This window comes from Maylandia zebra, linkage group LG23 (assembly GCF_041146795.1).
Source record: "Maylandia zebra isolate NMK-2024a linkage group LG23, Mzebra_GT3a, whole genome shotgun sequence".
NCBI classification, from domain to species: domain Eukaryota; kingdom Metazoa; phylum Chordata; class Actinopteri; order Cichliformes; family Cichlidae; genus Maylandia; species Maylandia zebra.
The window spans coordinates 38,233,952-38,306,040 of record NC_135188.1 but is presented as its reverse complement, the minus strand read 5'-3'; the positions used below and the strand labels follow the sequence as shown (position 1 = coordinate 38,306,040).

Genomic DNA, 72,089 nt, shown 5'->3' with positions numbered 1-72,089 from the left:
TATGAGAAAGTAACAGTAATCTAATTACTTTTTGCAACAGTAATTCCTTAATTTACACGTTACTTGAAAAATGTAATTGGATTACAGTAACGTAACTGGTTACTGCCCATTTGAAGTGTCGGAATGTGGAAATTTCAACATCGCTTGAAAAAACTGCCTGCTAGCAACATCTCTCTCAGCGGTAGGCTAAGTAATTTTTAGCCAATTACAAGTTCAATCTGGTAGTTGGGGTTGTTAGCTTTTAGATACCATCATTAAGAAGCGACACAACTGATGTGTCTATGCGAGCTAATTTGCGATGTGCACCGGTGGCCCGGCCATTGATTTTTAATGCACCTTCTCAGATTAACTCACCGTGTGTCGTGCCATCAGTTAACCCTTCGCGTGCCAGCTGTGGCACAAGGGCCCAGGGTTGCCGACCACTGTAATATATCATTAAATGAAAAACCTTTCACATCATAGAATTTCTCATTCAACTTCATAAAGTTCATCTTGGCTACAGTATTTACCATTAAATCTTTACCATTTACTTTTCAGTTGATCACAAGTCCACTACAGAAGTATATTTGTGCATATGTAAAACTCTAAGAAACTGTTTTCACTATCGCCACGAAGGCTACACTACATATATGGAAGACACAATTAAATACACACACCACACTACACATATATCAGCCTTAAAGAGACATAAGTGATGAGTATTACTGGAAAAGATTTTCGGTCAGGTTCAAACATGAACACATTTTCTTTCTAAGCGGTCCACTTGTCCACAGGTCCAGAATAGAAAAGCAATCCCCAAAGCAGCTCAACAGATTACTCAGCTCCATTCTACAGGTTGTTTTCTTTGTTGTTCTAGATGACGGACAATGGTTTTGCAAAGGAAGGCAGGTCTCATAGGACAAAGAAGGTTAGCTTGACAAAAGATAAAAAAATAGCTGCACTCTTGATGGCCTGACCAACCCTAACACATACAACAATCTATCAAACCCTGTATCAGGGAAAGCTGCTATTCCTGCAAGAGTAGGCCTCTAGTGTAAAGTAGAGTAAATAAACCTGCAGCATGAAAATCCTACCCATTACATTGTACACCATATTGATGTTGTAATGAGATTATCAAGCATAACTGTAGCAACGAGAGTGCGCATTTGTTTGTTAATTAGATATTAATATTTATTACTTTAACTAAATAATTATTCTTTCTGTAATCATTTAAGTCCTTACATCTACTGTGTGATGAATAGCAATTTGCAAACAGAGGATAAACATGTGGATAACACTGTAAAGCTTGGGGATATATCTACTTAATCTGCCATTGCAAATCATTGAGAACATTAATAATTACATTGTGTTGTCAACCATACTTACTCTGTCCCGTTTAATGTGATGGGTGAAGCATTACACCGCATTGGCAGAATGAATAATTCATGTTTTATCAGCACACATCCCCCTAAATGCTTATTACCATTACTTGACACTAATAAATGTACATTAGGATTGGGGATGATGGCTTGAATCACAAAATGAAGGTAGATGCTGGGAAAAATTTTGACACGTAAGTGATGGTGTGGCTGCAAAGTGCTAGAATAAATTTATGTACAAGAAAACAGTGAAATTGGTAATGTTTCAAAAACACTGTCTGATTAGGCCAAATACCAAATGTTTTGGCAGGAGTTCAGATTAAAGGAATTTCTTTACATTATTTCTCGTTATGTCACCTTTAATTCTATTTATTTATTTTTTATGTTGATAACATGGCACAATACAATGAAACGCTGAACCAGATGCTGCTGATTGACTCACTCATTGGGAGAAAAGGCTTCTAGTGATTCCTTTTGCGCAAGTGGCAAACTAATGTATTCCATCTTTTGAGAGGGAGGTGAGTTGCATTATTGAGCCCTGGGATTATCATTGTTTATGGCGCTGCTACTCTTAATCTCCCTTTATCCAGAATCCCCACCCTGAGTATGACAAATTTATTTCTAATTTGGTTAATTTGTGTTAAGACGTGTATGTACAAAGCTTCTCGATTTGCTCCGACGCCCTTTACTTTCTTCTCAGCAGTGAAAACAACTAGGAACACTCTTCACTCATCTGCGGTTTTCCCATGCATACCAATAGGGCTGAATCGATGGCATCTTTTAATTGAAAATAGATGGAGCCGTTTATATGCAGCCTGATCTGCTGAACCTTTAGCCCTGTTCCTCTTGTGCGCCGTGATTGCAGATAGATGCTCTGCTTAAAATGTTTGTGCGTGTTGGTTTGAGGTATAAATCTGCCCGGCACATTTCTGAGAGTAAGGAGTGTTAATGCTACGAGAAGCGCAGGCCTTAATGTCATTAGTCAAAGATGGAATGTTTAATCATCCCTCTGCTCGTTTATCGATTTATCATTAGTCCACAAGAGTTTAAAGAAAACCTTGAATAGAATCCAGAGCGCCAGCCGACGGCATCTCTTAATCACCGATGAACGACCTTGGACTTGTTTAGTTGTATCACAGTACCACATCGCATATTACAGATAGCTCCCCTCTGCACTTCCCTAGGACCATGCATCATTGGGAACTGCCCAGAAGACTCTGTTCATTGTGCTCCTGAAAGCACACAAGGGATTCACGAGGGCACATAAAAATTGTTTGGTTTTTTTTTTGTTTGTTTTTTTTTTTGTTTGTTTTTTAAAAAGGTGAGAAAATTATGAGCTCCCAATGCTGTGTGACAACCTTTGTTTTTTCTATCATGCGACGTAAACCTCAGTGGCTCTGTAAACACAGAGCTGGGAAATCAACATTGTCAGTTTAAGAACTCATACCACAAAGAAACTGTTGGTGATTTGTTTTAATAATCTTATTGTAACATATGAAATCTTTGTCTTCCTGACAGTGCGCAAACATCTCTTATGCAGTCCAGTGTTAAGCAAACAAATTTGGCACAGAGGTACATTTTAGGCCTGATTTAGACCTTTTGTGAAGCCTATGATGTAACCTAACATATATGTCCTTATTCCACTTATTAACCATACCCTGACATCCATTCCTGTAGATTCAGCAATCTCCTTCCAGGAATTTGCTGACATTTATGAATTATTATATTGGTTATATTTTTTATATTGAGGCAATGGCCGTGATTCTCTCAATGCTAAAATCAAAAACTGTGGCCAAAAAAGGAGCTGGAGATGGACAGGCTGAATCGACGGTACTGAAAAGGCCAATCAAAATAGCTGTAGGCTTGGTCGATCCGAGGACGTGCACATCACGTTACATGTAGGGTTTCAGAGGGTTTTGCAGTTACAACTTAGCTACAGCATATATTTTCCATTGAAGTGCAAGTTTCCTGTTAGACCCCTGAAAGTTCTTAATATTAGATATTATTATGTCATTATCATTATAATGTGCTTGCTACTCTAGCATGCTACTCTATTGTTTGCAAGCAATGTGATGATGTCATGATTATAGTGGGTATTATTTCAGTTTTGTTCATAGAATTTCGATAATAACTTCTTGAAATGTAAAAACATAAAATGTAAAATATGTTCATGGTGTTAAGGTACGTAAATGCTAGAAATGGATCATTTTAGCCTGTTGGTAGGTTGTTGCTAGGCAACATAATGATATCTTAATTTCTGATGTAGATAAGAATATTCAGGGCCCCCACTATATTAACATTAAAAGCAATTTGTAATGTGTTCCGATTCTGGCCTAGGGGCCTTGTGTTTGATAGTGTTGCATTAGGAGGTGTTAAAGCCCTAGCAGAGCCTCCTGTGAATTTGACCTTGTGTGGGTGTGTCCTGCCATCTCTCCTGCCTTAGGTGCCCCCCCTTCTGTTGTTTTCTCTTTTTACAGCTGATTCTAATCAGCAAATTAGAGTACTTACAGCCAGAGAAAGAGGTGTGCTCGACAGTCAGTCTTGTTGGTTTTGCAGCTACTGAGCTTTGTGTGTCTGTGTTGGCTGTTCACTTCTGCTCTGTGGAGAGGAGTGTGTTTAGGTGACCTGTCCTCTTTTGACTTACTTTTCAGTTTAGTCACCAATTTGTGGGTTTTGCCGTTTCCTTTCTTTAAAAACAGCTTGTCTGTCTCTTTAAATTAGTAATACAAATTTCACAATTTTCCTTTTGTGCCTCTTTTTTCCAACCTGGACACATTTTGTTGCTTTTTTTCTTTTTCTTTTTTTTAATCTCTTTTTTTTCCTTTCATAAGAATGTTTGGAGGAAAGAAAGGAAAACTTGGTGAATGTGGTAAGGAAAGTAGTAACAAATATATAGCAGAGGACAAAGGCAAAGGCTGAAAAGAGAAGTAATAATGGTTGGCTGGTTAGGTTGGGTGGTTTCTAGTACCCCCTCTCTCTCTTGCTTTTGGAGATAGTGGACGTGTGTGTACCCAAAAAATGGTAAATGGCCTGTATTTATATAGCGCTTTACTAGTCCCTAAGGACCCCAAAGCGCTTTACATATCCAGTCATCCACCCTTTCACGCACACATTCACACACAAAACATAAAGGCTGGTTTCTTTTTTTGTTTTCATTTAATGCAGGAAAGTACATTCACTTTTTTTGAATAAAAAAAAATTTTTAGACATGCAAATTCCAGCATTTTTATCTAACAGCCTTGAGCTTCAGTCGTTGACTAAAAAATAAAAGCCTGACTGAGTGATTCATACAAACTTCTGTTTAGTTTTCATCAAATAAGTGATTGAAACTGAGGTTTGAAAAAACTTTTATCTCTATGAAATCATTATAGTTATTATATCCATCAGCCTTTGTAACTTTTCAGTCAAGACAGATATTGTAAAATTGCTTTTGCCGTGGCTGTAGTCGAGTAATTAAGCGCAATTGTAATCTGAATCACAGGGTAACATAAGACCACTTTTGTTGTTTAGGTATGAGGACTCCTAATGGTATTAGTGGCAGGTGTCAGTGCGGGCGTATATGCAGGTCTATCCTCCCATTCCACAACATCCTAAAGGCAATCTATTGGCTTTAAATCTGGAGACTGTGGGTACAATGAACTCACTGTTATTTTCAAGCAACCAGTAGATTATTTGAAATTTCTTGCTGGAAGCAGTCATCAGAAGTTGGCTACACTTCAAATTGGAGCCTCAGTTTTCTGTTCTTAGCCGACAGGAGTGGCAGTCGATGTGGTCTTCTGCTGCTGTAGCTCATAAATGTGCAACATTTTGTGCATTTTAGTTGTAACAAGTGGTTATTTTAGTTACTGGCTCAAAGCACTCTAACCAGTCTGCTCTTACTAGTATCAGTAATCCCTTTTGACCCAGAGAATTGCCATTAACTGGAAATATTTTTCTTTTTCAGACCATTCTCTGTAAATCCTACAGAGAGCCCTGCAGATCAGCAGTTTTTCAAGAGTAGCCTGCCTGGTACCAACCAAAATGAGAACTTCAAAATAACTTCACCTTTACACATCACCTTTATTCCCCACAATGATGCTTACTTTGAACTTTAGCAGGTCATTTTAACAATGTCTTCATGACTAAATGCGCTGAGTTATACATGTGACTGGCTAATTAGATTTTTGTATTAAGAAGCAGTTGAACAGATTTACCTGCTAGATGGAGTGTGTGTTTTTAATGTGAGCATCTAGTTGGACAAGTCATAATTCCCAATTCTTTTTATTCACTATGTCTTTTTAAGACTGAATTCCCCACACAGTTTAGACCTAATCTTAATTTTTTATTTTTTTTTTGCCTGTCCCGTTTGGCTCTTTTGCCATCAGAATTGTTGTCTTAAGGCAAAGAAAGATGCCCAACGGATTTACTTTACCAAATTGACCATCCCAGCCTTGCCGTAATGGTCCATTTGATTCACCTTTTGTTGTTTATTTTATTTTTACTTACTGAATACGGGACAGACTTGACTGGGGGAAAGAAGGGGAGAAAGAAAGAGGGAAAGAGAAACAGCTGAGAAGAGGGACGGGGGAGAAGGGCAAAAGACAAAAACCAACAGAACGGGCAGAAAAAAAAAATGCATATATCAATCACCTGGATCACCTGCTGAGAAAGAAAAAAGAAAACAAGCAGAAGAGAACAAGAGTAACAGAATAAACAACATCACAATGATATATGGGAATATGACAGTAAATACTAAATATTAAACATTATTGTGCAGCACATAAGATCAACAGAACACAGTGTGCTTTGAGGTAGGAGCCAAAAAGAGTGTAGTTTGTGGGTGTGATCACCCGTGTGTACACCTGTGAGCATGGACGCGCTTGTTTGGTTTTTTTTTTTTTTTTTTTTTTTTTTAAAAAGGTTCCTTCATGTAATGATCTGCTAGAGGGTGTGGGGGGGCCACAGCCCCGTCCTCCAGGGCATGAAGCAGGTATGGAGGAGATCAAAACTCCAGACATCCAGAGGCCCCCAGAATGACATTTGACATTTTGTTACTTTTACCATATTTCCTGGACATTTAGGGGAAAGTAACAGAATCAGAATCAGAATCAGAATACTTTATTGATCCCTGGGGGAAATTATTTTTTGTTTCAGTGCTCCATTTTAAACCAACATTAAGACAAGACAGACAATACGCTAACTAAGAATAGTACAATATATACATACATACATACATACACACATAAGTCACTTATAAATAAATATTTGGAAAAGAAACATGTGTAGTTGTAGCAGCAAACAGTGTGTTAAGTTAAGAGGGTTATCTAGGAAACCGGAGCCTGGAAGGTCTTCAAGAAACCAGCTGGCAGCTTCAAAGCGGTATGTGATGAGCGAATCACTTCCAGCGTGTACACGACTCAAGATGTGCTATATAATTTTGCTTCCTCAGCTCTTGATTGTGTAGCTGGAGTTCATAGGCGAACAAAGCTTTAATGTGTTATATAGTAGGAGTTATGCACCATTAACACAAGCATGTGTCATCTTCATTTCATGACAATAACAGCTCATTTAAATGAAGAAAACTTAGAATATCATGATTATTTTATATAACATGTTGTCATCACATTGCCTGGCAACCACCTAACTTCAGGTTAAAATGAAGAAACAATACTACAGCATGATGAACATGTATTAGTCTTGTAAAGTGAGACACTAGTCTGAGATTTAGAATATCTTGTAAATTGAATAAACAGAGAAAAGTAATGCATCTATTAACAAAAAAAAAAAAGGAAAAAATAGAGGATATATAAACTCCACACAGATGGCTCCCAGTCGCTTCATGCTGAGTTCAAGTGCAGGACCTGTACTTAGAGGCCATGATGGCATCCTGTTTGACATACGGCTCAGTGAAAGACCAAAAGCTGCCTATTTGTCCTACAGCCATCTGTTCTCATAATCACTCCCAAATATCTAGGTATAACATAATGCATTTTCATAGAAATCCGAGTCAAAAATAAAAAAATACTTCAATAAATGCACTCATTAATTTGTCATTGATTACATAAACATGCTGGCTTCAGATTTCCTTAGAAAAGATCTGCTAGAAAATGTTTTCCCCTTATTAACATTCTGAACTGTTTGAGCTTTAATCAAAACTAGGCCTGCAGCTAATAATTATTTAAGGTTATTAATTTAGCTGCTCATTATTTTGATATTTCATACGATATTTTGTGCAACACATGCTTCTGAACCCTACCTACATAGCAATAAATGATTGACCCAAATTTTCAATTTCCTTTGGGCCTTGACTAATGACGGTAGCTCAGGGTGAGTGTTGCTACTTCAACTCTGCCACAAGTCCGCCTTATAACCGATATGTCAGGTGTGATGTAGCATTTGGGCCACATTTTGTGCACACATCATTTCCCACTGTTGTAACTGAGCCAAAAGTAGCACAGATTAGGCCTGAATATGTTTGGCAAAGACATTAGGCATACAGCAAAACGAAGCGTAGGAAAAAGGAAATGATCACTAAATAACCAAAGAATAATGTCTCCTCTTCTTCTCTAGCTACAGATTTAGAAGATTCGGGCTAATTGGTCAACACAAAAAGTAAAACAGTCTCGGACACCGCCATCATTGATGATAAACTAAATGAGAATGATCACCTTTTCAGCTTTTTCACCTAAAATATAGAAGAGGAGTTGTTTCTGAGGTCCTTATTGCACTCTGGCAATGGCGGTAACGCTTTTTTGCAAATATTACACCTACCCTGTACACACAAAAATCATACAATATAAAGGTCTCCTATATGAGATGCCAGGATGACTGCATGTCAGCATCAATTCTAACAGACCTCTCCCCAGATGAGTACATTTTCTTTAATTTGTGCTAACAGTGTGAATTCTGTCATGACACGTTGGATAGGATGTTTCTGTCCCTGCATTAAAGCCATATGATTGGTTCCTACTGATGTGACCAACTGTTTTGAGGGAACGCTAATAAGTTTGTTGCTTAGAAACGGTTTGGTGGCCACCATATTGGCTACACAGTTATAAGAGGAATGGACCGAAGGCCTAGGTGTAGCCAGAGAAACTGAACTCGGCTTTCCAAATATGTGATACAACACAGTTAATTTATGTTACAAGATTTAGGGGCAAATACTTTTTCACACAGGGCCATGTAGGTTTGGACTTTTGCTTCCCCTTAGTAATAAACACCTTTATTTAGAAATGTGTGTTATCTTCGTCTAAGATTTAAATTTGTTTGATGATCTGAAACATGTAAGTGTGACAAACATACAAAAAAATAGAAAATTACTGAATACTTTAGGAGTAGTCAGAGTCTTGAAAATGTTCACCAGAAACAGTCATGATCACCACTGTTAAGGTAGCCTCTTTTTTTTTTTTTTTTTTTTTTTTTTATGAACAACATGCTCAATTTAAAACACTACCCTCTTGACAATCATACACAGAATGTTATTTAGTGAAAAAAACTATATATTGTTCACAAGGCTTACTATTAAAGTATTCAAGTCAAGTATTTATTTTTATTGTCATTGTCAAAGAACAATGAAATTGCGTTTGGGGCTTCCGTACAACCCGTACAAAAAAAAAACAAATACCCCTTAAAACCCAAGTGTAAATATTTAACCCAGTGTGACTTCAGTGCAATGAGACAATCCTTAGCAACAACATGAGAACAAGACAGGTAATGTTCATAGGACATTCAGACAAAGACCTGAGAAACATGACAAAATGCAACAATGCAACCCGTTCAATATTATTGTACTGTGAGATATGATGGTTGTCTATTTAAGAAAGAGGGGGGGAAGAGAATAAAGATAATAAATCTAATAATAAAGATGGGTAAATGAAGGGTGCAGGAACAACAAAGGAGAAAAATACAATTTGGAATGCTCCATCTAAAGTAAAATAGTCCCTGATTAACCACAAAAGAGGAGGAAAATATGACTGTCAGTAGATGAAATAAAGACACAGAGAGGTAGCACTCCTACAAAGTGGAAATAGGAGGCCAAAGGACATAACAATGTATGTTTTTCTTAACATGAAAAAAGCCTTACAAATTTTCTCTTTATCCACATATAGTATGATAGTACACTAAAAGCTCAGACACATTAAATTCATAAAGTGAGAACTGCAACAATAAGCCCTTGCAGGTTTCAGAGTCAGCTGTCTAAGATACTGCAACACAGCATGTATCCCTGTCACTGCAGTGCAGAGCAGTAATTACTGTGTTTGACATTTTGTATTTCGCTGTGACTTCTGAAAGTTCCATTAATGTTTAATGGAAAATTTAGCACAGAGTTAAACAGCATCACATCACAGTCTGTTTGAGTTTCACTGTTTTTGTAACTGATGCATCTTTAGTTAAACTCAAAACTCCAGCAAAAAATGTACAATACAGAACATATTTATTGTTAGACCAATACATTTCGGTTTGTGGCCTATATTAATCATAAAATTTATTACAAACACAATCAACTGTTAGTGGTATTGTAAAAAGTGGGTGCAATTGGGAATGACAGCAACTCATGAAGTCATGTGGTAGGTCACATAAAATACAGAGCGGGGTCAGTGGATGCTAAAGCCGCATAGTTTGCGCAGGTTAGCAGCTTTCTGTAGAGTCACTCGCTACAGACCTCCAAGCTTCATGTGGCCTTCAGGTTAGTTCAAAAACAGTCCATAGAGAGCTTCATGGAATGAATGGGATTCTATGGCTGAGCATCCGAGCCTTGCATCACCAAACATGGATGCAAAGCATGGATGCAGTGGTGTAAAGCATGCCCCCACTAGACGGGAGCAGTGGAGATGTGGTCTCTGAAGTGATGAATCCCGTTTCTCCATCTGGAAATCTGAGTGTCTGAGTTGGCGTTTACCAGATCGGTGCTTGTCTGAATGCATTGTGCCAAATGAAAAGCTTGGTGGAAGGGAGATTATAGTGTTGGGTAGTTTTGCAAAAGTTGTTCAAGGGTCCTTAGTTCCAGTAAAAGGAAGACATTTTGAAGCATTCCATCCTCCCAACCTAGTGGGAAAAACTTGGGGATGGCCCTTTCCTATTTCAACATGACTGCACACCAGTGCTCAAAGCAAGGTACATAAGAGCTATTGGTTATGGATAATTGAGTTTGTGCTGGCAATTCAAGTTCTTCTAGATCAGGTATCAAATTCCAGGCCTCTAGGGCCGGTGTCCTGCAGATTTTAGATATGTCCTTGATCCAACACTGCTGATTTAAATAACTAAATGACCTCCTCAACATGTCTTGAAGTTCTCCAGAGGCCTGGTAATGAACTAATCATTTGATTCAGGTGTGTTCACCCGGGGTCTTATCTAAAACCTGCAGGACACCGGCCCTAGAGGCCTGGAGTTCGACACCCCTGTTCTAGATCCAAGTCCTGACCTTTAACCCTCTGGGGTCCAGGGTATAATTGACCGTTTTTGACTACTTTTGATTTTACGTCTATATTTCACTTTTAAAATATGTTTTTCTTGCCTTGTTTGGTATCATCATTTTCAGCACAACCTCAAATATCTGAAATTTGAGTTATTTTTTTCATTTTGGTATGCTATATTAGCACAGTTGATCTAAATTCAGACAAAAAAAGTTAAAATCCGAGTAGAAAAGTTTTATTTTTTACTGTAAAACCCACAAACATGTTTAACGAATCATTTTCATAACTTTAAATGCAAATAGAAATTGTACATTTCTATAAATTATGCACAAGTTTTGCAAACAACAAAGTTATATGGTACTATTTACCTAAAAATGCAGCCAAGGCCTCAGGCGTTTTTTATATAACCATTTAAATCTATTTACAGAACAATCAGGTGTGCTGCACCAAATAAGAAGGCACACAAATTATTTGTGCCAGTCCAAAAAATGTAGTTTGTGTTCAGTATAAGACAGAGGAGAACACCAAAGGCCTAAACCCTGTAGGTCTGACAACAGGAGGTGCATCAGTCCAGTTTTCTGTGTGGGAACAGAGTTTACACTGGAATCTGCCTTTGACGGCTTTTTTAGAGCAAATGTGAAATTCAGCAGTATAACTAACACACAATACAAAACAATAACTACACAACAAACTAACTATAGCCTCCAAACACACTAAACATCACTAATGTCTCACATATGAAAACTCGCTCTCTCTCTCTTTCGCTCGCCCGCTTTCCGTTGCGGGTGTCACTCCTAAAAACTTCCCCTTCTCCCTAAACAACCAAATGTCACATGTTGCCTTATCATTTTTTTTGATTGGCTGACATGGTAAACTAACACCAATAGGGAAGGGGTGTTTTTTCTTTTTCTTTTTTCACTCGCAAGCGGAGAGTGTTTGCTAGCGATGTCTGTAGAAAACGCCATTTTTACCGTTCTTCCCGCTGTAAACACCACAGTTTTGTTCAGAAAAAAACATTGCGTGTATTTTTTTTATCATAACTCTGGTTTGACGTGGCCCATCGACACAATTCAAAAACTGGTATATAGTTTGAAGTCTGCACTTTCGACCCAAGTTGAAATGGAGACTCTGACATGCTGCATCTTGTAGCTGTGTCGTCTTAAATTGGTCATGTGATTTTGACGCGCCGGCGCGTCCATCGACCCCAGAGGGTTAAGCACCTTTGAGATGAATTAGAGTGGAGACTGTGAGTTGGGCCTTCTCATCAAACATCAATATCTGGCCTTATAAATCAAACCTTATGGAATAATGAGGTGATGTCACTCGAGTTCATATGCATGTGAAGGCAAATGAGCAAATGATTTTGGCAATATAGTGTATCTGACAGTAGAATGTAATTTGACCATAGCACGTACCTGGCATTTTAACCCTTCAGAGTTCTTTACCCCTTCATGGACTTGTAAGTAAGTCAGTTGACATTATTAAGTCAGATTCAACATGAAAGGAGAAGGTGGGTTGCAAAATGTTTTGCAGATGCACACAAAATATGGAAAAGCTAAAGTACCTTAAATAACAATTGGCTGTATAGATGGGAATTAGCTGAGACATCAGCCAATATGGGCTGGCACTGAGATCGACTAATCTTGACTTCATTCAACTTGTGATTGTGAATCCTGATTGTGTGGGTTTTTTTTTTTGTTTGTTTTTTTTTTTTAAGATGGTGCCATCTGTCAACTATTAGCAACACACTAACTACCATTCAGCATAGTTATAATGTGATGCCTTTAAAGTGCGAGCCATATAGTGTGCGTACCATGACTGTGTTTTCAGGTTTTAATTAAAAGGTGATTTTAAAAAAGTAGTAACCTAAGCAGCTTTATTACTTACATACAAATTTCCATGCATTGAATATAATGACATGTAGTAATAATAATATTATCAACTACAACATCTAACCAGTAATTTCTTTCAGGCTGCCTGCCTTATACAGAAGATGCTGTTTATTGCCTTCACTGAAAAAAATACAAGTACCTACCTATATTATTCCTCTTGCATAAAAATACCACATAGAGTACTTTGAAATGGCATATCAGTTGTCTGGTTATGCCTTTGTTTGCATTTGCTTCCTAAAACATGTTTTCTAATAAATGTGCTTTGATCAACTATACCAGCTGCAGCTTGGAAAGCCCAGCTGAGGCAGCTGGGGAAAGCAAAATAGTGGATTTGCCATCCCCGTCTCAATCCACGCCTCCTCACTCTCCTTTAGTCTCTCTAGTGGAAATAAACTGTTCTTTTTATATCAGGAAACAGCCACACAGCTGGTCTGCTGTCACACATTGACTGATTTTCCTAAGCCATAGAACTCATAATCATTGTGATCAATTATCACCTTGTTCCCAGATGACCACCTTTATTTGGTATGGCCTACCCCTTGTGTATTTTCAAGCAGTGATGGAAGGCCACAGTCATTTCAGAATGTTAGGAATGTGACAGTTCTTCATTTTTTTTTTCTATTTTCCCTCTCTTGTTCAGCATTTTTATTGGAGATAATTTAGTTTTTCTTATATAACTACATATATAACTTACATTTAGTAGTGCATTTGCACTATTTACATTAAACGTTATGTGGCTTTTCATGTGTTTATATATCAGACTAATAGGTGGTTTAACAAGCTTCCAAGGTGTCCGAGCAGCTAAAATTACTGCTACTGTTGACAAGGCAATGACAAATTATTTTCATGGGGAAAAGAAATAATGTGCAGGTAGAGAGATTGATCTGCCATATAGATACAGAAACATCAATAATTAATTCCCAGAAATCTGGACAGCGCTTCAAGGCTGTTTCCATGTTACATTGGATAAAACGGCTTCTATTTAAATCTTCAGTTGCCTCATTTCGGTAAAGTCAGACCTTATTTTATTTAAGGAAAAAAAAATGATGTCAGTTCAAGATTAAAATTAACGGTTTCTAGGTGGAATAGACTTCTGTTCTTTATCCTTAAAGTGATTCATCTGCCCCACCACCACCCTGACCTCCTCCCTGTGACTTCTGATCTTTCATATTTGGAGGATGAATAAATACAAAATTAAATGGACCAAAGAGCTCTTGTTTTCTGTTAGTGATCCAGCTGTCATATTCTCTACTGTTTTGAGTCTGGAAAGGGCTTGTTTGGGTCAAAAAACAATTCACACTTTGACACCCTACAAGTGTGTGAAAACAATTACCATTCTTGCCTGGGAAAACAGACAAATCTGAGACAAATCATATTCCATTTGCTCTGACAGAATGCATCCAGTCCTCTAGCATTCAAGCAGATTTCCAGATTTCTAGTGCAAGGGAAGTAACTCCATATTTCTTTCACTCAGTCAGTCCTAAGTCAGATGTGCAGAAGCAGAGACATATTTAGTTTTTGCCTTTTACCACTGTCCAGTGGAAATAAAAATGAATCTAATAATTCTACACTGTTGTCCTAGTTTCTATGACCTATAGCTTCCTACATTGACACAAACCTCTGCCTGCACCACAATGGATGAACATTTTTGATTGCCACCTCCAAGATTTTAAACTGATCTTAGAAGGTAGAAAAAATATTTAAAAAATGTATTTCAGACCTATGTGGTGAGACATAAGGAGTCACATCACATTGTTTTGCAGATTACTATTACCATGAAACTGCAACGTTAGTCAGGGAAATAATTATTTGGCCCGTGAGGAATTTGTAAGCTTGCTCACTTACAAAGAAATAAACAATCTCTGATTTTTCTAGCTGTTTCATTTTAATGGAGAGAGAAAAACTAACAAATAAAACGGAAAAAAACACACATGAAAGTTCACATAAAAGAAAATTATGCAAGTTAGAAATGTCACTAAGTTAAATAAGTATTTGATCCCCAAGCAAGATTTCTCTTGCTCTTCTCTTGGAGGCACGAGGAGAGACCCGAAGCAGCCGCCGGTCTGAGTATCAGGTGAACTGAACTTCAGGTAAGAAGTTATGACCTGCAGTGTATCTGAGTCACATATAAATCAAGTTTAGGTGGAGTTTATTTTCGTTATGCTGACTTTTTCGTACTGCGTGCTAGCTAGCATGACGGAGTTTCTATACAGCTGGGTGAGTGCTATGTTACTGATGTTGAACTTTAATAATTAACCGTATGAACAAAATAGAGTTGCCAACCGCCCCGTAAAAAACAGAATTGTCTCGTATTCAGAGAAAATATTACGGGTTTCGTATTGAGGTGAAAAGGAACATTTTGTCCCGGACTTCAGCTACAATGAAAAAGACACAAAGCTGGAGTTATTCTGTGTTTATGCCGCACAGCTGCCTCTTCTCTCATTCTCTCTCCTGTTTCTACTTCAATCATGAAACTGATCAATGATCAGCTGATTGGCTTTTCTCTCTTGTTTATTTATCGCCCACTTTGCGCCAGAAAGAGGAAACCAGCGGATGTTGCGCTTAACAACAGCAGCGCGTTTAAGCTTGATCAGCTGTTGTTAGAATTTATTTAATATTAATTTCTACTATCAGCTGATGTTTGCTGGAGCCACAGCTGTAAAGCTGCTGGTCAGGATGTCGGTTTGGATATGTGGTGAGAGGGAAACATGAAGATGAAACCAGGAGATGTCCTTACTGAATCATCAGAGCAGAACAGGTGATGGAGAAACAGGTTTACCTTTTAGGTGACATTAATGAGTTGAATGGAAGTTATGAACTGTTTCTGAGAGACAAATAACACCAGGATCCTTTTTTTTTACTTAGCTGACAGCTGATAACTGTGCAGAGGCGGGTCTAGCAAAGTGTTGCCAGGGGGCAGGCAGGGCATTAACAGGGAGAGGGGGGCACAAGGAAATACTTCTCTTTCTTATTCTCATTTAAAATGTCTCGCGTTTTTTTTTTTTTTTTTTTTAAATTATCTGAGTCTTACAACAAACGATTGATAGATTAATGTATATATACCATCAGAACAGTGTACATCACTGTCACAACAGCGTTTGTTTTCATGCAAAGGCTTTATGATTTTTCCTATAATGGCGGGCCGGTCTCTAGTCAAATTCCCCGGGACGATTTTTTTTTTTTTTTTTGTCCCAGTCCAGCCCTGTAAGCAGCTCATCTGCAGTCGTCTGTTGCCTACATCTTCCTATTCAGAAGGCGGAATTTCCGAGTTCTGAGTACAATCGAAAGCACCACGACTGCAGTTTTTGTGTTGGATGTAAAAAGCAGGCTAGAATCATGCGGCGGTCAACGACGGTCCAGGCGGGGGATTTTTGTGGGAATGTGCACATTATTTTTTTTCCTTTCTATTGGTAGGTGGCACAGTGCACTTGTGGCAAGTAAGCAAGCTAGAAGACTGGCAGTCTGGCTGGGTATCCAGTTACGGAAGCAACACATTAACAAGAGAATTCTGAGTAAAACCAAAGTTACTTTCCCTAGTAACTAGTTACTCTGAAAGTAACGAGTAACTTGAAGTAACTGACTTACTTTTGATAGAAGTAACTAAGTTACTAATTTAAAGTAACTTACCCAACACTGGACATGGCACATGGAAATATTCAATTTTCTGCTTTCACATACATCTAAACGTGAGTGACATCCCATTTTTAATCCATAGGGTTTAATATGATGTTAGCTCAACCGACACAACTACAACTTCAACTCTTCTGGGAAGTCTTTCTGCGAGGTTTAGGGGTGTTTATGAGAATTTTTTTTTACTGTTCTTCCAGAAGGGCATTTGTGAGGTCAGATGTTGGATGAGAAGGCTTGGCTTACAGTCTCCACTCTAATTCATCCCAAAGGTAATCTATTGGGTTGAGGTCAGGACTTTGTGTTGGCCAGTCAAGTTCTTCCAGATCAAACTCACTCACCCATAACCAATAGTCTTTATGGAGCCTGCTTTGAGCACTGGTGCACAGTCATGTTGGAATAACAAAGGCCCATCCCCAAACTTTTCCTAAAAGGTAGGGAGCATGAAATGGTCCTAAATGTCTTGGTATGCTGAAGAGTTCCTTTTACTGGAATTAAGGGGTCTAGCACAACTTTTGCAAAACTACCCAACACCATAAGCTCGCTTCCACCAAACTTCTCATTTGGCACAATTGCAAGTACTGTTCTGGCAACTGCTAAACCCAGACTCATTCATCAGATTTCCAGAAATAGAAGTGTGATTTGTCACTCCAGAGAACACGTGTCCATGGTTCTAGAGTCCAATGGCATGTGTTTTACAACACCATGTCCAACATTTTGCATTGTGCTTGGCAATGAACACATTATTTCACAAATATTTGTAGAAACAGTCCGCATGCCTTGATTTTATACACTCGTGTTCATAGAAGTAATCTGAACATCTAAATTTAATGACTTGGATAGTTGAATGAATACTTTTGGCAATACAATGTATATACCATAATATCTAAAATGAGCTGATCTTGTTTATTTAAAGTTTTCATTTAGTCCTGTGCTGCTAATCAAATGTGCATCATTAACTGATCATCAGCAGGTGGAACCATCTCTGCAAAAAATAAATAAATAAGTTTAGGCAGTTTGGAGCATTCACTTGTGTGCTAGCACAATGCCACAATCTGCTTGAAAGTTGACATCCCACAAATTCATTGCAAGTTCAGAGTATGCAGTGCACAGAGAATCTGCAAACAAAAACCTAAAAGCTACATCTTTGACTTTACAGGTCTCAGTTAGCATGTTAAATTTGTAACTTCATTACAGGGCTGAATTACTTAATGACTTAATTACATTACTGAATATGCATGGTTTAATTGTAAAAACAAAGAAATCTCTTATCTCTTTAAAGCAAATATGCATCTGAATAAACTACATTTGTTGAGAAACCAAACAGCATATCAGCACAAACATCCCAACAACTGTCACGCAGGATGGTTGAAGGATGTTGATTTAGGCTTGTTGTGCAGCCACAGCATCTGGGCACCTTACAATCACTGAGTCAACCATGAGCTCCTTTGTATGCCAGAGTATTGTGAAGTCAAATTTCAGACCTTCTGTGCAGTAACTAAAGCTTGGCTTAAACTTTGCCAAGTAAAAATGACGAATTCTAAGCAGTGGCACAAATATACAGCAGAATGGGTGGGAAAAAAAAAAAAGACAATCAAGGAGGCTCGGCCCAGTCAAAGTTCCAATCTCACAAAAATTGAAATGCAGACAGGAACTTAAGAGAGCTGTGAATAAAAAAATGCCTACAAAGAAGAATGAACCAACCCTCCATTGGTGTTAGAGACTGATAAAGTCACATAGAAAACAAGGGCTTCAGGTTATTGCTGTTAAAAGTGGCTCTAGAAGCTGCTGAATGATAGGGTGTGCTTTTAAAGGACTGCATAAAGTCCTTTGATAGCTTTCTTTTTCACAGGACTGTATGTTGGCTCTACTAACAGCCAAGGATTGTAATTGAAATTGCTTAGAAGACTGGACATTTTCCCTTTGCAGGGAAGCTGTCAATGAGCAGTCTGAGGGTGTTCTTGCTCACATGCAATGATTGACGTCAGGGGCGGAGCGTGGGGGTGGCTTACTGGGCTTAAGCCCGGGTTGTTTTGTCAGAAGCCCGGGGTCTTTTGGAGTGTAATTTTTTCATAGTTAGATGCCTGGCTGACAACTGTATAAAACAAAAAGTACACACAATATTCGAAGCACATAGTGCACACTGTGGGAATTTACGACTGTGCGTGAATCCCCCCTGATATTGGTATGATCCGAGCTCAGGCACTAAGCGACTGAGCGAGGGGGCGGGGCAGCTGCTGCCTGTGTGCACTGTTGGAGAGACGGAGCCAGCCATACTAAGGAGAGCTTAATTTTGACCAGGCACCAAAGCAAATCATTTGTACCGTACAAATAATGTAAATATGACGGTGCATCACGAAAGATTGATATCAAACTGATCACTTGACCAATATTACGTTACTTGCTCTTCAAGTGAATCAACAAATGGCGAAATGAAAAGCCGAACAAATGCTATATTTTTTAGAGAGTCTTAGCTTACGTGTGTTTATTTCATATTTTCAGTTCTTACCCTCCCCGACTAAATCGGTTTCAGTTATGTACTGAAATATAAGAATGGACATTCGAGGGTTCTTTCAAAGAAAAAACTCAGGTAGATGTTATTTTATATATTATGCTTTGTATGTTGTTCAGTATATTTCTATGCAAAACAAGAGGGATTTCAGTACACAGCAGGATATTCACATTTGTAACCAGATATTTACATACACTTTAGGGAGAAAACATAAAACATTTTTACTGTACAACATCAATTTAGAGTAAACTTTTGTTTTAGATAAATATTGAAATATATTTTGAATTAGTTAAATGTCAGAATAAAGAGAGACAGCTGTCTATTTTTTATCACTTTCATCAAATTTAGGAGTACATATACACTAAGTTTATTGTTAATTAATAAGAAACTCCAGACGATTCCATTCTGAGCTGAAGAAGCTTCTGATTGGTTAGTAGAGTCCATGTGAGTAAATTGGTGGCACAGCTATGGATGCATATAAGGCAAAACACAGAGCCTGTTTCTGTGACATGGGAACATCAAGAGATGTCAACCAAAACACCAGGAACAGAACTGTGGAGCTCCATAAGTGTGGCTCAGTTTTGAATACAATTTGGTGCCATTTGCAATTACGAAATACAGACAATTTCTCTCTTTACCCTTAAAGTTAACAACTATGTTTTTTATATTTATCAATAAAAAAAAATAAACATTTAGTCTGATTTGATGTTACAATTAAAAAAGTGTTTGTGTTTTGATCTGAAGAGTACATAAATATCTGGTTTCAACTGTATATTTGATGATTGTCAGCACAAAGAGGGAGAGAGAGGAACAGAGAGGGAGAGAGAGGGACAGAGAGGGAGAGAGAGGAGCAGAGAGGGAGAGAGAGGAGCAGAGAGGGAGATGGAGAATGAGGACAGAACAGAGATGGAACAAGAGCAGGCGAGACACATGTTAGTCAAATGGTTGTTTACCAAAAGTATCACCGTATCATAGGTCCTCATGTATCTTGTACCTAGTGTTTCTTTTTAGGTTTGTTATTTTTCAAATTATAATAATTATATTAACTTTTCTCAATCTAAATAATGGACTTTGGTAGAATTAAAAAAACAAGTGTAGTGCAGGTCTATGATGATTTTTTTAGTGCTACTATCATCTAGTTCTGATTCTGGTTCTGTCTTGGTTAAGTCCTCAGTAGTCCTGATTTTGAACTGTTGTTGTCCTGTTTTAATTCCGGATCAGTTCTGGGTCTGGTTGAATTGGGGTTCAGTCCCTGTGTCTTGATACAGCCCTGACTTTGTTCTGCCTTGCTGCTTAATAAAAAAACTAGTTTAAGGTGTCCTGCACATGTGATATATATTTTTCCCTATATGAAGTCATTCTTTTTTGAACAAAACTCAAAACAGACCCAATTAATCTTTCAGTCATTTCTAACCCCCCCCCCCAAAAAAAAAAAAAAAAAATCCCACATGCATACTACCCTTTAGGGCTAAGCCCTGGGTGTTTCAAACATCTGGCTCCACCTCTGATTGACGTCAGTGGAGATGCTAATGCTGCAGGAGATGAGATCATTTTCTGCCTCACTGTGGGTGCATGTGTGAAAGCGCTAGAAAAGGTCCAGAGAGCGAGTGTGTGTGTGTGTGTGTGCCCCTGTGTCTGTTCAGAATAATTCTAATGTGTGCAACTAGCCCTGCAAGAAGAAAGTCCCCTGCCATAGAGTCATTCGGGGTGAGACTCCTCATACAGAAATGTCAACATCACTGCAAATGAAGTTGAGGTAAGAGTGTTAATGGACTCGTTTGGGAACTGCCACTGTGTCAGAAGCAACTTGTTAGAATGAGTTTAAGAGAGAAAGGGCTGATTAATTATTTGCATATATTAGATTGGCATAGCTGCTAAGGCAAGAGCAGTGTCTCTTGACATCAAGTTAGCCCTGAGAGGTTCAGCCAGTCTCCACACTCGTACTATAAAGGATCATCACCCGTCACCGATGTCCTGTTCTTATCTCTTTAAGTGTCTTGGAAAGAGCAGCAAAATCAGTAATTATTCTCTGCAGATTAATCTATTATGAGGGAATTTCTGACACATTTTGGGTCACCTCGGACTCAGGCCTCGAGGTTAGGACCCTGTGGTAATCTTACATTCTGTACAGAAACTTTCAACAGTTTCTTTGCTCCAATCACTCTTCAAGGATTTTTTTTTTAGTGATGCTCATACATCCAGGCTGGCAAGGGAATGTGATTTTTTTTCCCCCTCCTTTATTGTAATGTAATGTCCCTTGAAAACAATGTTGTTTGTCCTATTTGAAAAAAGGTGAGACAGAGTATCATTTTTTTTTCTTCTTTAACAGGCGGGCGATACAAGCAACAAAGTAACAAAACGGGTTTTCCAGCTGTACAGCATGACTCGAGACATGTTTCCTAATGTGAACCTCAGCAAGGGGTCTTTTTTATTCCTTATGTTTATTTATTTTGATTTCAAAAGTATGGATGTGAAAATAATTCAACTGAAGCTTCTGGGACTGTAATTAAATTTAATACCGCATAGGAGGAATATTTTAATTTAGCTAAAGGGGTTTTCTTTTAAAACAACACTCCTCCTAAACCCCCTGGAGTGATTTCTTTTCCATCCTGCTGCAGTGATGACCAGCATATGCATGCTTTTTCATTTTGTAACCCCACAGAAATGAATACACAGTTAGACTTTGATGTAATTTATTCCAATTCGCTGTGGATGTGATACACACTTAAAACTGGATGTCTGCATTTATGTATTTTTTTTTGCTATGCTCTTCTCTCGAGGGAGCCGTTTTACTTTCAGCCAGAGGACGCACTGTGATGACATTAATGTGAACTCGAGCCGTGAGGCCGAGACAGCCAATGATAGTTCGGTTATAAGTGCTATGCTAGCTGTCATGTACATCACGCAATTACAATGTGGCCACAGCAAAGAAACTGGTATTCTTGTCAGTACAGTCATACTGAAAAATTTCTGTCTGCTTAATTCAGTTCACGACCTTTTTAAAGTAACTGCAAATACTAGCGTACAACTTTTGACCTAAGACTGCCCTTACAGTGCCAGTGCAGAATATTCCTTTGGGTAATTGATATCCATGTCTCTGACAGGACATTAAATTCTTAAACATCTACAGTGGAAGGCAGTGTAACAATGACATAAGTAGCCCAAAGTGCCTTTTTATATTTTAGTGCCCTTGAGTATAAATTGAATTATCCATGAACATCGCATTGTCTCCAGAGAGAAGCAGCTGCCGACCAACTAAGGAAATGTGGATCTTAGATGAAGTGAATGGGTTTTCTTTTTTTTACCTCATGTAAGGTTATGCCTAAATGTCCTTTGATTTAGGCATGAAGTACCAGAAAAGTACATTTCCGAAATCTACTGTGGCCCTGAATTGGAAAACACAACAACAAGTACATATAATTATCATTTTTATTGAAAGGAACGCAACGACCTGGGGTCAAGTTGATGTAATTTCCTAAATATGTACAGCTCTCAGCATTTTCCATGCATGAATTTTAATTGGAGTTTGAAAGGCTACAAGAGGAAATTACAAGTATAGGAGAATATTTTAATAAATAACATGTAAATAAAATGTTTCTTTATTAAACATCAAAAATGTCCCTACCGAAAATGAACTGAGAAGACAGAAGCTGTGTGTTATGCTCTTAATGCCCACCTCTTGACAGGATGCCTCATACTGTAGATAGTGAGGGAAATATTTCAAGGTAATGCAAGGTTTAGAGTATAAACCAGTGGTCGCAAACTCATGGCCTGGGGGCTACTTGCGGCCCAGCAATGTAATTCAGCAAGTAATATAGTATAAACTATTTTTTTGTTTCAAATTCTACTTTAAGGCTGTGGACAGCTACAGGTACCTTGGTGTTCATCTGAACAATAGACTGGACTGGACTCATAACTCAGACGCCCTCTACAGGAAAGGGCAGAGCAGGCTGTACCTGCTGCGGAGACTCAGGTCGTTTGGAGTGGAGGGCCCACTCCTGAAGACCTTCTATGACTCTGTTGTGGCTTCTGCTATCTTTTATGGCGTGGTCTGCTGGGGCGGCAGCATCTCTGCTGGGGACAGGAAGAGACTGAACAGGGTGATCCGAAGGGCCAGCTCTGTTCTAGGATGCCCTCTGGACCCAGTGGAGGTGGTGAGTGACAGGAGAACGGCGGCTAAGCTGTCATCCCTGATGGACAACATCTCTTATCTAAATAGATTATCATGTTAAATATTACATATGCCGTATGGTACATATGCTAACCTCATTATTTGAAGCTTTGGTAAGTAATCAATGAGCAATGAGCTAAATGCTCAAGTTTCAGACTGCTCTACGTCTTTAGTTCAGACCATTTTTTTCTCTATTCTGATCTTTTCATATGGATTATGGTGGTCAGAGTGGGCATCCCTAATATAATCAACTCACACACATTCTGAGCAAAGAAGTCCCACCCACCTGCTGAGTAGCTAATAGGAAGAAAGTTAGCTTAAAAGGAGAGCGCATTAAAGCAAGAGGAGCTAAAATGGCTTTTTCCAGACAACTGGCGTCCTCTGTGGTTGGATATTGAAGCCAACTGGGAAGTGCCAAAAGCAGTGCAGCTTCTCTACCAGCCATTCGAATGTTCAGAAAGTGAGTCAGTCCCCATGTCCCCATGTTAAAATGCCCTCAACATGTTTACATGTTTACACCCTGGTAGGAACAGTGGATTTGATACTTCATCACAAAACAAAAGTCGGCTTTTTGAGTACAGGTATAGCCTGTGTCAGAAGTTCGTGTTTCACTTTTAGTGAACAGAACTGTAGAATTTGTCTTTTACTTTGCACAGACTGGCAGATTGCATATAGATAATAGTTCATGGATTATCCACTAAGCTTGGGAGCATCGTCCAGCAGATTAGGATTTTATTCTCTTTTCCTAATATGGTCATCTCTTGATCCAAAAAAAACACAACATGGCTATTGTCTGTGAAGGTTCTCAGTCATCCAGGCCAAAGTAGTCTAAGTAGCTCGAAAAGAAAAGCCTCTGGACTTCTTTAAGTTGCCTGAACACATTTCACCTCTCATCCAAGAACCTTCTTCAGTTCAAGGTCAAATGGTGGAGAGTCCCAGATTTTACTTTAGAACTGAAGAAGCTTCTCAGATGAGAGGTCAAAATTCTTCAAACAACTTAAAGATGTCCAGACACTTTTTTTTTCCAAGCTACTTAGCCAACATGGTAATTGTGTTGCCTCAAAATGTAACATCTAGATTACAGTGGGTGATGTCATGCTCAAGATGGCAAATTGACTGATTCTTATATAGCGCTTTTCTACTCTCCCGGAGTACTCAAAAATTCTCACAAGCACTTTCTCCATACTGTCTAACGATATACACACATATTCATACATCCGATGGATGCATCGGAGAGCAACTTGGAGTTAGTATCTTGCCTAAGGATACTTGACATGCAGACTGGAGGAGCCAGGGATCGAACCACCAACCTTCTGATCAATAGGTGACCTGTGACCTATGTTTTTAGGCAATGGATAAACTAAGTGGCTTCATTAAGGTCTAGTATACAATAAATAAGGATTATCATGCGCAGCAACTGTACTGAAAATGAAAAAAGACAAACAAACCTCCAGGTTCATTATGACATCTAAGAGAAACTTCACAATTATAATTTACAACTGAGGAGTGCAAGGAGGTCCTACTTCTCTGACATCATCACCCAAAACAGTCATAATGCTCGGGTCTTATTTGCTACAGTTGACAGGCTAGCAAACCCTCCTGTGTCAGTGGCAGCTGAACTTCATTCGACTATGGCCTACAATGACTTTGCCAAATTCTTCACAGACAAAATCCAAAAGACTAGACAAGCAATTTGTAAATCAACAGCAGATTCAGGAAATGTACTATGTCCACCAAAAAACAGTTTAAACGCCATGAAACTGTTTCACCCTGTTAACAGCAAAGACCTGGAGGACATCTTAGGTCAACTGAACTCCTCCTCTTGCTGTTTAGATGTCCTGCCAACAAGGTTTTTCAAAAAGGTCTCAAAGACTTTCGAGTCAGACCTGTTACAGATCGTCAACTTTTCTTTAATGTCAGGTGTGTTTCCAGAACCACTAAAAACTGCTGTAATTAAACCTATACTGAGAAAGGATAATCTTGACAAGACACAAATTAAAACTAAAGGCCGACCTTAAATCTCCCATTTTTAAGTAAGATAATTGAAAAAGCAGTTTCTCAACAGCTCAATTACTTCTTAAAACAGAATAACTGCTATGATGCCTTCCAGTCAGGTTTTAGGCAGAACGACAGCACTGAAACCGCTCTGACCAAAATGTTTAATGACATATGGTAAAATATGTCTGAATACAGACAGTGGAAAAATGTCAGTCTTAGTTTTACTGGATCTCAGTGCAGCATTTGATACAGTTGCCCACAACATATTACTCAAACAATTGGAGAACTGGGCAGGTCCTTCAGGAACTGTACTAAACTGGTTCAAAACATACTTAGAAAACAGGAAATACTTTGTATCAATAGGTAACTTCACATCTGAGCAGACAAGTATCACATGTGGAGTTCCCCAAGGTTCCATCTTGGGACCCTTTTTGTTTAACATTTACATGCTCCCACTGGCACAGATTATAAAGAACAACAAAATAAACTATCATAGCTATGCAGATGACACACACACATACATATCACAATGTCACCAGGAGACTGAGGCCCTGTACAGGCTCATGGTAAATGCATTGAAGAAATTAATGACTGGTTGTGCAAAACCTTTCTCTAGCTAAACAAAAACAAAACTGAGGTAATAGTCTTTGGTGCCAAAGAAAATGATTACAGGTCACCAGAGAACTTCAATCTATACACCTAAAACTCAAAAAATGATCTTTATTTCATATTTCCGGAAATGTAGAACTGTAGAGACGAGCACGCATCCACAGCTCTGGAAAAAATTGTCACACCTTAAGTTTTGATCAAAACAACTCCTTATATGTTACTAGATCGTCTTTTGTCTGTCTGGTTTCCTGTATTTATTTATATCCTTGTACAGCTCTAAACTAACTTCCCGTTTTTCAGTCTGGCTGAGCACTTAGTTTGTGAGTCAAAAGTGGCCTTGTTTTACAAGCCTTTATTACTAAAATACATAAAACAATATAATCAGAAAATAAGCACTGAGAATATATGTTTATTCCTTAACAGTTTCCCCCTTTTTAACTAATTTTATTAGTTAACCTATTTAACTGACTCCCTCAATAACTACTGTGAACTAAAACAGATATAATTAGCTTTTTCTAGTAAAAGGTCCGACATTACTTTTGTCACTCTTTGGAAACAGCCTCTATAGAGTTAACCCGTTTCCTCTTTCAAAAATTTACTCCTGGTTTTTCACTCCCTTTAACGGGTAGCACATATCCAGCCTTAACACTGTTTTTGGGCAATTTACATAACATAAAAATCCTACCAACTATTACTAAAGTCCCTCTCATTACTCTTCATTAATTTATGCTCACATTATAAAAAATCAGTCAGACAACTACAGCTCATTCAGAACTCTGCTGCTCGAGTCCTCACTAAGACCAAAAAAGTGGACCACATCAGTCCAGCTCTGAGGTCTTTAAACTGGCTGCCTGTCCGTCAGAGGATAGACTTTAAAGTTCTGATGCTGGTCTATAAAGCTCTGAATGGTTTAGGACCAAATTACATCAGTGACCTGCTGACCCACTATGAACCTTCCAGATCCCTCAGGTCATCTGGATCCTGTTTTTTTATCAATTCCCAGAGTCAGAACCAGACATGGAGAAGCTGCATTCAGCTTTTATGCTCCATATATCTGGAACAAACTCCCAGAAAGCCTCAGATCAACTGAAACACTCAGTTTATTTAAATTCAGGTTGAAGACTCACCTGTTCTCAGTTGCATTGGAATAAAGCACCAAATTCGCACTGTTTTACCTTTAAGCTTAAATTTCAAAACTTACATTTTAACTACTGATTTTATCTACTGTTCCTTTTTTCTCCATTTTAAATCATGCTTTTTATTTGTTTTTGTTTTTAATGTCTCTTTAAAGCACTTTGAATCACCTTGCTGTTGAATTGTGCTATATAAATAACTTGCCTTGCCTTGCCTAGTAAATTAGATACGCATTTGCAACATTAACTATCCTGTCTTCAATTCCTCCACCTGAAACACAACTTCACACAGTACCATTGCAGACAGGCAGGTATCCAGGCCTTCCTCAAGAGCAGCTGAAGTTCATCTTTACAACACCATAGAAGGAATTTCGAGAAGTCAACAACACTAAAGAATTAAACAATAATATTTTTTTGTTATTATATATAATATATTTCTTTTATTATTTTGTATTAACCCTTTTGTGCATGAATTATGACAACCTCAATCACGATTTCTTTTCTTTTATCGTTAGGCATGAAAAAAAGATTTTTGAACTTCATTTTTTTAAACATGTACTTTTCAAAGAGTTCTTTACATGTCCACTTAGGTTGACAACATACCTTTTGATTTATGAATTTGAAAAACAAATAAATAATATACACTGTATGTTGTGTTTATGTGCAAGTATACCATCAACACTGACACAAATCCAAGAATCAAATCCAAGACACAAATCCAAGCCTTTGAATAGCTGTTCACTGCGTGAAACTGTTAAACATTTATTGTATTGCCTGGCAAGCACACACATTAATGATAGTAACATAACTATAAGCCATCTTTAAGGTAGTGACCCGTGGCCATGGCTAATAATAAAATGATAATGTTAACGTTTGAGCTAGGCAGAAAATGTTATCAAATGTGACATTAATAGACACTTGTTTTATCCTGTTAAATTCACATTATCTGTGTGTAAAATGTGTGCTCCCAGACGGAAGCTGAGAAAGGTCTACAGCAACGAACATATGGTGTCACAGCAGTACCTGTGGCAATCTAAAGATATTTCCATTTAGCTACCTATGAGAGGAATATATCACTTATATAACTGTATCCTATACAACTAAACATTAATGTTAGTATATTTTTTTTAACTGAATCAGCCATCTTAAAAATAGTGCTGTCACCAATGTTTGCATTGTTTGAATCTTTATTTAAAGTAGTCTCTTAATGCCCTTTTTGGCCCTGTGGTATTGAAGATATCATTGGATATATAGTGTTTTCTGAGATATATGTATTACATTTAATAATTTTGATACATTAGAAACTACAATAGGGTACAAGAATAATAAAACTAACTATGGAGCTGGAGAAGAACATAATAAATTCACTTTAAGTAAAAGATTAAAGTCAATTGTTCTAAATTTTAGTTTCCACTGATTGCCTCTCTGAAATGAGCTCTGAGTGTTGTGAATAAAACATAAAGTGAGATAAGCATTTTCACAAATGTGCATTACTGTAGAGACCATTGGCACTGCCAAGTTTCTTAAATGCAAGACTCTTGCATTTGGTAAATAGGCAAACTACACTTTACATTGAATCCCGGAAACTCCTAATAAAAGCAATATTTCAAAAAATGTTTGAGAAAGGATTTTTTTTCACTCATCACAAGGGTACACTGCATAATAATGGGGGGGGGCATCTAGCAGAAATGCAGGACCATTGTGAGAAAGTCGAACCCTTCTCAACAGGATGTACAGCTGTTTGATTTCCACCACTGTGCTGAAATTGGGAAATAAATATTGTAGCCTTGTAAACATTATAAATTAATGTTTTGCAAACTTCTCAGGAGGAGGTTTAAATTAATTCAACATATTGTGGTCTTTGCAGGCACACAACAACAACTTCTATGAGCAAAATTATGGATGCAAACAAATCAATGCTGTTTCTGATTAAACACGGCCATGTTTTTCATGTAAACACTTGCAGCCAATCCTTCAGAAACTGATGGCAGCCTTTATTTCTGTGTTTTATATGTATAAAACTAGGAAACAAATACTGTATCCACTTGAGCCTGGGTCTAGGGGAAGGAAGGATCCTGGCAGCATTTGTTATGATTTGCATATCCCATGGTCTGTTGTGACAAACTAAAATGAATGGTTTGAAAAAAATTGTTGGATCTCTCCACAGGATACCAATTTTCATAATCAGACATCAAGAGCCAAATGCATTAGGAAAGGAAATGTCATTAAACATGCTGGTCAATTCATGTCTGTCTCTAAAGAAGAGCCTCACCTAGAATCCTTGGAGGTGGTAAATGAACAGAAACAGCTCCGACGATGACGTCAACGTGTTTACGGAAGCGGTTGTGGGATTCATCGGGAAACTAGCGGATGATACCGTGGAGACAAAGACTATCACAACGTTTCCCAACCAGAAGCCGTGGGTGGATAAAACCATCCGCGACGCTCTGAGATCCCGCACCGCTGCCTACAACACGGGACTCATGACGGGGGACATGGACCCGTACAAAGCCGCGTCATATAACGTGCGGAGGGCGGTGAAAGAGGCGAAGCAGCGCTACGGGAGGAAACTAGAGTCACAACTCCAACAGAGTGACTCTAGGAGCCTGTGGCGGGGACTAAGGACAATAACGGACTATAAAACACCAACAACCGGTATGACGAACGCGGCCGTGACTCTGGCAGACGAGCTGAACACTTTCTATGCTCGCTTCGAGGCTGCAGCTAAGGTCTCCAACAATGCTAGTGTTAGCGGCGCTAACGGCTGCAGACAGGAAGATACTGCCAGCACCGGAAACGTGCTCGTCATCTCCGAGCATGAAGTAAGGAGAGCCTTCAAGAGAGTAAACACCAGGAAAGCAGCAGGACCAGACGGCATCCCAGGTCGTATCCTAAGAGACTGCGCATACCAGCTAGCTCCTGTGTTCACTGAGATATTCAACATCTCTCTATCTCAGTCGGTGATCCCCACATGCTTCAAAGAGTCCATCATTGTTCCTGTCCCGAAGAAACCCCACCCTGCTTCTCTCAATGACTATCGCCCTGTAGCCCTCACCTCAGTAGTGATGAAGTGCTTTGAACGCCTGGTCAGAGACTTCATCATTTCTTCACTACCAGACACACTGGACCCACTACAGTTCGCTTACCGTCCAAATCGTTCCACAGACGATGCCATCTCTCATCTCCTCCACACATCACTCACTCACTTGGACACTAGAAGGGGGAATTATGTTAAAATGCTCTTCATAGACTACAGCTCTGCATTTAATACCATAATTCCCTCCACACTCACCACCAAGCTGGAGCATCTGGGACTCAGCTCATCTATGTGTCAGTGGATCTCCAACTTCCTAACTGGCAGACCACAGGCAGTAAGGATGGGCGGACATGTCTCAGCCTCCACCACTCTCAGCACTGGAGCCCCCCAGGGGTGTGTTCTGAGCCCCCTGCTGTACTCTTTGTACACATATGACTGTGTGGCCACTACCAGCTCCACCACCATCATCAAGTTTGCTGACGACACCGTCGTGGTGGGCCTGATCTCTGATAACAACGAGACGGCCTACGTGAAGGAGATTAGGAATCTGGAGAACTGGTGCCAGAGGAACAACCTCCTTCTAAACGTCAGTAAGACAAAGGAGCTGATAGTGGACTTCAGCACTAAGCAGGAGAGGAACTACCAGACCCCCGTCATCAACGAGTGCCCAGTGGAGAGAGTGGACAGCTTCAAATACCTCGGAGTTCACATCACGCAGGACCTGTCATGGTCCTGTCACATCAACACCGTGGTGAAAAAGGCCCGACAGCGTCTCTACCACCTCAGACGCTTGAGAGACTTCCAACTGCCCTCCAAGGTGCTCAGGAACTTTTACTCGTGCACCATAGAGAGCATCCTGGCGGGAAACATCTTAACCTGGTTCGGGAACAGCACCATGCAGGACAGACGAGCTCTACAGAGGGTTGTGCGGTCAGCTGAGCGCACCATCCGCTCCGAGCTCCCTGACCTGCACTCAATCTACAGCAGGCGGTGCTGGACCAAGGCCAGGAAGATCGTGAAGGACCTCAGCCATCCCAACAACAGACTGTTCTCTCTGTTGAGGTCAGGAAAGCGATTCCGCTCCCTGAAGACCAACACAGAGAGACTGAGGAGGAGCTTCTTCCCGCAGGCGATACGGTCTCTCAATCACACCACCACACAGTACTGACCCACACATATGGTTCTTACACACACACTGGACTTTCTGGACATTGTTTTTGCACAACACTGGTCACTATATTCTTCATTTCCAGTTAATACTTGTACAGCTGCTGTTATTGTGTATATATTTATTTATATTTATATTTAGATTTCTTCATACATTCTTATATAGTTCTATATTGTGTATTGTGTATTTTGTTGTACAGTTATTTTATTTTCAACTTTAATTTATATATTTTATCTTATTCTTTCCAGTTAAATTTACCCTTCATTCTAATTTGTGTTGTACAGTTATTTCATTTTTAACCTTAATTTATATTTTATTCCTTCCTAGTTAAATTTACCCTTTTTAATTTTTCATATTTATTTCCTATCTTATTCATAGCCTTTCCTTTTTTGTTTTCTTTAGGTCACGAGCAGTTGTCCAAGCATTTCACTACATATCGTACTGTGTATGACTGTGTACGTGACAAATAAAATTTGAATTTGATTTGGTAAATGGCCTGTATTTATATAGCGCTTTACTAGTCCCTAAGGACCCCAAAGCGCTTTACATATCCAGTCATCCACCCATTCACACACACATTCGCACACTGGTGATGGCAAGCTACATTGTAACCACAGCCACCCTGGGGCGCACTGACAGAGGCGAGGCTGCCGGACACTGGCGCCACCGGGCCCTCTGACCACCACCAGTAGGCAACAGGTGAAGTGTCTTGCCCAAGGACACAACGACCAAGACTGTCCGAGCCGGGGCTCGAACCGGCAACCTTCCGATTACAAGGCGAACTCCTAACTCTTGAGCCACGATCGCCCCGTGGTACAGTACTTTTGCATACAATTATACCTCAGTACTGTGCAAAAGGCTTGAGCAACCCTTTATTTCTTTATATTTTGCTAAAACAATGGGAAACAGGTATAGCGATTTATTGAAACATACAGATTTGGATGGAAATATAAAGCAAAAACAGAGTCAATACAATTCTAACGAGCTTCAAAGTAAATAGTTATTATGACCAACATTGTTCTTCAACATAGCAGAAAATTTGTTCTCCAGGCTCTTTGAATACATTCCAAAGCTCTTTTTTGGATTTTGGCTGCATTTTTAACTGTTCTCTGTCAATGGGGAGACCAATCCATGACTATTAATGTTACTGTGAGTTTTTCTATCCAGGTATGCTTTTACTATATTAACATCTTTTTAATGCTGAAAAAGTAGGCTGTTGCCAATCAGAAGCTTCCCAGATGGAATAGCATTGTGGAATAAAATCTGATTGTACTTTTCTATATTCATAATTTAATTGATTTTTAACAAAATCTCCAAACAGCACTGGGTGAAATTCAGCACCAAATCATGACAAAGCCTGCTCTGTTTTCTTCTTGGCAGCTACCCTTCCATTGAGACCATTTCTAATGAAGCTTTAGGCAACAGTAGATCAATCATGTGAAATGGAATATAAATATAAATCTTTCAGGTCCTGTGTCACATCTTTGCCTCCCCCTCCCCTATTTCTTTATGACTTTTAGATGCTGTTCATCTGCTATAGATAGAAAGTGTCAGGCCTAAAAACTTTGTCCTCCACTTATTCAGTGAAAGTTTTGGCTAGTAGCTCTTTGGGTATTCACTTTATTGGTACAGCACCATTTTATGTCAGTCAAACTGTTTTATCATTTGCATGTTTTGTTGATTCAACTAAATAAATGGGAAAAAAGTTATATGTTTTTGTGGCTACTAGTGGCAAAGTGCTAAAAGATATAATTTAAAATTTATTCTTTTCTAAGTTGCCTCTTATAGGTAGATTCAACACTGGTCCAGCCATTGAGTTACATGCCTTTTTAATGCTTGAATACCAGGACCAGACAGAAAATAAATGAAAGAGTAGCAAAGGTCCAAGGAAACTCTTGAGCAATACATTGGAAAACTATTGCTCAAGACCACTTTAAAAAGGGGATTTGATAACCCAGATGTCAACGAGTGAGCATGGAAAAAGATGCCACAGCCACAGCTAGTGATGTTCGATTCGTGAACGAATCGTTCAATACTCGAGAATCACTTTACTGACTCGTGAATCATGATTCACAAGCCCAACTGACTCACTGACTCATCCCTGTTGCTGTTAGCAAACTAATTCCATTAGTAGAAATATATCTGGCTTATAATTAAAATTGTGGGGGGAAAAACAACAGCCAGTTTCGTAGCAAAAGCATTTCTGCTCTGAACTGGAAGAAAAAACCCTGAGTAGAAGCTCACATCAAGAAAATAGCTCCTCGGTTCAGAGTAGCATAACGCTGCTAACATGCTAACAACACATTTGAGCTACTCACCCCCTCCCTTCCTGTGCTGAATCGTAAGCATAAGTGAATCACTCAGGACTCGCTCACCCTCTCCCTCCTGTGCTGAATCATAGAGCGAACGAATCACTCACTCACTCACTCACTCACTCACTAACCCCCTCCCTCCTGTGCTGAATCAAAGAGCAAACGAACGAATCACTCACTCACCCCCTCCCTCCTGGCTCACAGCTTCTTCTTCTTCTTGGTTGGCAACCAATGTTAAGGCGCATTACCGCCCCTGGCTCACAGCGCAGTGGACATTTAGATGAGAAAATATATATTTGACACACTTAAGGAAAATACTAATAAAATACAAATTTAAAAAAATAAATTTTTATTAAGCAATTTTGATAGGAAATTGCTTAATTTTAGAAATGTTTTTGCTCTTTTTTTTCTCTATAAAATAGTTTTGGGGTTTTTTGGGGGGTTTTTTTTGCCTGTCCCATTTGACTCTTTTGCCATCAGAATTGTTGTCTAAAGGCAAAGAAAGATGCCCAACGGATTTACTTTACCAAATTGACCATCCCAGCCTTGCCGTAATGGTCCATTTGATTCACCTTTTATTGTTTATTTTATTTTCACTTACTGAATACGGGACAGACTTGACTGGGGGAAAGAGAAACAGCTGAGAAGAGGGACGGGGGAGAAGGGCAAAAGATAAAAACCAACAGAACGTTCAGAAAAAAAAATGCATATATCAATCACCTGGATCACCTGCTGAGAAAGAAAAAAGAAAACAAGCAGAAGAGAACAAGAGTAATAGAATAAACAACATCACAATGATATATGGGAATATGACAGTAAATACTAAATATTAAACATTATTGTGCAGCACATAAGATCAACAGAACACAGTGCGCTTTGAGGTAGGAGCCAAAAAGGGTGTAGTTTGTGGGTGTGATCACCCGTGTGTACACCTGTGAGCATGGACGCGCTTGTTTTTTTTAAAAGGTTCCTTCATGTAATGATCTGCTAGAGGGTGTGGGGGGGCCACAGCCCCGTCCTCCAGGGCATGAAGCAGGTATGGAGGAGATCAAAACTCCAGACATCCAGAGGTCCCCAGAACACAAGAGACCAAGGAAGACCAACAGAGGGGCAGCCGCGCCACTGTCCCAGAAAGAGCTGAGGAGAGTCCCAGATGAGGGCTCACTCAGCAGCCGCGGAGCAGAAGCCAGGGGGAGTTGCAGTGACGCGCCCGTGAGCTCCGCCGGCAGCCAGCTGTGCCTGAGTGACCGAGCCCCAGGCCGAGAGGCCGAGGGCACCCCACCTCCAAAGTGGCCCGAGCGAGCCCCAGGCTCCAGGCCCCGATAAGCGGCCGCCAAGGAGTGAGCCGGTGTGTACCTGGACGCCCATCCCCGGACACAAAGAGCCACCGACGCACCGATGTCTGAGGGAGTCCGCCACTGGCAGGGGAAGTGGTGGTGGGTGGAGATAGGCCTCCAAACCTTGGAGGGCCTGAGATGTCCCCAGAGAGGTGTCGTCTGACACCCAACCTGACATATAGACACAGACATACAGGAGCACACATATACAAACATCCATTCCCACCCTCATGCTCTCATATGCACTTACTCCACACTCAACCAACGTGGAGACAGACATAAAGAGACGCTGTACACACGATCACACTCCCCAAGCATACTCTACAAACCGGGTCTAGGTACCCTTGCCCCTGGAGGGGGGAACTGCACCCAGAACCAGGTGGTGTTACCCTTTTTCCCTGCGGTGGGGGGAGGCAGACCGCCCCGACTCCGCAGCAGCAGGGAGGCCCCACACTCCAGACCACAGTTGGACGGCCAACTCCTCCTCCTATTCCCCCCGCTCCAGCAGGCCGCAGAGAATGGGGGTGAGAGAAGACTTTTTTTTTTTTTTGAATCATTCATCTTAGCAGTGGGATTTACATGAAAAGGGAAACAGATTAAGTTTGAGTGAAAATGTAAAATTTTTGCACTCTCTGGTCAACTGACTCAGTGAATCAAATGACTCAAAACACCCGATTTACTTTGGTGAGTGACTTATTGATAGGTTTGTAGCATAAACCTATTCGCTGGAACGTTAAGACAATATAATTACACTGCAAGCAAGACACAAGTAGGCAAACTTCTTCATGGTACTCGTGCACGGGAGAGAACCGGACAGGCACCGTTCCTTCGCTTGACCCCAGTAGCTCTCGTCCGTTCTCCCATACACTGTCCTTTTATTGAGGTTACATGAATATGCATAGGTTCATTAACATACGACGTCTACATACAAACAAAGAGTACCTTGCCTGTGTGTGTGTGTGTGTGTGTGTGTGTGTGTGTGTGTGTGTGTGTGTGTGTGTGTGTGTGTGGGGACTGCTGATCAAAGGGTCAAACATCCTTGGTCAGGAAGAGGGTAGCCTCCCCCTCACCCTAGATGGTTCATCCTAGATAACACGGTGAGGAAGTCCTGCAGTTCATCTAAACAAAGAGCACTTAGACTAGAACAGACGCAACTACGTTAATCCTACCATAAAACAATAAGACACGGTATGACCTCTCATGCTCCCAAAGTGCTGTCTAATACACACAAAGTTTGCAGACTATCAAGGATCAAAACCTCTACCAATCTACAACTAATTACAAAACTCTAAGCATATATAAGTAAATATTTCTAAGCATAAATGACAATCAACAATACAAATCTAACATTTCCCCCCTTTTTGACCTTTATGCCTGAAAAGTTCCCAGGTATGAATACCTCATGTCTGACAGTTTCAATGCAAACCTTTTTATACTCAGCATATGTCAAATCACCCTAAATTACTGAAAGGTACACAGTTTAATAAATGTATTAGCAGTTACCCCATTCATTGAGCTCATCTCATGGCAAACTGCATCTTACGAGCAAACAAAGAAATTGTTAATTTAATAGTGAAACTAAAAAAGTAACATTTTCAAAAACATCTCAACTTGGTGGTGCTTCCTCCGGGTGTGCACATCACATGTCTCTCTGCAGAGTGGTTTAAGCTCTGCAGGGCGTCATGAATGTCTCTTCCAGTTGTTTCCATCACTGTCCATAGGACCAGAGTCCAAATGTATGTAGAATAGACATTCAAACATACTAGTTGGTTTTGTGGTTCGTCAACATGGGTCTCAGCTATTTCCAAGCTGCAGACCTCTCAGCACTCTAGTTTTATGGCCTCTTACCAGCCCCCATCACCTGACTTCAGACCTTCGTCTTGTGAGGGGGATATTTATGACTCCTTAATTGTCCACGCTCTGCAGAAAAAGCTCTCTGTGGAAAGGGTGCTGGGTTCCGTCATCTTACTGCTGTTATGATCCCAGCAGCCTTCAGAGTGTCATCGTATGCACAGTACAGTGGCACAGCATTAGGTGATGTTCATAGGAAACTGCTGTTATCACCACCATAGCTTCTGGTTCCTGTGCTTTCACAGAATCATGATGTCATCCTCGAACTCCTTCTGCGCTGTCGATGGAGCTTGGCACGCTCCCCTCATCCCACGAGTTTTCATGTTCCAACGCTGCTGAAGGTTTAAGGCAGAGCACGTCGTACACCTTAGTTGTCTTCCTCAGCGTCAATATTGAATCTTTCATTTTATTTAAAATCTTGCTGTGGGAAGTCTCCTCTTGATTTCCTGGAAGCTTAGTAGCACAGCTCTCTGTGTGATGTCTGCTGTGCTGAAGATGATCTCTGATCCTCCTGAAGCCTCTCTCCCATCTTGTGGACGATCCTCTCCTCTATTTTGCAGGCAGTTTCATGGTCCTTGCTGTGGCTCCAAGGTCTGATTTCATGATGGGCCCCAACCAGCTTGACCTTTGACCTCAACCACTGCCTGGCTGTCAGCTATGCCTGGAATGGTTCACGCTTCTCACTGGGCCTCTGAAGATTTCTCAGGAGATTACTGCTGCACCTGTATTTCCTTGCTAAGAAGAAAAACTTCTATTTGGAGAGCATGTCAACAATCATCAAACCACATTCTTTAGTTCAGTGAACTTCACTTATAGGCCATCAAAGCCTCATCTGAACATGGATGCACCACTTGCATAGGTTTAATATTTGTAAATAAAACGGCTAATCACACAAATCACTGCAACAATAATAAAAAACATTGTTTAATGTTAATCCTTGGACCCCTCCTCTTGACGCATGGACACACCCATGCGTCAACTCACCAAACCTGGATTCCAGTCTTAAAGAAAAAGATTAGCTAGATCATGTCCCAGGCAACATCAGGGCATCTCCTCCCCTGGAGCAGCACCACCCTGGACCCATAATCCTGCAATGAAAATGTTAGTGTGCTTTGCATATTAAGTTTGCTTAACACCTGGCTCTCCCAGGAGCCTGCATACACACCATCATGGCCTGGAAAACAAAATCTGGAAGTAAAATCAAACTTCATACCTGTAAACAATTGTATCATAAGGACAAGAAGCATTCAACATCAGCAAGACAAGTGTCATGTGCAGGTTTTCTCAAATCAGTAAACTACAATTATTTTCATAAGTCGCCTCAGACATGGATCATCCCATGTACTCAGGCAACATTAATGTAATCGGTGACTGCTCTTAAGCAAAGTCACTCCACTTATATATTACTATGGGCTCAAAAGTGGCCAGCTAATGAGCCCATATCAAACTATCCCAGAAACACTGTATCTCTTATTTGTTCTTCTCATGTCACTTGTCCGTTTCAGCTGAATCTTCCACAGCATTCTCAAAGAAATTAACATTAGCAATACACATTGACTGTAGTCAGACAGAGGTCAGACACAGGTCAACAGGTTCCAGAGGTGCCATAAAAACACCATAAAGTCAACCCTAGCTGTGGAAAGAAGTAACACCAGTTCTCAACACAGGAAATTTCACACAGGTTATTCACATTATCAAAGTAACCTTCACATCTTCCCATCAACACAATGCAACAGCATCACCACTCATAACCTGTAAACACAGTTTTCCTCACACATAAACCCAGAAATCCTGTAGTAGAAAAAAACATCAACCAGTTGTCCTGGTATAAATCGCATCATCAATTCACATGAAGAACTGGCATGCTGTAAGAAAAGAAAATGCAAATATTAGCGCTTGCGCAGGCGTATGCATACTTTGTCACAGATATCTCTGTGAGCAACTCAAGCCTATGAATAACACACCTGATAAATGCACAGACACAGAAAATGGCATTTAAAAGGTTAAATCATCATGCAACCTCGAGTGTTGCTGTCATCTTTCTGCTCCTGTAAAAGGAAACACATGGGTTCATCTGCACCTTTGTCAGGTGGGGGTTAGCTTCACACAATCATGTTCAGTCAGTCAGTCAGTTATTTTAAAATTCTTACTCATTCACTCAGTGGTTCCTTCTTTTGCTAATTGTGGAAATTATCATCGCATTCGTTTCCACGCTCAGCAAAACGACGTTATTTCAAAAAGAAAAATAATTTAGACTGGATTTCCTCGTTGAATCCTTTTTGTGGGGGACTCTCATTTCCTAATTGTCCCAAATAAGTGGCTTTCTCCTGAACCCATTTTAAATGTGGAGAAACTCACTTGCAACAATTTTCTTGACGACGTGTAACGCTTTTAATTCCCGACTTGCAGATCTGCTCAAAGAAAAGAAATTCACAAGCAAAAATCAGTGCTTGTTCAAAAATGAAAAATAAAAAATAACAGAGATTATCAAACCAAACTCTCAGTGCACTGTGAAAGTATCAAAATAAAAAGGCCTTGTTAAGTCATGACACAAGCTCCTCATCTCAGGAGGGTAAATCATACCATTAGCATGGTTTATCATACCATCATACTAATCGGCAGGCTCAACTTCACAACAAAAGAAAAATCATCAGCTAGATTCACTCCAAATCAACCATCAGCTGCACAACACACAACATAACCCTAATGTCATATTAGCTATGAGTTTAATCACCCGGTCTGTGCTCTTCACTCATTTAAGCCACAGATCTATTTTATTCAATTTTTCCTTTTTCCCTTCATCATAAAACATGTGACATGCTGTCATGCACTTCACAAAACAGTCTGTTCTGACGTATTCAGAGTTGTGTATCTAAATACAGGATTCACTCGCACATCAAAGCAGGAAACTCAGTGTTTTAGAGTCTCTACTCAACACACAACAAACTCCAACACATCTCATTCACTCGTGCTAGAATTCAGTCACCTTTCATTAATCTAAAACCGATCAACTAATTTGCATATCAGCTATTAACCCACTAAGTTGACAGGACGACAGAAAAGCATGTTCAAAATAGTATCACAAAAGACAATTTCCCTCATACAGTAAATTACTTATGCTGCCTCAATCAAGCAGGAAGCTTCTCCCAATTTACCATTTTAACACTAAATTTATTGTCTGATCACTGATTTATCAAACCAGGATCTTTTTTTTTTTTTTTTCCCACAAAAGTTAAATTGTTGTCCTGCAACTTGTAGAGTCAATTTTTTTTCTTTAGGATAAATTCAGTATTTCCCACATTAAATAATTCCTATGTGTTCTCACCTAGTCTTCTCACTCTGTTGTCCTCTCACTCTTTTGTCCTCTCCCTCTTCAACAGTCCCGGCAGTTCTCCTTCAGCTTTGTCCTGTCTAGTAGCTGAAGTGCTGCTGCTGCCTTCTTGGGCGACTTCTTAGCAGCTGCTGCCGGTTTCTTGGCTTTGGCTGCGGCGGGCTTCTTGGCTTTGCTCTCAGTAGCCTTGTTCATCTTGAAGGATCCGGAGGTCCTGGTGCCCTTGGTCTGCACCAGAGTGCCCTTCGCCACCAGGCTCTTGATGGCGGTCTTGACACGGGCCTTGTTCTTGTCCACATCGTAGCCTCCGGCAGCCAGAGCCTTCTTGAGAGCGGCCACAGACAGGCCGTTGCGCTCCTTGGAAGCGGCCACGGCTTTCACAATCAGCTCGCCCACGCTGAGGCCGACCTTCTTGGGCTTGGAAGTCATCGTCTTCTTCTTCTTGGCCTGAACCTCGGCGCAGGGCGTGTTTATGATGGAGCCTTTCCCACCACAGCGCTGGCACGTTGAATGCATCATGAAGGGTCCATTTCTTTCATGTCGCTAGCCGCATGTGGCTTGCCCGAGTCACTCAGTCCTTTTTGAGCATTTCAACATGCTGCCACCGCCATCTTGCTCGCCCCTCCGTGGAATTCATCCAATCAGACAGGAAGATGGGTTTGCTTTCTTCTGCTGCTGCTGTTTATCCACATTGCTGCTGCTTTGCTGGGACTTTTTGTGCTCAGGACTTGCTGCTGTCTCTTTATCATGGAGCTGCATTCCTTATCTTCAGGGAGGAGTGAGCTCGCTTGTGAGGTTGAGAAACACATGGCACTGTAAATAAGTCAGCCAGAAACTTGGCCTGCATGTTTCCAATGATGTTAAACTATAACTTTCTTCCGACTGTTGCATGTGGAAAATTGATACAGGTCTGCTTTTCACCTGAAAGTGACAAACTAAAACATGTTCATTATTATCATCACTGCTTAATCAACACACATCTCTCTCTCTCTCTCTCTCTGTCTGTGTTTGTGTGAACAATCCTTTCTTAAAAGCAGAAAATGACATTGTAGTTGTTTTTCGGCTGATCAACACAAAACCTTTTTCCTATGATTATTTCTCTTCGTCTACAATGTAGTAATTTGTCTCTTTTTCACTCTTTTTTTTTTCTTCACAATAGCTGGTGGTCTGCAAAATCACCGCTCTCACTCACAATCAAAGGCAATTACTTTTGCACAGTGCACAAAAACACTGTGATGTCAGACACATTCACACTCACTTTTTCATCTGCATAAATAAATCATATGGCTGGAGATATGTGCCATGGTGATCCATAAGCATGATCACCAGTTTATTTAATTATTTTTAATCCAACAAAACAAATAAACAAAAACATGATGCTGATGCTACACACACACACGAGTCAAGGTGCAGAAAAACTGCTCATGGAAACGCTGCACACTCTCTGTTTCCCTCTCTTTGAGTAGTTCTCAGACAGCTCTTGATCTGATAATGTGTAGCTTGCTCATCAGCTCAAAAAAACAAAAACAAAACTGCAACGCGACATCACACAGTAGTTGCATGCTCTGCCCACAGTGGCAAAGTCTTACACTTACATATTCAACACAGCTTCTCCATCATGTATTTTTAGATGTTTCATACAGGGTTGAGCATATTAGTTGTTTTCACAGATGTGCTCTATATCTCAACAATGGCTCATAATAAGACGACAGTCTTCCACACAGGTCAAGTGCCTCTATGCACTTCATGAGTTTAAATATTTACCTATATCACTTCACCTCACATGTCATTGTACTGAATTTAAGCAACCACAAGCTTAATGTATATTACTTTTAACAACTATCCACCTCAATTAAATCTATGGTCTGGCACACAGGCTGCTGTCGATCAGGGCAAGCTAAAGAATAAACATTGTGTCAGCAAGGGGTGGGGGGAAAGGCATTCACCAGAGCATATCTTAAGTGCTGCTGATGTGGGCTGGCCTTCTCCACAGCTCTCCAAGGCTGGTGTGTTTTCTGAAAACTTCTAACATTTGAATCTCTTCCATTTATAAGCCTGCGATTAACCGCACGGCTCAGGTCCGCGTGACCGCGCTCGCGTGAACCCGCGCAGCTAAGGAGCCATCGCTCTCTCTCTTTTTTACATAAATACTTTGTGCTGCCAGGAGCAAAGTCCAGCACAAACGTCTGTCTCCCTCCGACTCACTCTTGGTTGCTTAGAAACCCATGATAACAACAACAGTCGGTGTCACAGACCACATGTTCTGCTCCGCACACACAACAACAACAACAACGACGACGACAATGACAACAACACAAAATAGGCCTACTGTCCAGCACAATCTGGACCCCGCGGAACTTCTCAACACCCCACTGAGCGGTGGAGAACTCACTACAGTACCCCACACAGCGGTCTGTATTTCGCCCCACTAAGACGGCGAACCAAAAAAAGTTCGAACTGCGCAACTCTGCGACTTAATGCTTCTGTACAAAAGACCCCACTGAGCGGCCTTGTACATCGCCCCACTTAGACGGCGAATTTTAGCCCCACTGAGCGGCCACGGACAACGCCCCACTGAGCGGCGAAGACGTAATTTTAGCCCCACTAAGCGGCCACGGACAACGCCCCACTGAGCGGCGAAGACGTACAGTTATAGAGTTGGACTCTAAACTTACTCGGTGTTGCTTAGCGTGTAATATCAGCCTCGAATCCCGCCAATCGCCATTCATCGAGGAGAAAAGACATACAGCGAATCCACAGGAACTTCCTGGCTGACGTCAGTCTTTCAGCGTGCCTCTCCTCCCCTCGGTGAAGGCGATTCCAGGGCTCTGGCATCGAAGGACCAATTAATGATAGGTTTGTAGCATAAACCTATTCGCTGGAACGTTAAGACAATATAATTACACTGCAAGCAAGACACAAGTAGGCAAACTTCTTCATGGTACTCGTGCACGGGAGAGAACCGGACAGGCACCGTTCCTTCGCTTGACCCCAGTAGCTCTCGTCCGTTCTCCCATACACTGTCCTTTTATTGAGGTTACATGAATATGCATAGGTTCATTAACATACGACGTCTACATACAAACAAAGAGTACCTTGCCTGTGTGTGTGTGTGTGTGTGTGTGTGTGTGTGTGTGTGTGTGTGTGTGTGTGTGTGGGGACTGCTGATCAAAGGGTCAAACATCCTTGGTCAGGAAGAGGGTAGCCTCCCCCTCACCCTAGATGGTTCATCCTAGATAACACGGTGAGGAAGTCCTGCAGTTCATCTAAACAAAGAGCACTTAGACTAGAACAGACGCAACTACGTTAATCCTACCATAAAACAATAAGACACGGTATGACCTCTCATGCTCCCAAAGTGCTGTCTAATACACACAAAGTTTGCAGACTATCAAGGATCAAAACCTCTACCAATCTACAACTAATTACAAAACTCTAAGCATATATAAGTAAATATTTCTAAGCATAAATGACAATCAACAATACAAATCTAACACTTATTAACACTCGATTCAGTAAAAAGAATCAAATTTACCATCACTAGCCACAGCTATTAACAGTTATTGTAGTTTCTTGTGTATTAAAACAGGGTATTACCTTTTTGCAAATCAATCTGAGTTACCATAAGCCATGCTGAAATTGGTATAGATATTTCCTGTTTCCTCATTACTTACTTAGTATGACGGAGGGTTGTAGAATTGTTAGAAGTGCAAACACAGCCACCACTTCCAAAATTATGTGTGATTCATACTAGTGAGATCTTCTGTTCCCAGTTCAATAAGATTTCTAAAAATACCACCAAAGCTAAAATATGAAGTACTAAAAATGAAACAAACAAACAAACAAAAAAAGGAATCACACAGTGCCTTCATATTCTTTATTATTTTCCTACACTTCGCATTAAATAAAGCATCATGTTGACTGACTGACTACTACACAGCTGCATTTTTCCAGTCCCATCTGCTATCAATGGGCCGGTATTGCACTTAGTGGCAATCTATCGTGAATGTATGGATCAGTTCTATAAATGCAACCTTCTCACATTTCTTGCCTGAAATAAAAACAGAAGAAAAAAACACCTTTGGCAAGTATAATTACAGTTGGGTTAGTTTATTATTTTCTGTCCAAGTAATGCAACTGCCATCAAACTGCAACACATTTCAGAAAGCCTGAAGTCCAAATCTAGAATCAGAATCAGAATCAGTAATGTTAGAAATGTACTCTTAATGCTTTATTTTTCACTACTGTCTAAATAGCAGAGTTGAAGGTTGAGCAACAAGAACTTTCTGCTCAAGAGTGTCATCAAGCCATGACACTTGATTCCCTTTCCGCTGCTTCCACAGTGGCTACCATATTGAATTATGCATTCAGCCTCTGGCATTAATTAAGCTAATATTAATTAAGTCTCTTTTAGGTGGCTAAGCTATCCCCAGTCACAACTTGCGTTATAAAGAGCGGAGTATGGGGATCCGACACATTTGTGTCACATCAAGTGTTGTGTGTTGTGTAAGATGAAGTGATCTTGTCACTCCTTGAGGTGAACACAGTATTCATGCTTCAAGGCTAAAGTAGACAATGAGGCAGCCTTGGGCAAACTGGAGATACTGATGGGAGATTATAGTCTCCAAAGTGACACTTGCCTAACTGATTATAGTAATAATGAATAAAGGAAGCAAACAGAAAGCCTATGCATGGCTGACTTGTGTAACTTAACAGTAGCACAAAATGATAAGCGGTAGGCATCTCTCAGTGCTATTAACGTTGAAGGAATCTTACAAGAGAAAGGAAATTTCTCTTTTCAAAGAAGTAGAAGGGTACAGAAATGTACCTTTCTTGTCCTTGACCGAAGACCCATTCCTGATGATGGTAGAAAAATAGGACCACTTTCCCCATCCTTTCAAGTCTATTACACATAACCATGTAAATGTATTTTATCCACCTCATTGGACATGTTGTTTTTGAGAGTGAGAAGAGCAGTTTAGGATTCTTTCTGAGAAAGTAAATATCTTCCTTTTGCCAATATTTTTTTTTTTTTGGGGGGGGGGGGTTAAAGAAGATCAAAAACATGTTCAAGGGATCTATATTTGAATCCTGGTAATATTCATTTTATAAACATTTAGTTTTATACTGATAGACCAAAGACTGAGTATAAACAGAGTTTAAAGGTCAAATTAATAGAAAATACAATTTCTAGATTGCTAATGCATTCCAGTTTGTAGGCAATGTATCTTTTTATCATTTCTTGAATTAAATCAAAAGAAAAGCATATACTTTTGCATACAGTTGTACACTTGTATCAGTTACTTATGTTCAGTTTATTTAACTCTATATCTCAGTCCAAAGTACAGAAATAGATGGAGCTGCCGAGCAGGGAGTCTCATTACGCCTTTCAAAAATCAATTTTTTCCAAGTTTTAATTAACTTTAAGGTTAGAAAACATATAATTAAAACCAGTGCAGGATTATATTCCTAAAATATTAAATCATTGCATGTAGTCAGTGAACAAAGCAAAATTTTATTAAAGAGTAAAATTAAAGTTATAAGGGCCGACGCTCTCTTTACCCGAAAGGACCTGCAGGGAAAAAGTTTCATTTTTCAAAGAAATTATATGAATTTCCTTAAAATGTAAAGAATGTATCACTGTGGGGTATTGCTTTTTATTAGTTTTTTAAAAAACTTTTATCTTTATGTTTTTCTAACCCATATGTATAATAATCCAAAACAATAATACATGTCGTAGCCATATGTACTCTTTTTAGCGATAACTATTGGCACAGAGCTAAGAGTTGCAGATAAAATGTTTGAGTTTTAAACAGTGGGGAAAGAACACCAGCCCTCTAAGGATTTTTTTTTCAGCTTCCATTCAGCAGCAGCAAGCTTGTTGCTGTTTGGATGTGCTCCAAAATTCAAGCACAAAAATGCAAATTCAGTAGTATCGCCCAGAAGCAAAATTCAGTAATGGGAGAAGTTGCTCCACACATAATATTGCCAGTAGTGCCTGTACAGTTCTACTACTCCTCCAAGGGTGGTTAGGATAGTCTGTCACCAGAGACTTAAGAAAGAAAACCCAATTTATACAGGTTGTAAAACTTTCCTTTGGGTTACTACATTCAGTTAGTTTGCTGCACTGTTACACTTCAACGGGTATCTTTTAATTCAAGATTTCATACATCCCCTTTGGAAGAACGCAAGAGCTGTAGCAGTTTACCCACGGCCCAGGGCAAAGGGTAACGTGAGGATATTACAAAATAAGTAGTTTAATTGATTTTACTTGAGAATGACTCAAGACCATATAATAATAACAATAATGGATTGGATTTATATAGCGCTTTTCAAGGCACCCACAGCGCTTTACAATGCCACTATTCAATCACACTCACTTTCACACAGTGGTGGAGGCAAGCTACAGTTGTAGCCACAGCTGCCCTGGGGCAGGCTGACAGAAGCGAGGCTGCCATATCGCGCCATCGGCCCCTCTGGCCAACACCAGTAGGCGGGAGGGTAAAGTGTCTTGCCCAAGGACACAACGACCAGGACAGAGAGTCCGGGGATCGAACCGGCGACCTTCTGGTTACAGATGCGCTTCCCAACCCCCTGAGCCACGGTCGCCCTTATGGTGTAATAATTTCTTTATTCTTTCACAGAAATGAAGCTTGCATATAAATTCAGTAAGGAAGGTTTAATAAGCTTGTGATCTGTCTGTTTGTTTTAAATCTCAGTACCCTTCAGTCATTCTGCTTTTTAGACTCTTGTTGGTTAAACTGACCTCAACCCCATCAGAACCTCATACCTGCCAGAAAGAGAAACCAAACTAATGTATCCACATAGGAAAAACACCTGGCATCAGTGTAGCCAGAGGCATTCTCAAGGACAGACATGCAACAAAGAATCCTGACTTGGAACCTAAAAGATTAAAAATTTTAACAAAGTTTTATGTCCAAAAGTCAGATAAATTAAGTTAGAAAGCTAATTTTTTTTCAACATATGTCTAATGATTTTAAAATGATTGCCAAGTTTCAAGACTTGCTTTTAGAAAGACCTTCATAGGGCTAATAACAGTTTTCTTTGAAGGTTGGTTCTCACATTTTCTAAGCCTTGGTTTTCACACTGAAAGCTGACTTTGAAACTGTCCATGGGATTGTGCATACAAGCACATGAAGAGGTTAAAATCCACCTGGGCCTTAATGTATTGTTCTCACACTGTGTTCTGTATGAGATGCTGTTAGCCTGATATACTTTTCTCAGCTGTCAGTTTTAACTTTATGTTTAACTTTATCTGGGTCAAGGTTACATAATGTTGGACTAGTTTTGGAAAGGGGTGACAAGTAAACTTTCTGATTTATATTGATGCTGTTTGACTTTAACCTTAACCAGGTTTATCTGAAAGCTGAAAAGTTCTTGTCCCCTATGAAATTCATGAAACAGCTACGGAATAGTATAACAACCCAAAGAGCAATATGTAACCAACTAACTGATCACCATTTGACTTTTCTCTGCAGGTTACAGGGTTTTTGAGATATTTATACAACAGTGCAGATAAAATATTGACCATTATTTCCAAATGCAGTAATTTATATTTGAAGGCAGCTACATGCAGTACATAGCCCTGGACCTTTACTGGCTCTGTATAGAAGTGGATTAAAAGCTGAATACAATGTGTACACCTCCAACTTCATCACAGCTGATTAATAGCACTCTGAAACTACCTACTGTAAAAACACAATACACAGCATCCACAGCTTTCTTATTTCATTCCTCCAAAGGGGTGGGCTCAGTGGACACGTTAATGCAATCAGCTGTGTGCTCCTGCTGCACACAAGAACCTTTTGCCACAAGATAATCCCTCTCTTGTGCGATTTTCTAGCTGTCAGTGTAGTGATGGCAATTACAGGCCCAGAGGTGCCAAGCAGGTGGCCTTGGAGCTTTAAATCAGTCAGGTGGTCTATAGGGGCCATTTAACCTTGCTCTTTGTTGGAACCACTTTGAGGAGAAAAAAAAAAGCTGTACCAAATACCCAGTATGTGTGCATGACTGTATATAATCTGTACCTCATCTGGCTTACAGTTCAATACCAACAGCTTTTTCTACAGTGCAGTTGGGTCTACCTTTATTCTCCCTCTTCTAGTAAGAAAATAAAATTCCCAAATAAGTGCATTCTCTCATTTTTTTAGGGGGGAAAGAAACATAAAAACTGTTGTTGAGTTAGTGAGGGAAATTCACATGCACACTTAGGGATATGCACACACATACTGTGAATGTAAACAGAAGTAAATTAGGTGCCTAGAAAAACTATTATCCCAAACCACTTCTTTGTGTGAAAGGAACAACAGGAGCAAAAAAACAATAATACTTGTCATGGGGGCTTCAAAGGGGCAGTTCAGTAATTTAGTTTTGCTCTTCGTAAAGTTGGGAAACTTGTGAAATGGGATGTTAACAAAACTGGAAACCAAAAGACTCCAAGGCACTCCTGATTTCAATAGTTATTAAAATGATTTTTCTGTGATTGCACGGTGATGTTAAAAAAAGAACTTAAAAATTCAATTTTCTAGTGGTGTTGCACCAATGGGAATCCTCCATCTGTGGTGAATGAAAATCTCCCTAGACTGGTTTAGGTGAAATTCCAAAATTATCTGGCCTATAAACTTATAGGCCAGATAATTTTGGAATTTCAGTGGTGAAACCACTACATGTTTATTGGTTTTCTTTTCAAAATGAGGTTGCAATTAACCATTTCATATAACTGAAAAACCTTGTTTGTTAGCTATACAAAAGATAACCAAAAATATTTTTAGTTTCTGAAGAAGACTGTGCACAAAAGAAGCAGTGGATGGTATCAAAGTAAACAGCCTTTTCCCAACCTCAGCAGTCTGTTGTAGTGGCATTCAACACTTCGAACAGAGCTCCATGTGTTCAGTCTATTCAACTTGAACTACATAACCTAAGAAAATACCCCAAAATTACAGTATTTATCATTTAAAAGGCATCTTATCATTCAGTTTTTCCAGAAAGGCTTAGGAGGAACTTTTCAAAATAATTGCGCATCATGCACCGAATAGCAAACCTAAAGGTCAGGAAAGCTCATAGAAAATATGTAACTACCCAAGTCTTTTAAATTTTTCCATTGCCTTTTTCAATATGGTGTTCCACATCTATTCAGACTTTTTTTCTCTCCCTGAATATTGCATCAGTTAGTATGTAACTATTTTACACTCAGTCAGCAAGTCAGTATTTAAATTACTGCACTTGACCCACGTGCCATTTGCAGACAAGGTTCAGCATAATCACTACAAGTTTTACTGATGCCAATAGATTAACCTGCTACTGACTATTTTTACTGCTGGATATTTTTTATTAATATTATTTTTCACTGAACTGACCCAAACAAGAAATATAAGAAACAAGAATGCGTGTCAAAGATTGGGATTTTGGGTTTTTTATTGTGTTTTAGGTTGTTTGTCCAAAGACATGCAGTTTGTGGGGATAGGTTAATTGGATAATCCAAATTGCCACTAGGTGTGAATGTGCGAGTGAATGTGAGTATGAATGGTTGTCTGTCCTTGTGTGTTAGCCCTGTGACAGACTGGCGACCTGTCCAGGGTGTACCCTGCCTCTCGCCCTATGACAGCTGGGATTGGCACTAGCACCCCCCGCGACCCTGAAAAAGGATAAGCGGTAGCGAATGGATGGATGGATGGATGGATATTTTGTTTTGTTTCTTTTAAAAAAAATCTGCTCGTTCTTTCCAATTTTTTTTGTAGTGTTTGTACCAAACATTTCTTTGACACTGCAAAAATTGAATTACCTATCTAGCAACAGAGTGTAGATGCTGTAGATGTGCCTGTGGATTTCTCATCTGAGCATTCAATCTCTCCAGAAAAAAATATTTTTATATAATCTTTTACATGCTGAGACTTTAACTTATAGAGTTCAGAATACTGTTATCGCTCAGTCAGCATTTGTCCACTAAAAAAGAAAAAGGCTATAATGAGAGAAAAAATATAGCTATAACATATTTTATTCAACTTCAATTTCCACAGCTATGTTACATAATGATCTTCAGCTGAAGCTTCACTCTTTGCTGGGTCAGTTATTGGTAGAGTTAACAGTGTCATTTAGCTGCCTCCACTGCAACTTCATCATCTTGAACAGCAGCTGTCTAAATCAGTAAGCCATGTCACCATGATGTCCACCCTAATACGCAGCTTTGTTCTGTTCTGCATCTGTGATGAGCTGACAATAAATATATTTGAACCAGTTATCAAATCCAACTGGCAAGTCTCATAAAGCATTTTTTTAAACTAGCTTAGCCTTTCTGTCCTGGTTGCTTCCTCTGCAAGCCATTATGCAACCTACCTTTACCCCAGTTCCTCCTTTTCCTAGTATAGATAATTATCAGTGGCTTCCTGCTTTGTTTTATATCCAAGTTTTTTCTGTGCACCTCTCTAAGCTTCCCCATGTATGTATGTGGAAGAGCCATAAGATCTCGAAATAGATCCAAAATACAAGTTCTTACAAAGCTAATAACATTACTAAAGTAGGGTGTAGGAATGAGGACCCACGTGCGGAATACAGAAGGGAGATTACAAAATTAGGCTGTTATTGAGGCCAAATATAAATAAATGAAACCCAGAGGCAGAGGATTTCGTAGAATGTAACACACGGGTAGACATAACAGACACCTTGACAAAGGGAAGACAGAGCTCTATATTATCCCTTCTCGCCCCTGCAGGGTTTCTAGGACTGCACTCTTCTATACAGCGATCACTTTCCTAGCTTGGGGGTCACTGCACTGAGTGCACTGATTGGAATGGGAGTCTTGGGTTCAACTCCCAACCAGGGCATCTGTATCCAATAAGGGTCCCTAGGCTAGACCCCCCATGCTAACCAAGCCTACCTCAGATATGAGTGAGAGAGAAAACGGAAGTCATACCGGCTCGGTAGTCACCCGGATTAACAAGGTCCACGTCAGGTGTGGAAGAACATGGACACACTGTTGAGAAGTGGGCTAATGGAACAACAACATTCTAGACATAAAGGACAGCTACAAGTACCTGGGAATCCCACAGGGGACAAAATGGGAATCAGGAAGAGGCTGCTAGAAAAGCCACAACCATCAAATACCTGCAGAGGGTCAGGCCAGTCCTGCTGAGTCAGCTGAATGGTAAAAACAAGATCCATGCTATCAACACCTCCACCTACAATCAGGTACCCTACAAGGATAATAAGCTGGCCAAAGGAGGAGATAGAAGGAAAACCAACATCAAGACGCGGAGGCTCCTGACCATGCATGAAGAGTTTTACCCCAAGTCCAGCACCCTGAGCTAAGGGTAAGGGGACTAGGGGAGTGTCAGTGAGTGTCAGTACCACAGTCCAGGATTAGACAACGAATATCCACGAGTACATCAGGAAGATGACCACAACCAACAGCATACCTCAGGCAGCAGAAACCCAAGAAAAAGAAGCAAGACGAGGAACCATCATGGAAGGACAAACCTCTGCATGGTATGTACCACCAGCAGATAGAGGAAGTGGCTGACATACAGAAATCATACCAGTGGCTTTACAAAGTTGGACTGAAAGACAGCACAGAGGCACTTATCATGGCAGAACAGGAACAAGCTCTAAGTACAAGAGAGGCTGGCGTCTACCACACCAGGCAAGACCCCAGGTTCTGGCTGTGTAAAGATGCCCCTGAGACAATCCAGCACATAACAGCAGGGTGCAAGATGCTAGCAGGCAAGGCATACATGGAATGCCATAACCAAGTGGCTGCATAGTATAAAGAAACATCTGTGCAGAGTACGGCCTGGAAGTCCCGAGTTCAAAATGGGGCCCGCCCCCTAGGGTGGTCGAAAATGACCGAGCTATCCTGTGGGACTTCCAGGTACAAACGGACAAATTGGTGATGGCTAACCAACCAGACATAGTAGTGGTGGATAAGAGGAAGATGGCCGTAGTGATAGACGTAGCAATACCGAATGACAGCAACATCAGAAAGAAAGAAGCTGGAGAAGTACCAAGGCTCAGAGAAGAGCTGCAGAAGATGTGGAGGGTGAAGGTAACGGTGGTCCCAGTCGTAAATGGAGCACTCGGTGCAGTGACTCTCAAGCTGGGCGAGTGGCTCCAGCAGATCCCAGGAACAACATCTGAGGTCTCTGTCCAGAAGAGCGCAGTCGTAGGAACAGCAAAGGCACCGTGCAGGACCCGCAAGCTCTTAGGCCTTTGGTAGAGGACCTGAGCTTTTAGGTTGGATGAAAGGGGAATGTGTGTGTCTGGGGATCAGGAGACAGGTGGGGAATGATGCACTTACTGCTACTTGTAATGAGTAACTGCTGTTAGCTTAGGAATAACCAAAAACTTAGGCTGGATGACTGTACTTTGTCAAATGAAAATAAGCCTGCAACTTCCTGTAAATGGTCTGATGTAAAGAATTTGTGCCTTTCCCCTGTAGGTGCTGTGTCTTCTCAGAGACAAAGTCACCAGAATGCAGTAAACACTGTAAACAGCACATTGGTATGATATATGTTTTAATTAATATTCCTTACAACAACATTAGACTCCTACCGTATGCTTATTTGCTCATTCCTTACCCTAGGGAGCAATACACTTCAGCTTCAGTTCTCTACTACCTGACCTGAACAGCAGCAAATCATTGTGACATGTTGTTAAGGTATCACTAGGTAAACATCGCTTGTCCTGAACTTTCCAGCTGTAGGTCTTCTCAATACATGGCAATACAGTGACATAGTGCTCCGCTCCCATTAACCTCTGTCTATAAACATAGCTGTGGCAGTGGATTGGGGGTGGTGGGCTGGGGGTTGCTTTGCATTTGCAGCACAGGCTGGGCGATGAGGAGTTTGAGGTAGATTGAGCATGATGAATGTTAATCAATGATACAGTATGTCCCGAACTGCATAATGAGCTTGTCTCTCAAGTCTTCCACACCTCTGCAAATAGACTTTGGCTTCTACCCTTCATTCTGTATTCAAGTGTGTATGTGTACGCACCATTAAATCTGCACTTGAATAGCTGAAGGAATCTCAATGCTGAACATGTTTCTGCAAGTGCTTTTGTCATAAATTCTGAAATTGTACCTTGAAATGCTGCCAATTGCAATGTGTGCCAGATGAAAAGAAAATGCTTTTTGTGTTCTATTGCTACCACTTTGATTAGAACAACATTCAACATGCTGCAGTGTTAGGAGTTTTATTTTTTTTATTTTTTTAAAAAAAAAACCTGGCTTCCATGCAAAACAACCAATCAAGGTTAACAGTCTGTTCTGTAATTAATTTATTGTCACATTTTATTGTGAGACTTTCCATTACTCTTGCGTTGTCTTTTTAGCCACTTTAAAATAGGATTAGACTCTGTCCTCATCAAACTCGAAGGCTAAAACGTGACAAGCAGTAATTGTATAATAAGGCTTTATTTTTTTTAGCATATTTTTCATTGATTGTTTCACTGAAGTCTTGGATTTTTTTCACTCTTAAATGTACTTTCAAAACCATTTTATTTGATGAAAAAAGATATGAGTTGGGTAAGTAAAACATAAAATTGAAATGTAAAATTCATATTTGCCGAAACTGTTTTTTTTTTCTCTGCAAAAATAGCAGAAAAGATAAAAGCTTACACAACAATTACCTAGAGAAATAACATATTAACCAAGAATCAAATGATTTAAACAGTCATACCTCCTCTGATGCTTAACAGAATCTGCATTAGCTGTTGGAGAACCAGGACATACTGATGAGAACTGGGCTATTGGGACAAAGCAGATATAGACAAGGACTGAGAATATGAACTTGATAGAATCCTGACCCAGTGAGAGAAGATATTTTCAGTGCATGTGGGAACTATGAATAAAACTATGGATATTTATCTTTCTACCTAAGAACCGAGGGCAGGACATTCTCCTTCAGGATTTTCTGGTACAGAGCAGAATTCATGGCTTCATCAACTACAGTAAGTCGTAATTGATGTAACCATCACACCAGCAAAACCATGTTTGACACCACGCCTGATCATGCCAAGGCCAAATGAAGTTATTGGAAGTTGGTGTCCTCTAATTAATTAAAAAACTATAATACGACCAGAATTCCTGCAAAAACTACGACATGCGATTTGTTTCCTGAATGATCATCAGTCTTGTTTTTACCAAGTGAGAAACTTTGTTTTACAACAATTTTCAGTTTTATATAAATGAAGGTAACTAGACTATGTTGTTATAAAACAGTGAGCTACAGGTAGTGAACATGCAAATAGGTGGCTGTAACTGTATAGTACGAGATTTAAAAGATGAATAAAAAGACATGCAACTGGAGTCATTTAACCCTAGTGAATCTCTACATAGACACACTGAAAGAACTGTTGGTAAAAGGTTAAAGTTTACAGATAATAAAAGATTATTTCAAAATAAATTTCTTATGCACCCAGGATAAGCTAATAATCACGAAAGAAGACTTAAATGTATTAAACTATTTGCATCCATTGTGTTACATAGTTACACAAATATCTTTGTCAACAGGAAAGGAAAAAAATCAGTATTTTTGAATTTAGAAAAAAGTTTAGAAAAAATGTTTTGGCAAACTAGTGTGTCAAGCTGACTTCTCAGCATCAGTGATCTGGTTATGATTCTCATCTCATATTGCGAGACAATAATACAGGGAGTGCAGAATTATTAGGCAAATGAGTATTTTGTCCACATCATCCTCTTCATGCATGTTGTCTTACTCCAAGCTGTATAGGCTCGAAAGCCTACTACCAATTAAGCATATTAGGTGATGTGCATCTCTGTAGTGAGAAGGGGTGTGGTCTAATGACATCAACACCCTATATCAGGTGTGCATAATTATTAGGCAACGACCTTTCCTTTGGCAAAATGGGTCAAAAGAAGGACTTGACAGGTGCAGAAAAGTCAAAAATAGTGAGATATCTTGCAGAGGGATGCAGCAGTCTCAAAATTGCAAAGCTTCTGAAGCGTGATCATCGAACAATCAAGCGTTTCATTCAAAATAGTCAACAGGGTCGCAAGAAGCGTGTGGAAAAACTAAGGCGCAAAATAACTGCCCATGAACTGAGAAAAGTCAAGCGTGCAGCTGCCAAGTTGCCACTTGCCACCAGTTTGGCCATATTTCAGAGCTGCAACATCACTGGAGTGCCCAAAAGCACAAGGTGTGCAATACTCAGAGACATGGCCAAGGTAAGGAAGGCGGAAAGACGACCACCACTGAACAAGACACACAAGCTGAAACGTCAAGACTGGGCCAAGAAATATCTCAAGACTGGTTTTTCTAAGGTTTTATGGACTGATGAAATGAGAGTGAGTCTTGATGGGCCAGATGGATGGGCCCGTGGCTGGATTGGTAAAGGGCAGAGAGCTCCAGTCCGACTCAGACGCCAGCAAGGTGGAGGTGGAGTACTGATTTGGGCTGGTATCATCAAAGATGAGCTTGTGGGGCCTTTTCGGGTTGAAGGTGGAGTCAAGCTCAACTCCCAGTCCTAGTGCCAGTTTCTGGAAGACACCTTCTTCAAGCAGTGGTACAGGAAGAAGTCTGCATCCTTCAAGAAAAACATGATTTTCATGCAGGACAATGCTCCATCACACGCGTCCAAGTACTCCACAGCGTGGCTGGCAAGAAAGGGTATAAAAGAAGAAAAACTAATGACATGGCCACCTTGTTCATCTGATCTGAACCCCATTGAGAACCTGTGGTCCATCATCAAATGTGAGATTTACAAGGAGTAAATCAGTACACCTCTCTGAACAGTGTCTGGGAGGCTGTGGTTGCTGCTGCACGCAATGTTGATGGTGAACAGATCAAAACACTGACAGAATCCATGGATGGCAGGCTTTTGAGTGTCCTTGCAAAGAAAGGTGGCTATATTGGTCGCTGATTTGTTTTTGTTGTTTTTGAATGTCAGAAATGTATATTTGTGAATGTGGAGATGTTATATTGGTTTCACTGGTAAAAATAAATCATTGGAATGGGTATATATTTGTTTTTTGTTAAGTTGCCTAATAATTATGCACAGTAATAGTCACCTGCACACACAGATATCCCCCTAAAATAGCTAAAACTAAAAACAAACTAAAAACTACTTCCAAAAACATTCAGCTTTGATATTAATGAGTTTTTTGGGTTCATTGAGAACATGGTTGTTGTTCAATAATAAAATTATCCCTCAAAAATACAACTTGCCTAATAATTCTGCACTCCCTGTACATGGATGGAGATAAATAACAGATTTGAACTTGAACTTGAACCTGTGAAAAAGTCTCGTGTCACTCCTCATTTCTTCATATTTTCCTATTCTATCTATTCTATCATATTTTGTATTTTTAAAGTAATCTGCAGGAATGGTTCTCTGGGCTTTCTGAAGGTATTTCAAAGAGTTTCTTTGGACACTGTCTGCTTTTTCACTCTTTTTCTGTCCACTCCCCAAACCTGTCTATTTTAAGGCCCTTAAGACTGACCTATGAATCGTAAAGAAGAAGCATAAAAACACCATACTCAAGGTATGAGCAAGTGTTGTGTAAGCACATAACAGACAACTTAGAAAAAGTATTTTAAATTGTATCTTTAGGCGTTTTGTTACTAACAGCCTAGTAACAGATAACTTATCAAAGATAACACAGTTTGACAGACATAAAATTGTATTTTTGCACCAACAAGGGGATTTCAAAAGTGATATTAGTTGAAAATTTGGCATGGTGTTCAATGTGTCCCTAGAAATTTGAGGAAACTGGACAATTGGAGCACAAAAGAAGAAATGGCAGGGCTAAGAGAGCAGACAAAGAGCATTGGAAAGCCACGTCCTTAAGAAAAGCGTCCAGCAAAGACCTTAGAGAAGCATTTGGTGCTTCAGCTGATCCATCTACTTTCCACTGAAGCATCAGAAATGGTTCAAGAAGCCAAGGTGTGCCAAATTGCACAAGCACTGGACTGAAAGTCATTGGCAACATGTTCTACAGTGTGATGAATCCAAATCTGAGATTTTAGTTTCAAAGCAGAATGAGAATCAAATCTTTATTTCACCCATTTCAAGCCAATTACTGTTCAAAAATGACTACGAGCCTATTAATCAAAATCTATTTCAATATGTATGCAGGAGGTCAGGAGAGAGGTCATCCAAACAAGAATGTCCTTCGAGAAGAAAACTTGCCTCAGAGAGTTCAGGCTGTTTTGAAGAATAAAGGTGGTCATACCAAATATTGACTTTCAAGCTTGTGAGAACTGTAGAAAGTCTGTTTGCCTTCTACGGTGCATTTTCATGTATGTTTCAGTAACTAAGCAAAATATACATAAATGGGTTACTCAAAGCATTTGGTAAATGGACCAGTTCTTACATAGCACGTTTCTCATCTACCTAACCACTCAAAAAACTTTCTATAACATGCCTTATTTGGCCATTGATACAAGGACTTTTTTTATGCTTATGTGCTTTCTGTCTAATGTTTACATTCCTAGGCAAGCCAACTTTATTTATAAAGCACTTTAAAAACACTGAGCACTGACCAAAGTGCTGAACATAAAATAAGAAAAAATAAAAATACTAAAAATAAAATTCCGATGTGTCCTCAGCACATCGAACAACAACTGGTCAGCAGATCTACGAGACTGAGAAGGGGTGTGTAGTTACAGTAGCTCAAAGAAACAGTTTGGAGGCAAGACCATTTAAGGCTTTAAAAGCAAAAGAATTTCATTTCAATCTGATGGATGCATCCAAGAGCAACTTGTAATTAGTATCTTGTCCAAGGATGTTTAGCATGCAGACTGGAACAACCAGGGATCAAACCACCAACCTTCTCAACCTGCTCTAACTCTTGAGCTACATCCACCTAATGGATGCACAGCACTGTATTTATTTGCTTTATTTCAAGCTAAATGCAGCCTGGTTTCTGTTTGACTCTGAGGTCTCCAGAGATTAAAAAAATAAATAAATAAATAACATAATCCTTTTCAGTAACACTGGTAATATATACAGTATGATATTTAGCAATGCGGAGAGTCTTCCCATGAAATTCAAATATCAAGTAACATCTTTAATAACACAAACTCAAATGCAAAGGAAATGTAATTTATTTTATGCCTTTCAAAAAAGGAACAGCTGAGGGTGTCATCTTTTAAATAACTGAGTTAATACAAATGGACACAGTGATGACATTGTGTGAAACATGCTGGGACCCTTCTATGTTTTCCCCTGCATTTATCTTAGTGGGTGAAGTGACTTGTACTCAAATGAGATTTGACATGTTTGAACAAGTCATGACAGACAAGTTCTAAGAACTGGTCTATTAATCGAAACCTGGCCAAGTAGTAGGGGGGGGGGGGGTGTATCTCATTTCCTTTATTGGTACCTGTTGGTGCCAAAACTTCTAATGATGCTTCTGTAGATGGAGGCCTGTCTTTGCTATCCATATGTAAAGAAATCAATGCACACTTTATTTGATGAAATTACAGTAGTCAAATTTCATCCACTGAGTCAGTCGCTCCCTCCTGCATTTACTTATTGTATGAAGTGACACGAAAAAATGAATATTAACTGCAAATTCATGGTCTCAAGTCTGTACAGCTGACTAAGTGACAGATTGCTTTCCAACAAGTCTCCATTTCTCTTTTTGCATAGCCATCCACCATGAATTTGGTCAATACCGGATATCACTTTGGATTCAGGATGGTCACGGCCTGGCTTCACTTTCTGTGTTGCGACAGCAGGTATTCCCCTTCAGCATGGCTCCCAATGGAAAAACGAATTCTGAAAATAAGGGAGAGTTTAGTGTTGGATTCACACCGACCACTCTTGGCAGAATGGAGCATTTGGAACATCGCATGGGGCATGCAGGTTTTCTCCGACTCTCTCTACGGGAGGGTTGGTGTGTGTGGAGGCCATCTTGGACTGCACTCAAACAGCTAGCAGTGAGTGATGGGCCCAAGGGATGTTTACCCCTGCCCAGCGGAATGAACACTTTTTTTTTTAAATGTAGCTCTGTACTGCTTTGAGAAATCATGTGGGGAGTCAGCAGGTCCCAGAGCCTTAAATGGTACATACTGAACTGGCACTCAGCTTTGGATCGGCAGTCATATGTGTTGCTAAGAGTTTATGTTGATGGAAATTAATGTTTTGCTGTTGGGCTTTCAGAGGGCCTTTTCACACCTGGAAATTTGAATCAAGGTTTATATTCTACTGTAAATATTTGATCCAACTTGTTTTCATATCACATTAAAATTATTCAAGAAGATAAACAACAACAGCTAGTAATAAACAAAGTTATGCTAGCTTACGTTGGGCTTGAGTGTCTTAAAAAAATCACATTGTCCTCCTCAAAATAGTGTGATTATATTCTCACATTGTGTGAAAGTTTATTCGCTATCTCAGTCTGAGGTTAGATCCACTTCAATGAAAGATTCAGTAACACTGGCTAACAGCGGCTAGCACTCATAAAATCCCTTATCAAAAAAAATCACTATCATCAGCTAGTAATATGGTTACTAGCTTTAGAACACTGTGTTTTGGTGTCCTAACACAAACTCAACAAGCAGCTTCTATGTGAAAAAACGTAGATGCTGTCAGTGAGTTTTTGCATAATATCAATCAAACAACACCATTTACATAAAATGCCCTGCTCCCATTGCTCAGTGAGCACACAGTGGATATATAAGAGGCAGTGCAAAAGAACTGGTATTGGCCTATAACTGTACAGTCAATGAAACAAGGTATTCGTATTTTTCCAATTTATCTCAAGTAAGTTCTTCGACCCCTGGTGTTTTGTGTGTCATGATTTATGAGATGAGTCATCAATTATTTGAACATTCTGAAAAGATTTTAATGACCGATAAAACACCCTGATTTTTATTTTTCACAATAATAAGTCAAAAAAGACCACACCTTTCAACATTTCATGTCTTTCAAAACTGTTTTATTTTATTTATTTATTTTTGGAAAGCTGGAATGTAGAGAATGCCTGTCAATGTCTGTTGTTTACACGTGCTATAGGCTATAGATAAAACTGAGGTGACAGCCAAAGCAAAACGTTTCAGACATTTTTAATATTACATGTTTAGGGTATATTTTTTTTCATGAAAAAAATATTCATTTAACACAATTCAGTGGACTACACGCTGAACATACAGGATGGAAACATTAATCTTATTGTATTAGTATTTATCTGGTATCAGCATCAGCATTGGTATCAATATGATCAATATTTGGATCGATGTGCTCACCCCTACCATTTTGTTTTATAATGCTGCAGCTCATCCTCTTTTAATAAAACCAATACTAGACCATGGTCAAGTCAATTTTACGCTTTGCTAACATTTTAAAAAAGTTAATAGTTCCTTGTCAAATCAAATCAAATCAATGTTTTATTTATTCATATGTTTTGCATATGTTGTTACGGCCCTCCTCCTGAAGTTGCCTGTGTGGGCGTGTCCTATCGTCTCTCCTGCCTTAGGTGCCACCTTTTTCTTTTGTACTGCTGCCTCCCATCAACAATTAAAGGTATTTAAGGGCAGAGAAAAGTGAGCTCTGGTGCCAGAATGCCATGTGAGTGGTTGCAGGTAGTGAGCTGTGTTTTGTGATTGTTTGCTCCTGCTCGGTGAAGAGGAGCTTATTTGGTGTCTAACCCTTTTCTCTTTGACTTACTTTTCAGTAATACTGACCAATGCTTCTGTTTTGTTTCTTTAAATGGTGATAGCGGCTTGTCCGACTCTTTTAGTTGAGTTATTAATAGAAACTTTAATAAAACTCTTTAATTGAACCATTTTTCCTCTCTGTCTCCTTTTTTCGACCCAGATACATTTTGTTACTTCCCTTTATCCCCTGGACCTTTTTAGGGGAATGTAACAGTTATGTATCAGGGACAGAACAGAAACAGTTCTTATTACCATTGCAAATGTTTTAGTGCTAGCTGCTGACTCGGAGTAGACGGAATCCTCTGGATCCATGATATCTTTAAACGCTGTCTTGAATGTCTCGCTCAGCTTCAGCTCAGCTTGGCAGACAAATCCTTTTCTGTGGTAATGGGAGAATTCTCTTTATGCTCAGCAACTGTCTCATGTGGTATTCCCCAGGGATCGATTCTTGATCCCATTTTCATCTCTTATCTCTATGCCTCCCTTGGGATAGATGATCTGTAAATACAATGGTAATTTCCACTGTTATGTGTTGTAATACACAAATAAATGCTCCTGAATAAATGATAAATGAAACTGAGAGGCCGTCATAAGATATCGCAGACATTAGTTGAGATAGAAAAATGACTAAGTCTAATGACTAAGTGTTTTCTAATGACAACTGTCATGCTGTTCCAATTGAGAAAAAAATGTGAAAAATGTACATATCATTCTTGCTTTCATCTCATTACATCTCCAAGACTCTTACATTTTGAGAAGCAAGACCAAATAAATTGTTTTAAGACTTTTATTAATTAAAACTTTAAAGCCTTACATGGTCTTGCTTCCACTCACATTATAGATTTAGTTACACCTGATGAATTGAGATGCTGCATGTATTCCAATACTCAGAACTTCCTACTGTTCCCACAGCCTCATTATAAAGCCTTGTTATAAAAGGAAATCAGGTATTTACTGCAGCTGTGCACGTAATGCAGCTGTGGAACATTTAAAATTTTTGCAGATGTGTTGGAGAAGTCTTTTTCAACTTTTAAACATGAAAAACTGAGGAAGATTTAAATCAGTCCACAAGAACTTTATTTATTCATTTAATATATGCTTTAACCTTTATTTAGCCTAGAAAGCATTCTGTATTTTCAGTCCACATCAAATTGAAATTTAAGCAGGCAAGTTACTTAAGAAAGCACCCTAAATGTGCCTTTTTGGAAAATATGCTGAAAGGTGCCATTAGGGTTTCATGCTTTGCCTGAATATTTTATTAGAGTCCATTGAACTTGAAAAAAAATCACATTACTCCCATAAATGAGGAGCAGTTTGTGCTTTCTGTTTTAACTGAAAGTTCACACCTCAAGCCAAACTTTGGTTTTGTTTCGGCTTGTTGTTTATCTCCTGATTTCTGCACCCTGGTATCAACTTCCACATTTCTGAAGCAATACATAAATCTAAAGCTGAATGGACTAAATATGACATGTGTATTTTAAAGGAATCATTTTAGCGCTTCTTCTGCTTTGTTTATATTTTCTAGTGAAATACTGTCAGTAATGTTTAAAATGTTGCATATTTGTCTATTAACTCATTCACTGCCATTGACGTCTATAGCCGTCAATTGCAGTGAATGAGTCAATGGGTTTAACTCATTCACTGCCAATGGCTGGCAGTGAATGAGTTAATATGTTGCTCATATGATCAAGTTATCCATTGATCCATTTTCTTGGTGAAAATGATTGATTGCATTGATCTCTTAGTTTATTAGGAACACAGTGTTAGTGCACTAATCAGTATGTTGAATCACTTTGCCTTTATATTTTATGATTTGATATACTTTTTGTATTCAAGCCATCTTTAGAGCTAAAGAAAAAAAATCTGAACTTTTATTTCTCCACTGCAGGTACAGCAGAAAAAAAAACCCTGAATGCTTTGCTCTCTCCGCTGGTTGTGACTGTGGCTGTGGGTGAATAGCATATCAAAGTCAAAGAAACATAAATAACAAGTGACATACAGAACAGTGTTTTCTTTTGCATTTGTTGGTGTCAGTTCTCAGTTGGGATCAAAGATCAGCTTTTCAAGTCGATGGTGCCACTAAAACCTTAACCAGAGCAGACAGAAAACCTTTCTTGAGTATTGCATAATTGTCCTTTTTCCTGCTCTGTTTGCAGAGCACACTGGCAGCTCTACTGGTGGTATTACACTGCTATGGTGTACTATTACACTAGAGGTGAATGCAGTTTGAAGTTGAGGGTTTATTTTTCTTTCAGTATTCATTCTGGGTTTGAATTCTCTGACAACTTTGAATAAGTTGGCCCACTCTGCCTTGGGTTTAAGTTTGTATTAAACATTTCTCCCAGCATGTCCAATACCAATATTCAGTGCCAAGAAAGGTAGAAAATAAGTTTGGAAACTGTGGATGGGCATGCTGCCTCTGGGTTTTGTGTGCAGGAACTATTGGAATAAATCACTTAAAAAGACTGCCACTGAATTTTGAAACACAGCTGGTCATCACATGAAAATTCTGATTATTTCCGTAATCTGTCAGGTGATTCGGACAGTGGGAGTTACATATCTGATTATTTTTGTTCTTTTACACGTTACTGTAAGTTTATACCAATGATTTGGAAGGTTGTGATTTATCAAAAATGTTCTCTTCTCTTGCACAATGTCATATCAATGTCCTGCACTTGAGGCTGTAAAAATAGATTAAACCAATTTTAAAAATCCAGACTATTTTGAATTGCATGGATTTAGAGGTGTTTCTTTATGCACCTTGGCATATTACCTACACCTATGAGGTAAAATGTATTCCTTATCCTCCATCTTCTCTAGGCCCTTTTCTGGATATGAGGTTTGACTTAAACTCATTTTCTCATCAATAAATCTGCAATTCAAAGTGTTGCAATGAGATTTGAACAGTTTGTTTCGAAACTTGTTTATGGAACATATTTACAATCCATAAATCCACACATCTCTGTGGTTTAAGGCATTCCAAACAGATCCTGGAACAGTTACCTGACAATTAGCAAGTCTACTCATAACATTTTGACAGAAATGGACAAAATGGAAAGTCAAAGGAAAAGAGGAGTGCGGGCTAGCTAATAAAAGACAAATACTACCAAATAGGTACCAAAAACAAAGCACAGTAAAATAGTATTTTTGCACCAACAAGGTGATTCCCAAAGAGCTAATAGCCCATAAATACTTAATACAATGTTTTCCATATAGAAGTTGTGAAAACTGGTTGAGTGGAGAACAAAAGAAGCAGTGCAATGGTTTAAAAAACTATCAGCAGAAGGACAGCATCTGACTCTCATGTCGATGAAGCACAGCTGGACTGAAACTGACTTTACTCCTACACAGCACCCATGCTATCTTGCATAGATGGAGAGCGCTTTAGGTTGAAGTTGTAAAATGTTGCTTTTTTTGTTTCTTTCTTTGTTTTTTGTTGGTGTTCGCTCGCTCTGCGGTAGAGTATCACTTCCTGTTCCTCCTCAAACACAGTGGTGTTTCTGAGTAGCTTATTTGCTTAGCAATTTAATTAACAACTTTTAAATACATTCTTTTTCATAGTATAATATTCACGTGCTTCATCCGAAGCACACTTTCTGTGTACTCACTACCTAATTTATAGCCAAAGTATTCACTCACTGTCTCTGTACTGTTTCGCTAGCTTGGCTTAGTTCGTAGCTGACTCGTTAGCACCATGGCTACTTCACCTGTCCCTCCTGCACTTTCTTGCTCATTGTGTCAGATGTTTAGTTACTCCTCGGCCTCCTTTAGCAGTAATGATATCTGTAAAAAATGTAGCATATTTGCAGCTCTGGAGGCCAGGATTACTGAATTGGAGACTCGGCTTCGCACCCTTCATTCACCCATAGCTAGCCAGGCCCCTGTAGCTGGTGCAGCCGAAGATAGCGTAGGCCCCGCTAGCTGTTCCCCGGCAGACCCCAAGCAGCTGGGGAAAGAGGGCGGCTGGGTCACGGTGAGGAAGCATAGTCCTAAACAGAAGCCCCAGGTACACCACCAACCCGTTCATGTGTCTAACCGTTTTTCCCCACTCGGCGACACACCCGCCGGGGGTCAAACTCTGGTAATTGGTGATTCTGTTCTCAGACATGTGAAGCTAGAGACACCGGCAACCATAGTCAATTGTCTTCCAGGGACCAGAGCAGATGACATTGAAGGAAATTTAAAACTGCTGGCTAAGGGTAAACGTAAATTCAGTAAGATCATAATTCACGTCGGCAGTATTGACACCCGGTTACGCCAATCGGAGGTCACTAAAATCAATATTGAATCTGTGTGAAACTTTGCCAAAACAATTGCGGACTCTGTAGCTTTCTCTGGTCCCCTCCCCAATCAGACCGGGAGTGACATGTTTAGCCACATGTTCTCCTTAAATTGCTGGCTGTCTGAGTGGTGTCCCAGAAACGATGTGGGCTTCATAGGTAATTGGCAAACCTTCTGGAGGAAACCTGGTCTTGTTAGGAGAGACGGCATCCATCCCACTTTGGATGGAGCAGCTCTCATTTCTAGAAATATGGACAAATTTATTAAACCCCCCAAAATATGACTATCCAGAGTTGGGACCAGGAAGCAGAGTTGCAGTCTTACACACCTCTCTGCAGCTTCTCTCCTCCTGCTACCCCCCCAAAAACCCATCTCCATAGAGACTGTGTCAGCTCCCAAACAGACAAAAAACAAACTAAAAACCAGCTACAAACAACTTAAACATAAACAATTACAAAGAAAGAACAATAAAGTATCCACATCTGAACCAAAGAGTAAAACAGTGAAATGTGGATTATTAAATATTAGGTCTCTCTCCTCCAAGTCTCTGTTAGTACATGACTTAATAATTGATCAACAAATTGATTTACTCTGCCTTACAGAAACCTGGTTGCAGCAGGATGATTATGTTAGTTTAAATGAATCAACACCCCCGAGTCATTCTAACTACCAGAAATCTCGAAGCACAGGCCGAGGGGGCGGTGTGGCAGCAATTTTTCACACCAGCCTATGAATTAATGAAAGACCAAGACAGACTTTTAATTCATTTGAAAGCCTGATGCTTAGCCTCGTCCACCCCAGCTGTAAAACTCAGAAACCAGTCTTACTTGTTATCATCTATCGTCCACCTGGGCCTTACACAGAGTTTCTGTCTGATTTCTCAGACTTTATATCTAATTTAGTTCTGAGCTCAGATAAAATAATTATTGTGGGTGATTTTAACATCCATGTAGATGCTAAAAATGACAGCCTCAACATGGCATTTAATCTGTTATTAGACTCAATTTGTTTCTCTCAAAATGTAAAAGAACCCACCCACCACTTTAATCACACTCTAGATCTTGTTTTAACATATGGCATAGAAACTGAACATTTAACAGTGTTTCCTGAAAACCCTCTCCTGTCTGATCATTTCCTGATAACATTTACATTTACAATAATTGATTACACAGCGGTGGAGAGTAGACTTTATCAAAGTAGATGTCTTTCTGAAAGCGCTGTAACTAAGTTTAAGAATATAATCCACCCACTGTTATCATCTTCAATGCCCTGTACCAACATAGAGCAGAGCAGCTATCTGAACGCTACCCCAACAGAGGTCGATTATCTTGTTAATAATTTCACCTCCTCACTACGTACGACTCTGGATACTGTAGCTCCTGTGAAAACTAAGGTCTCTAATCAGAAGTACCTGACTCCGTGGTATAATTCTCAAACACGTAGCCTAAAGCAGATGACTCGTAATCTGGAGAGGAAATGGCGTGTTACAAATTTAGAGGATCATCATTTAGCCTGGAGAAATAGTTTGCTGCTTTATAAGAAAGCCCTCCGCAAAGCCAGAACATCTTACTATTCATCACTGATTGAAGAAAATAAGAACAACCCCAGGTTTCTCTTCAGCACTGTAGCCAGGCTGACAAAAAGTCAGAGCTCTTTTGAGCCAACAATCCCTTTAACGTTAACTAGTAATGACTTCATGAACTTCTTCACAAATAAAATTTATCATTAGAGAAAAAATTACCAGTAATCATCCCACAGATGTAATATTATCTACAGCTACTCTTAGTACCATTGATGTTAAGTTAGACTCTTTTTCTCTAATTGGTCTTTCTGAGTTAACTTCAATAATTACTTCCTCCAAACCATCAACGTGTCTTTTAGACCCCATTCCTACAAAACTGCTCAAAGAAGTCCTGCCATTAATTAATTCTTCAATCTTAAATATGATCAACCTACAGTGGGGCAAAAAAGTATTTAGTCAGCCACCGATTGTGCAAGTTCCCCCACTTAAAATGATGACAGAGGTCAGTAATTTGCACCAGAGGTACACTTCAACTGTGAGAGACAGAATGTGAAAAAAAATCCATGAATTCACATGGTAGGATTTATAAAGAATTTATTCGTAAATCAGGGTGGAAAATAAGTATTTGGTCACCTCAAACATGGAAAATCTCTGGCTCTCACAGACCTGTAACGTCTTCTGTAAGACGCTTTTCTGTCCTCCACTCATTACCTGTATGAATGGCACCTGTTTGAACTCATCATCTGTATAAAAGACACCTGTCCACAGCCTCAAACAGTCAGACTCCAAACTCCGCCATGGCCAAGACCAAAGAGCTTTCGAAGGACACCAGGAAAAGTATTGTAGACCTGCACCAGACTGGGAAGAGTGAATCTACAATAGGCAAGCAGCTTGGTGTGAAAAAATCAACTGTGGGAGCAATCATCAGAAAATGGAAGACATACAAGACCACTGATGATCTCCCACGATCCGGGGCTCCACGCAAGATCTCATCCCGTGGGGTCAAAATGATCATGAGAACGGTGAGCAAAGATCCCAGAACCACACGGGGGGACCTGGTGAATGACCTGCAGAGAGCTGGGACCAAAGTAACAAAGGTCACCATCAGTAACACACTACAACGGCAGGGAATCAAATCCCGCAGTGCCAGACGTGTTCCGCTGCTGAAGCCAGTGCATGTCCAGGCCCGTCTGAAGTTTGCCAGAGAGCACATGGATGATACAGCAGAGGATTGGGAGAATGTCATGTGGTCAGATGAAACCAAAGTAGAACTTTTTGGTATAAACTCAACTCGTCGTGTTTGGAGGAAGAAGAATACTGAGTTGCATCCCAAGAACACCATACCTACTGTGAAGCATGGGGGTGGAAACATCATGCTATGGGGCTGTTTTTCTGCCAAGGGGACAGGACGACTGATCCGTGTTAAGGACAGAATGAATGGGGCCATGTATCGTGAGATTTTGAGCCAAAACCTCCTTCCATCAGTGAGAACTTTGAAGATGAAACGAGGCTGGGTCTTCCAACATGACAATGATCCAAAACACACCGCCCGGGCAACAAAGGAGTGGCTCCGTAAGAAGCATTTGAAAGTCCTGGAGTGGCCTAGCCAGTCTCCAGACCTCAACCCCATAGAAAATCTGTGGCGGGAGTTGAAAGTCCGTGTTGCTCGGCGACAGCCCCAAAGCATCACTGCTCTCGAGAAGATCTGCATGGAGGAATGGGCCAAAATACCAGCTACTGTGTGTGCAAACCTGGTAAAGACCTATAGTAAACGTTTGACCTCTGTTATTGCCAACAAAGGTTATGTTACAAAGTATTGAGTTGCATTTGTGTTATTGACCAAATACTTATTTTCCACCCTGATTTACGAATAAATTCTTTACAAATCCTACCATGTGAATTCATGGATTTTTTTTTCACATTCTGTCTCTCACAGTTGAAGTGTACCTCTGGTGCAAATTACTGACCTCTGTCATCATTTTAAGTGGGGGAACTTGCACAATCGGTGGCTGACTAAATACTTTTTTGCCCCACTGTATCTCTAATGATCGGCTATGTACCACAGGCCTTCAAGCTGGCTGTAGTTAAACCTTTACTCAAAAAGCCATCTCTAGACCCAGCAGTCTTAGCTAATTATAGGCCAATCTCCAACCTTCCTTTCATATCAAAAATCCTTGAAAGAGTAGTTGTCAAACAGATCATCTGCAGAGGAATGGCTTATTTGAAGAGTTTCAGTCAGGTTTCAGAGCTCATCACAGCACAGAAACAGCTTTAGTGAAGGTTACAAATGATCTTCTTATGGCCTCTGACAGTGGACTCATCTCTGTGCTTGTCCTGCTAGACCTTAGTGCAGCATTCGATACTGTCGACCATAATATCCTATTAGAGCGATTAGAACATGCTGTAGGTATTACAGGTACTGCACTGCAGTGGTTTGTATCATATCTATCTAATAGACTCTAATTTGTTCATGTAAATGGAGAGTCCTCTTCACACACTGAGGTTAATTATGGAGTTCCACAGGGTTCAGTGCTAGGACCAATTCTGTTTACATTATACATGCTTCCCTTAGGCAGTATCATTAGAAGACATAGCATACATTTTCACTGCTATGCAGATGACACCCAGCTCTATCTGTCCATGAAGCCAGATAACACACACCAATTAGTTAAACTGCAGGAATGTCTTAAAGACATAAAGACCTGGATGGCCGCTAACTTTCTGCTTCTTAATTCAGATAAAACTGAGGTTATTGTACTCGGCCCTGAAAAGCCTAGAAATATGGTATTTAACCAGATTCTTACTCTGGATGGCATTACCTTGGCCTCCAGTAACGCTGTGAGGAACCTTGGAGTCATTTTTGACCAGGACATGTCCTTCAATGCACATATTAAACAAATATGTAAGACTGCGTTCTTCCATTTGCGCAACATCTCTAAAATTAGAAATATCCTGTCTCAGAGTGACGCTGAAAAACTAGTTCATGCATTTATTACTTCCAGGCTGGACTACTGTAATTCATTATTATCAGGATGTCCAAAAAACTCACTGAAAAGCCTTCAGCTAATCCAAAATGCTGCAGCAAGAGTACTGACAGGGACTAGAAAGAGAGCAGATTTCTCCTGTTTTGGCTTCCCTTCATTGGCTTCCTGTTAAATCCAGAATTGAATTCAAAATCCTGCTCCTCACATACAAGGTCTTAAATAATCAGGCCCCATCTTATCTTAATGACCTTGTAGTACCATATCACCCTATTAGAGCACTTCGCTCTCGCTCTGCAGGCCTACTTGTTGTTCCTAGTGTATTTAAAAGTAGAATGGGAGGGAGAGCCTTTAGTTTTCAGGCCCCTCTTCTGTGGAACCAGCTTCCAGTTTGGATTCAGGAGGCAGACACTATCTCTACTTTCAAGATTAGGCTTAAAACTTTCCTTTTTGCTAAAGCATATAGTTAGGGCTGGACCAGGTGACCCTGAATCCTCCCTTAGTTATGCTGCAATAGACATAGGCTGCCGGGGGATTCCCATGATGCATTGAGTTTTTCCTTTCCAGTCACCTTTCTCGCTCACTATGTATTAACAGGGATGATCTGATATCCTCGTGTTGGTGTTGTTCCCAGACCATCATGAAAATGTTGTTCCAGGTTCAACATTGCAAGTGACCAATCACATTGTTGTGACGTTAGGGTTAGGGTCAGGGTCCGTTGATCGGCAGACAGAGGCGGTTTCTCGCAGCTTAAGTACAGTTTTTTGTTTTACGCCGGTTTTTCCCGAAGTCGCAAAAGTATGACGTCACAACATTCTGATTGGTCACTTGCAATGTTGATCCTGGAACAACATTTTCATGATGATCTGGGAACAACACCAACACGAGGATATCAGATCGAGCGTATTAACAGACCTCTCTGCATTGAATCATATCTGTTATTAACCTCTGTCTCTCTTCCACAGCATGTCTTTTATCCTGTCTTCCTTCTCTCACCCCAACCGGTCGCAGCAGATGGCCGCCTCTCCCTGAGCCTGGTTCTGCCGGAGGTTTCTTCCTGTTAAAAGGGAGTTTTTCCTTCCCACTGTTGCCAAAGTGCTTGCTCATAGGGGGTCATATCATTGTTGGGTTTTTCTCTGTATCTATGAAGCGCCTTGAGGCGACTTATGTTGTGATTTGGCGCTATATAAATAAAATTGAATTGAATTGAATTGATGAGAAATAGGAAAATAGAAATAAAGATATATAAATAAGAAAAGAATCAATCCAGCAAAGATCTGACACAGAACACAGATATGTTAGTCAAAAACATGTTTCAATCTATAAAGTAACCGAATTGATGTTTATACTCCCACATTTAAGGTGGCACACTGGACTTACCTGAGAATTCGTAAATTAACTACTAAAATTAATTTCTATGTTCAGGGATGCAACTAAATAATTGGAATTATGCATTGCAATAAAAAAATTATAATTAAGACTGCTTGACTATTTCTTTCAGCACAAAACAGCAATTACTTTAACAAGCAAAAATAACAGTTACAGTTTGATTAAGTCAACCATATGTATGTTTAGTAATAAACATTTGTCTGTAAATACAGGAAGGCTATAAAATAGCTTGAAAAGAAAACCAAGAGTTTTGCATACCTAAAGCGGTTGGCTAACAAAGTTGAATCAATATCTCTTCTGCTTTCCTCACCACAGTGCAAGTTCATGCCTCTAGAGGCAGTGCCCTCTCTAGTCCTGGAGGCAATCCATGCAGAAACCTGAGGTACACAATACCACTGTAATGATACAGAAGAGAGGCAGTGGATAAAGTAGGATCTGACTAATCTATCTTCCACCTTCTTTGCCTTGTGTAACAACTAGAGCCTTGGAGTGAGGGCCATTAATTTATGCCCCAGTGTAATTTTGATTTTATTTAAAGAAACAAGATGGTGTCGCTTGTTATGTAACTTGCTCTCTTACTCTATCTCTCCTCTCCTCTCTCTCTCTCTCTCTGGAGGTGAGACAGAGTTCAGCTGGGAGCCAAATTTTAAATGCCATGGGTCACTTTTTAAAAGATCAACATGGATTCTAACTGACGGATTTTCTTCAGCACAAAATTAATGCCTTGAGGTGGCGGCATGTCACCCATGGACGTATGATTTCATTCTCTTTTAATTGTCTGCACAGTGAGAAACTGAACCAAGAGCAGAGATTAAAGGATTCTTTTTAAGAATCATTTCAAAGCGCCCAACCATCTCACCCATGACTAATTTAGTTAGACTGTATTAAAGTAATAGTATGGAAAATGCCTCAGTTATAGGATGCTGTCATGTCATTTGGAAACTCTAGAAGACCAACTACATGTACCGTACTAGCAAAAGACCTTTTCTTTTTATGCTAGCTCAAAACAGATGCTGATCATAACAATGACTGCACATTTGAAGCAACTGCACTTCTTTTAATGTCCGATTGACTAAAAATGGCGTGTCTATATATAGTTACAAGAAGCCCAGATTGTAAATATTTCCCTGCATATTTTCAGCAAACAAAAACAACGTTTCCTGCTATGCTGCCAAATCTGTGAGTCTGTACTGAGGTACAGTAGTTCTTTGAGTTAAATGTCACGCTCAGAATGAAAACATTCTGATGTTTAGCAACCATTGTGCTTGCCATTTTCAGAAGCTTAGTTTTGGAGGTTAGCTGGCAATCATTTTTTAATTAACACTAAACGAAGCCAAGAGTGGGGCACACTTCCTCCCCTTCCATGTGCATACATGGAAATCTGGAGGTGGGGATAACAGTGGCAAGACCTCAGCACAGAACAGCAGTTATCACTGACAACAATTGCATTAATAGTCAAATACAACATAAAAGGAAGGAGGTTTCAAAGTGGGTTATAGATGTGAAACAACTGTAGGTAGGCTAAATCACCTATGAACAACTGAGGAATTCA

At 39.8% G+C, this 72,089-nt stretch overlaps 2 pseudogenes; one reads left to right on the top strand and one right to left on the bottom strand.

The window, feature by feature from the left end:
• Nucleotides 1-35,325: 35,325 nt before the first annotated feature.
• Nucleotides 35,326-41,835, bottom strand: LOC112430435 (histone H1 pseudogene; annotated as a pseudogene).
• Nucleotides 41,836-64,052: 22,217 nt separating this feature from the next.
• LOC143415083 (uncharacterized) lies at nt 64,053-65,090 on the top strand (annotated as a pseudogene).
• Nucleotides 65,091-72,089: the final 6,999 nt, after the last annotated feature.